This window comes from Triturus cristatus, chromosome 3_2 (genome assembly GCF_964204655.1).
Source record: "Triturus cristatus chromosome 3_2, aTriCri1.1, whole genome shotgun sequence".
Lineage (NCBI taxonomy): Eukaryota > Metazoa > Chordata > Amphibia > Caudata > Salamandridae > Triturus > Triturus cristatus.
In genome coordinates, this window is record NC_140584.1 from 1,205,240,734 (window position 1) to 1,205,312,822 (window position 72,089).

A 72,089-nucleotide genomic window follows, 5' to 3' on the forward strand; every position below is an offset into this window, starting at 1 on the left:
CATCAGCTAAGATGGCATGATTAAGGGTTAATTCCTTATTGAGCCAGATCTTTAGCCAAAATGTTAACGGCACCAGGTTTAGTCTGTCTGTGACATAATCAAGACCCACCTCCGCATGGATTGAGAAAGTCGGGGTCGATTGGGGCACGGACAACAGATTTCGCAAAAACCTGTTTTCCACCCTCTGGATGAGCTCCATATGTGCATAACCCCACAAGGCAGAACCGTACATCACAATTGCGATGCATTTTGCGTTGTAAACCTTTAAAAGGGCTTTCATTGGCCTAGCTCCCAGTCTTTTAGTAAACCCCATGAGTGCCCCCGTTGATCTGGCCGCTAATAAACTCTTTGACCGAATCTGTGGACTCCATGTGCCCCTCTCATCAAAGAGCACCCCCAGGTACGGGAAAACTTCCACTCTAGAGACAACATCACCCTTACATTTAAAAATTGTTTTCATTTTGCCCTTGTTCCTTTGGAATCCAACAACCATAGTATGAGATTTTTTAGCATTCACTTTGAGGTCTAGCCTGTCCATGAATGCCCCAAAGGCATCCAATAAATGCTGCAGGCCCCTTCCAGTACGAGCTAAGAGGACAGTGTCGTCTGCATATAGGAGGGCAGGTACCTTCGCTTCTCCTATGCGTGGAACGTCAGCATCCACCTCCTCCAGATGTTGACCCAAGCCATTTATATAGATGGTAAAGAGGAGTGGGGCTAAAATGCAACCTTGTCGCACACCCCGCATCGATTTGAAGCGGGTGGTACACCTGCCTCGTTTGTGACCCTTATTTGGGAAAACAATTCTTGGTGGAGAGATGCCATAAATTTAATCAGTGCCCCATCTATACCCAGCTCCAAAAGAATAGTCCACAATTTAGCCCTGTTCACCAAGTGGAAAGCCGAGGAGAGGTCCATAAAGGCCAAAAATAACAACCCCTCCTTGGCTACCGTATATTTGGCGATCAACATGTGTAAATTAGAGCACTGCTCCAGGGTACCTCTATTTTCCCTAAACCCATACTGGATATTGGACAGGCCCCCACATCCCTCAACACTATCCCTCAGCTTAGTCAGTAGAACCCTGCCTAGAATTTTTATAGCTGAGTCTAGGAGGGATATGGGTCTGTAACACCCTGGGTCATCGCGCCGTCCTTTTTTAAAGAGCGGCACAATTATGGATATGGCCCAAGTGGGGGGCATCAGATTACCGTTGGCTGCATTAAATATTTTAGACAATATTCTGGCCCATAACTTCGGGGAATGTTTATAAAAATCGTCTGGTACCCCATCCGGCCCAGGAGCTTTATTTCTGGTTGTCTCCACGATTGCTAGTTCTACTTCTACGTCATTAAAGATAACTGGTCCAGCCTCGGGGACTATAAACGTAGAACCAGAAGCTGTTGTGTCCGGGGCACCGTACACTGTACTGAAATGGGTCAGCCATATGTCATCCGGAATGACACAATCCATGACTTTATTATCCTGGTCTGAGAAAAATGCCTCATTTATGACGGACCAAAATTGACTACTGTTATGCAGAATATCGGCTGCAAGAAGTCTATCCCAGGCTGCCATCTTTATATCATCCTTCTGACGTTTGATCGCTAACTTGTAATCTTTCCTTAAGGATGTAATGGCTGCCTTGTATCTCGGGTTGTGTTTGAGGGCTGTCCTAAGTGATCTATGTGCTCTCGAGCACTTTGCATCGAACCAACGGCGATGATTGTTAGCACCCTGCCCTATTTTTGCCGTTAAGTCGATTGAAATAGGATTACAAATGGATTCGAATGCACCCATTATCTCATGATTGGCTGCCTTCGGATCCTCACAGATTATCATGTGGCCCTCTAATTTAGGGAGGATATTTGCATAAAATGTGTCCGGGACCACGTTAGCCCACTTTATCCTTCTTCCCTGGGCCACTGGACCAAGTGCGAGCCTACTCATGGTACAACTGGGCATTGACCCCATAAAGTCCCCCCACCTTACCTCAAAAAGGACAGGGTTGTGATCACTAAAAGGGGAGACAATATTGGCGTAAGAAAAGGACCCGTGTAAAATTGCTGGTGTCACAAAAATATAGTCTATAATTGACCCGGGATCTGAGCCCTTGTAGGTGACTGATCTCTTCTCCCCCTCTGTACTCATAGGTTCAAATAAGTTAAAATTAGCTGTTAGCTCCTCCAATGCCTCGCCTGCCTTGGTATGTTCAAAATGAGGGACCGTCGGACCCGATGAGCCCCCAAGGTTGGCCGTGCTACATAGATTATTACAGGGATGAATGTTAAAATCGCCCAATAGGACAAACTCGACATTAGTATTATAATCTTGACTGACAGAAGATAAAAAGGTTTCCAGGGAGGCTATATGATCAGTTCCGTTTTCCCTGTTGCAGGAATTATAAAAATTAATAAAAAAAGTTTTCCTGCTGGGGGAGACCACCCTTTCCACAATTAAAATGTTTGGGGAACAATTTTTAACCAGTTGCAACTCCCCCTTAAGTTTAAGTGAAAAAAGGAGGATAAGACCCCCTTTAGCTCTACCAGCATTACTGGGGATGGCCGGGTTAACAAAGCTGGAAAAACCATCCAACCAAAAACCGGGCGAGGTATCCCATGATTCCTGGAGTGCTATAATGTCATGGCTGGCGACAAAGCTAACCCAAGTGTCATCTACTCTTCTAGCTCTGATGCCAGCCACGTTCCAACTGAGGATTTTACAGACCCCGGCCTCATCAGGAACAGGGTCGAATTCAGAGGTCCCTACCATAGGGGCAAGCGCCCTATCCTCTAGTCAGTCAATCTCCTCAATCTCGTGTATGCCCACTAAGGGGGCATAACGATTGCTCAATACTAGCCCAGTACCTCCAGTACGGCTAGGCTCTGGAACAGCCGGATGCACTGGGGCCACTATATTAATTCTTGAGGGATAAGTTTGATCTTGCGTAACAATACGTGGCCCTCCCGGTGCTGATATCAGCCCCCGCCTTCTTGGTACTACACGTTCATCCCCATAAATTTTTATTGGAGGGGGGGGGGTAGAAAAAGCCCAGAGGGACTGGTCTCAAATAAACATTTCCTGTTATGCTTGAGCCATCCCAAAAGAGTCTATTACCCAGGTCAGCCCTATCAAAATTTACAATAACACAGTCCCCCTGAACAAATTTTTGACGCCTCCCTATCCAGTCCACCCTCCTGGCAAAGATAATCCTATTCGACAATTTGGCCCCACAACACAGATCATCACACCAGAAACGGGCCTTTTCCATAAGCTCAGGGACTGATTCCACCTCTTTCTCTTTAAGTAATGGGACCCCAACAAAGATGGCAACAAATGGGGCAGCCTCAGGAGGTAGATTAACTTGACTGGCCCTATCCCACTTATTATTGGGGTTGTTAGGTTGAATAGTAGTGGGGCATACGGCAGTAGTAGTAATTAGAGTAGCTGCTTCCAGACCGTTATGTGGGGCAATTGGGTCCCTCGGCCTGTCGTTCTTTTGCCCTGCCTCGCTATAGAGGGGCCTAGAATCCTGTATTCTACACCCCTTACTTCCATTAGTCACTGCAGTTACAGACCCTCCTTCATGTTCTTCTGGGGGCAAAGTGTGTAAGTGGGCAAGTTTGTCAGTTATTGAACATTTCTTTAATAGACCTTCTAAACACGTGTTTAAAGTGTCCACTATGTCCTTAGCAATGCCCAGAAAAAGGGGCTCAATTCGAGCGGTAAAAAGAGCCTCCATCTGCTCTCCCAACGAGTCTGATGCATCAGTGGGTCCAAATTGGGCATTTTTATTGGATTTTCCCCATTTCCGTTTCGTGGATGGTTTAGGTGGTTGAGCACTAGGGGGGGCGGGGAGCGTGCACGTACAGACTACTGGTGGACCGACTTCAGCATCAGGAGGCACCGTGGAAATAGGTTTAACAATGGTCACCACTGGCTCCAAGGGGATATGAGAGGCGTTGACAGAACCCTGAGTGTCCTGGATATTAAGGGTAGTGGGGCGTGCAGGGAATATGATGCCCAGTTCCTGTTCTGCATTCGCAATCTCCTTAGAAAGAGCCCCCACTGCGGATGAGAGATATGACAAGATAGAAGTAGAATGTTTTGCCACCTTTGCTTTACTTCCTCCCTCCTCCACATCGATGGTTTTCTTTTGCTTGCCCATACTACGCTGCCAGGGGGGGTGGCCCGTCCCTTGGCTTATCCCGCGCACAGTCCCGCGACTTTAAGCGCCTCCTGGCTTTCTACGTTTGGCGGCTTCCGGCTGCTATCGCTCTCGGTACTTGCAGTCACAGTCCCAGAACCGCGTTCTCCCCCCTACTGCGGCCGTGCTCGGATGGAAAGAGCCGCGGCGGTAGGGGGAGTCCAAGCGCGCCCAAGGAGCTCAGCGGGCACAGAAGTCAAAGCAGCAGGCTCCAGCAAGCTCCAGAAAATGTCCTCAAGGTACGTGTTTGCAGCTGGTGGCCCACAAGTTTCAGAAACAGCACCCCCCCTGGTACTACTCACTGTACACTTGAATCAGGAGTGTGAGAAGAAACCAGGCGGCGTACCTCCCTGATGCCGTTCTGCTCAGCCGTGGGGAATCGTCCCCTGTGTCCCCTCTTAAAAACCTCACAAACCAGGAGCATCAGACAGGCCAAGCCTTCCAACTGACCCCATCGTCATGAGAGGTACCTGGGGTCCTCGATGGCAATATCCGGATCCACTCCCGGCCCACGACGGAGCATCCAAAATGGTCGGTCTGCCAGGGGCGTCCCACACCGATATCCCCAGGTCCGCTCGCTCAGGCTGCCGTGCAGGGAAGGCGCAACACGCCGCCACCCTCGGTGTCTCCCCCTGCGACTCGTTCAAGGGAGCCCCGGCGCCATCTTAGATCGGCGTCTACTGCGTCTGCTGTTTCTGGTCAAATCACTTAATCTCCCCATGTATACAACCAAAATGAATTTGTTCTTGTGTGATGTACCAATGCTCATGTAAAGCACTCCAATACAAGTCTGCACTATATAAAACTGCAAAAACACAAAAAATAAAAAGTGTTTTGCACACTTCTGTCATTGGGCTACATGTGGGCTACATCTGGGTGATATTTGTGCTGCATTTGGGCTCTTTGGTCTCTGGTGGCCATCTTAGGAGATCTATGTGTTATGAAGTTTCCTAATTTCCTCATTTACTGCAGTTTCCTCAGTAGGAAATGCTTTCAGTTTTTTACTTTGATTCCATCAAGAAGGTATTCAGATATGTCACACATTTGCCATAAATTCAGAATGGCAGCACTCTAGTTGCTCATGAGATCACTGTAGTAAAGCTATTAAAAGTGCATGTTTCAGTCTGCATATCAGAATTTGGGTAATGAAATAGAAGAGAATTTGAGAAGTAACTCAAAATGTGCCCTAATTTTTCTTTCTGCAGCACTAATCATAATTTCTATGGAAAAAAGGAAACCTCTCATTTTGTTCCTTTGCAAATTAAATGTTTTAAGTGTTATCACTTTATTCCAATCAAGATGGCTTCAGGTGTGCCATACTTTTGTCATAAGTAAGACTGTTGGCGCTCTAGTTGTTCTTTAGAACACTCTGGGACATTCTGTCATTGGGCTATACTTGGGCTACATCTGGGTGATATTTGTGTTACATTCGGGCTCTTTTGTCTCTGGTGGCCATCTTGGGAGACTTATTAGTTATGAAGTTTCCTAATTTCCTCATTTACTACAGTCTCCTCAGTAGGAAATACTTTCAGTTTTTTACTTTGATTCCATCAAGAAGGCATTCAGGTGTGTCACACATTTGCCATAAATTCAGAATGTTAGCACTCTAGTTGCTCATTAGATCACTGTAGTAAAACTATTGCTCACCAGGGAAGTCTGCTGCTGGTATTGAAAGAGCATGTTTCAGTCTGCAGTTCAGAATTGTTTAATGAAATAGAAGAGGGTTTGAGAAGTCACTCAAAATGTGCCCTATTTTTTCTTTCTGCAGCACTAATCATACTTTCTATGGCAAAATGCACCCTCTCATTTTGTTCCTTTTTAAATTAAATGTTTTAAGAGTTACCACTTTATTCCAATCAAGATGGCTTCAGGTGTGCAATACGTTTGTCATAAGTAGGACTGTTAGCGCTCTAGTTGTTCTTTAGAACACTCTGGGAAGCTGCAGTAGAACACAAAGGAATCAATTGACAGTCTCTGCCCTTGTTGGATGTACATGTTTTACTGAGAATGTCAGACTTCATTCTCACATGACTGAGAAAGATAATGTGAATTTGCAGAAAATATGCTCTCAGTTTAGCTTATAGATCACCTTCCAAACCTCTGTGGGAAAAGCATGAGAAAATAGTTTTCTCTCAAACATGATTCATGATATCCCAGCAGAAGGCTTTTTCACATGGTAAAATACCTTAGAACACACCACAATTCCTAAAATGAGTATGGTACCATCAAGAAATGATTTATAATGTAACTAAAGTCTTAAAACCTATTAACTGCAACGCTTTTTAATGAGGTGCTATCATGTATATTGGTCCCAAAATGGCTGCCAACACTTCTTGGATGAAATGCTGACATCCAATCAGATCTCATCATGAGATGTGTGGTTAGGCTCTGCCCAGATATATATGTGATTTTACTTTTGATTTTCTCAGCAACTACTGAACGGATTGACACCATTTAAGCAAAAGGCACGAGTGTGAACCAAGGGCTAATTCTTTGCCAAATTTGGTGTAATTACATTCAGCAGTTCGGGCTGTAGCTGCGATTAAAGGTTCCTATGGAAAATTGCATGGGGAAAACACGTTTTGGGACACCCCGCTTTTCTCGGACCCCGCTTGACGAATCACCCCGTGACTTTCAGGATAGGCGCGGACCGGAGCGCCCCACCAGTTTTGAATAATTTGCGAAGATTCGTCAACCGGCGCCAAAGTTATTCCAAATAGAATGTTGTGGATTTCCTATGGATAATAGGTCCTAACTATAACTACCTACTGGCGACCGCCAGTAGGTAACATATATATATATATATATATATATATATATATATATATATATATATATATATATATATATATTCACTGAAAAAACCATAGGTTTCACACACGTTATAGTTAGGTGGATATTTCACTCGTAAAAAACCAATGAAATTCCCCCGTTATAGTTAGTTCAGATAACTATAACTTGCGCGCCCGCAATCCACTTCTCATGACGTCACATATTACATCACTCATGACATGGTCAGTGGCATCACTCATGACATCACTGATGACATCATCCTTGTGATAGAGTGGCGGTCGCGCGAGTTATAGTTATCTGAATTAACTATAACGGGGGAATTTCATTGGTTTTTTACAAGTGAAATATCCACCTAACTATAACATGTGTGAAACCTATGGTTTTTTAAGTGAATTTGCAAGGTTTTTTAAATGCTAATTCCTAACTATAACGTGTGTGAAACCTATGGTTTTTTCAATGAATTTGTACGTTTTTTTAAATGCTAATTTATTTATGTATTATTATTTTTTTTATATATTTATTTTACAATAAACTAAGTATTAAAAATATATATATTTTTTGGGGTTTTTCACCGCGCACCCCCGCGATTTAAAAAAAATAAATAAATAATTGTTTCTGCCTTCGGGGTCCTTCAGGGACCCCCTGACAAAGGCTAGGGGGTCAGGAACTCTCTACCCTGCCCCCTTTTCACGTTCGCCACCTTCCTTTTTCACTCTCGCACTGAAAACAAACAAAATGGCGGCCGACACTTCCTGATTTCGACCGATTCGAACGTTGACTAACATGTAACCACCAATCAGAATCACGTTAGGGTGCTCGCACGGTGCGCGCTTATAGATATTTATATGCTTTTAAATGCTATTTTCTCAGGAACTACTGAACAGATTGACACCAGACCTGCAAAAGGCACTTCCCTGACCTGAGGACTACCTCTCTGCCAGATTTCAAGTAATTCTGCTCAGCCGTTCGGGCTGTACCTTCGACTAAAGGTCCTATGGGAAAATGCATAGGGAAAACGCGTTTTGGGACCCCCTTTTTTCTCGGCCCCCACTTGACGAATTGCCCCGAGACTTTCAGGGTAGGAGCTGAGCGGAGCGCCCCATTAGTTTTGAAAATTTCGCGAGGATTCGTCAACCGGCGCCAAAGTTATTCAAAATAGAATTTTCAGATTTCCTATGGAAACACGGTCCTAACTATAACTATCTACTGGCGACCGCCAGTAGATAATATATATATATATATATATATATATATATATATATATATAGTTTATTCGATCAATAGCATGATCATTTACATCAATAAGATCACAAACAGTACAATAATTAATTACAGCAGAAAAAAACAACATTTACAATAAAATTGAATTTCGCAACCCCTACATCAGTTATAAAAATTTATTAAATGTAATAATTTTATGCAAAATTAAAAAAGGAGACTTCCAATTTTGCCTCAAATCTGAGGTATGACAATTCAAACTTTCTTAGCCCCAAAATTCCAGTAGCAAGCCTATGGATTAATAAGCTGCATGAGAATGGAACACTGGGTCCCGTTTGAGGAGGAGGAGTATGAATCCTATTATTAGGAGCAAGGTCCTGCCTTGGACGACAACTTAGTTGACGCCCTGGATGCTTCAGTCTAGCAGACTGTCAACAGGGCAATTGAGAAGGATGTCCCTAATACAGTACAGAAGGCTTTGGCTGATGCCGTCAAACCTATTACTGTGCAATTAGAAAGTCTTGTGAAACAACATAGGATTCAGGACCCTTCAACTACAGACCCCCAAGCAGTCTCCTCTGAATCCCTAAGTAAAGATAAAGCCAAGTCCCAGGGGTGCCCTTATGCAGGCGCTTTAGCTAACCTACCTCAGGGTCCTATGGCTGATCATGGTTACTCGGTACCATCATCATCAGGAGGTTCGAAGTCCAAGTGAAAACAGAAAGTTCACATGGATACAGATACTAATGACACAGACTCTACCCAGTCAGATCATGGTGAACCACCTAAGAAGAAAAAGGCTAAAAAATCTGACCTAATCACTCCTAGCGCTCCCACCCTAACTCCTGCCAATCCTTTTACATTCAAACCTGCAGATATTGTATACCCCCGCCCTTCCGATTGGGTCTCCGTAAAGGAAGTATCTGAATACCTTCATGAGAATCTGAGGATGGGGTTTGATAAAGAAGTGCGCAACCGTCTTTGAGGGGAATGTCCCAGACTCAATATATGTGACAAGGTGGCCGAAACCACAGATATAGACCCCAGCATGTTACCTTCCTGAAAAGAAAATTTGCGAAAGACCCTAAAAAAACATCGCCCACGCATGGCGCGGCTGCCAGGACAAGTTATTGGATTTGGCTGGTCCTCTGGCTAAGATATTACAAATGTCCTTTGTATCAAAAGAGTCTGCTACTCTGGTAGTTCCCGACATTTTGGCTGGTTGGACTAAACAAGCGATATGCTTATTGGGGAGCGCAAATCCACGAAACGGCGCAAGTCTCTCCTAATGAGAATGGACTCTAGCTCTGCATTTGGGATATTCCGCACAGCCATGACCCCTTCACTGTGCAATGCCTTCTGTGCGCTGCATCTATCTGTTTAGGGATATGGATTGGGTGACTCATATTAACCCCTTCAGCGCTGGGCGAATTCCGCCGCGGTGCTGAAGGGTTCGAGCGCGGGCGGGCTCATGACGGAACGGTTCCGTCATGAGCACAGCTCAACCGTGGCTCATGACGGAACCGTTCCGTCATGAGCATGGAAGGGGTTAAGCGCCTCCATGGATGATCTGAAGTCTTCTGGATGCACCCCTGTGGGCATCAAATCTATTTCTTGTCTGAGTGTGGCCTCTTCTACACTGCACTGTCATTGAGAGGCAGGGCATGGTGCCTCTTTAGAGGAACCTATAAATTCCCACCCGGTGGGCCAAAAAAAAAAAAAAACATGGCAGACCATGCTTGCTTTAAAAAAAATTATTTGCAGTGGATTTGCGAATCCTTCGCGATTTCCCTGGTGCAAGAGTTGGCAGCCGATCAGATATCAGCATAGGGACTGTCGGATTCTCGGTTAATTCGCGTCCCTATATATACAAATTGGGATTTCCTATAATAACTCAAAAACTACTGAAAGGATTTACACCAAATAACAAAAAGGTTGCTTGCTGGACCAAAAGCTACCTTTCTTCCGAATTTGGTGTAATTCCACTCAGCAGTTCAGGCTGTAGTTGTGTCTACAATCTTTGTGGTAATTAACATGGGAAATGTCCTTTTTTCGATCCCCCCAACCGGTTCCAAAGTGTTAGACCTGTCAGCCCTAGGGTGGTCTTCCCCTGTATTTTTGCCCTTGCCTCATTTTTTTCCACCCTCATTTTTGGTGTTGGACTTAGGTCTCCGGGCGCCTTTTCATTGCCAATCAGTGTTAAGGTGCAGGTGCTCCCTTCCCCTAAGATGGCTGCCACAGGCCCCTGCTACTGCAGAGTGGCCTTTCTAGTGCACCCTAGCTGCCAGGAGCTGGCTGGAACCCCACAACAATGTTGCGACACCAGCCCGCCTTTTTTTGTCCTATACCTAGAGTGGGGAAGCTCCTGGAATGTGCTGGAACCTTCTAGAAGAAGGGTGGGGTTTTACTTTTGCCGCCTTAGGAGGTGGTCACCTGACCTAGGGCTACTTAACAGAGGGAGGGAACTTTTTCTAGTTAGTTGGAGTAACGCAGACCTGGGGAACCCACGCAGGAGTTTTAAGCGGTAGGGCCTAGGCAGGGACTTATGCCTCTGAAGGTGACAGGGCCTAGGCGCTGCCCTTTAAGTGAGTGAGGGATCCTGTCCTACCCACTGATCTAGCCCAGCGGTAGGGAAACCCAGGGGGCATCTGCCAAGCTGGACTAGGAGGAAACTAGCCACCAACTCAACCCCCCCCCCAAGGAACAGAACTCCTAAGGGCGCGAGAACCATCTGCACCATTACGACTGCTGAAACTTAAGGCTGAAGTGGATTGCTGAAGCTCAAGGCTGAAGCTGATTGCTGAAATTGACTATTGAAGCTTACTCCTAAAAACTCTCTACCGGACTGCCGGGGGATCAACCAGGTACTAGCGCTGTGACCCCTGCGCTCCCCGACCTTGCCTGGGATCCCCCCTAGTCAGTCCTGCCACCGGCGCTGGGTGCCGAAACCACCATAACCCCCTCTGATTTCTGCCCCACCCCCCTGGCGTGGGGACCCGAGGCGCACTCACCGCTGCAGCCCGGGGCCAAGAAGCCTGCCTCCATCGACACCGGGGCCCGCGGAGGAGCCCGGGGCCCCGCCGCTGCCGTCGCAGCCGAGGTATCGCGGACCCAGGGCGGAGTAGTCCGCCGGAAAGCAGCGTAGGTCGCGTAGGCCTGAAGCCAGGCACTCAGGTCACCTGACGGGGGCGGACTGCCGAACGCCGCCCCCGCCGTAGTGCAATTGGTCGAGTGAGCCGCGCCCCTGCAGACCGCACTGCCATTGGCGGCTGCGGGCGCGGGCCTCTGCAGCCGCGAGGAGATCCCTGGGAGCACCGGTGAACACTGCGGAGCTCCCCGGCCACGTCTGGCCCGTCCGGGAGCCCCGCGCCATCCCCCTCGACCTGGACGTCGCCGGGAGGGGAGCCGGAGTGCGCACTTCCCTGGCCCCGAGCGCAAGAGCCGACAGCAGTGATCCGCGAGGGCCGAAGACTCAGGTAATCTCCGGGGAGGAGGGCGGGAGGCCCCCGAGGCCCGGAGCACACCCCTCCCCCGGGGAGATCCCACGCAAGGCCCCAAACTACCCCAGAGCGTGACGGAACTGGGCCACGGCCCCTTCGCTTGGTGCCTGACTGACTCGGCCTGGGTAGAGCGCTATGTGGAACTGCCCTATCAAGCGCTAGTGAGTTCCCCTTCGAAGCGCTATTGGGACACTGAGTGCTACGTCCTGCTTGAGGGCTGATTTGGAAGGCTATGGTTCTCCACCTTGTTGTGAGGGCCAAATTTGACGTGTTAGTAATCTGCCATGCGCGCTATGTTCATAGGGCCTGATCTTGAGCGCTATTAAATTGCTAGGTGCAGCGCTATGTTCCTAGGGCCTGGTTTTCAGTGCTATCCAATTGCTATTTGCAGTGCCAAGTTCATGCAACCTGATTTTGAGCGCTATTAAATTGCTGTGTGCAGCGCTATGTTCTTAGGCCTGATTTAAACGCTGTTTGTTTGCTATGCGCAGCGCTATGTTTAACCGCTGTGCTTGACGCTCCCCAGGATCACCAGGTGTCGCGCCTTGGTCACTGTATGCAGGTATTGCCAATTGAAATGTAATGAAATGCGTTTGAACCTGACGTTTTAAAGGTATTCAGGTATTGCCAATTGACACCTAATGAACTGCTTTTGAATCTAACCTGATTTAGATAAACCTGATTAATTTCCATTGAGCCTACGGTGTGGTGTCAGTTATTGCGTGCGCTTCCTGCTTCAGGGGATGTGTGTGCTGTATGGTCGTTTCACACTTAAGCCTTCGGGTGCCCACCCGCTCGAGTCACGTTACCCCCTTAGGGCCCAGTGACCCCTGGTCCTACACAAAGATATCGGTAAGTCTTTATTCTTTATAGCAAACTTTATTGAGTTTCCAGCCAGCAAAGCCGGCCAAGATGAGCACAGAGACGCACATAACACAGAGCAGAGCACAGTGTATATGCCACGGAGAGTGGAAACATCCTGCAAAACAGTCACAGCACTCAGGAAGAAGGACCATAAGTACAAATTCATAGACAATTAAATGAGTTGGCCAAACCACTTTCCCCACACTCACCCAAATTTCTGGGAGCAGCCGTGTGCTTCAAAGGACACGCGCTCCTGCTGCGCACACCAGTCGATGCCTCATCGCCCCTTGGACAGGGCGGGAGGCCTGGAGGATAACCATTGCATTTCCAAGAACTCCCTTTCGGCCCTCGTATCCCCAGATCCCTTAAACACCCCAAGGAAAATCAACAGGGGGAGAGAGGAACTTCCCATCCCAGCACCTCTGACAGTTCACAGGACACCTTGGCACAGTACTGAAGTAGCATCGTACATGACCATACCATATGGTAGAAGTCCGCTGGGTCAAGTCCACATCGAGGGCATGCAGAGGAGGGGCACAAGCCCGCCCGGCACAGGAGAAATGGAGAGAGATAAGTAAAGTACAAGAAATAGGATTGAACCAGTCATAAGCTAGAGGAGGCGGTGAGCTCGTGAGGGGCCATCAGGGCATCCCGCCAGTCTGTGTCCTCTACAGGTCCCACCCAGCTTTCCCAACAGGCTCTGAGGTGATTAAGTGAACCAGGGGAGTTGGTAGCAAGTGTGCGATAGATCTGAGAGATTCCCCCGCGAGCAAGGCTTCCTATAAGTAATTTGGCCTCCAACGGACTACACTCTGGGAGTGTATCAATGGGCAGGGAGTGGGCCAGGAGGGCGTGTCTGAGTTCGAGGTATTGGTAAAATTGGCTTTGTAAGGGGATAGGTCTGTCAAAGGACTTGAAAGGAGTGCACTTGCTTCTCGGACCATACACCCCCAAGTCATGAGACACCAATACGATCCCAGGAATGAAAGCCACAAAGCAAGGGTACTTCCTTCAACCAGGTGCCGTGCCAGAGTGGTGTCTGCTGTGTGAGTCTGGCTTCCCATCGTTCATGCCAAAGAGTGGGACGCCATGCAAGGAACACCACCCGGGTCACCAGAGGTAGAGAATGAGGGACCGGGGACCCATAGAGCATAGCCTGCATCTGAGAGAAACCCAGCGATGTGAGCTCCAAGTGGTATGCAGGGTCAGCTCATCCCCCATTGATCCAGTCATGTAGGATGAGGAGGTGAGAAGACAAGTAGTAGTGGTGGATATTGGTTATCCCCAGGCCACCATTATAAGGCCCCCGTTGACAGGCCGCAAAGGCTATACGTGCCTGGGAGGCCTGCCACAGGAATGTCCTGAGCGGAGAACCATGTGCAAGGCAAGTGGAGCGGTGGGTTCTGTAGGACATAGAGAAAGCGCGGGAGAATCAATATCTTGAAGAGGGCAATATGCCCAGGACGTTGAGGGGGAGGGTCTGCCACTTAACATGGTACGACTTTGCTTTTTTGACCAGGGGTTGAAGGTTGAGGGCCCAGGTGAGTTCCGGGTATAGAACGACACATACGCCCAGGTATTTAAAACTAAGCCGGCGGAGCAGAATGATCGTCTGCCAGTCAAAGCAGTCTCTGACTTAGAGGGGTTCATCTGTAGGCTCGATGCTCGTTCTAAGCCTTCCAGCAACTTGAGGCTTCTGGGCCCACTCACCACCGGATGCACACAGTTAAGCAGTACATCATCTGCGTATAGCACAATATAGTCTTTGTGTCCCTGCTGCAGGCTCACCCTATGTATTGGGAATCTGTACGTATAAGTTGGGCCAAGGCGAAGTGGAGGGGAGACATGGAGTTGTCCTGCCTAGTCTTTCGCTCTATGGTGAAGGCATCAGAGAGGACACCGTTGACCCTAACCCGGGTGGCGAGATTTGAATAAAGGGCCCGGACCATGCTCCGGAACTTTAGTGCAAGACCAGTGTGGGACAGCACCATCTGAAGGTAATCCCAGTCCACTGTATGGAAGGCCTTCTCAAAGTAGAGAAGATGCAAGGATAGATCCGATGACGGTGGGCCAGGGCCACATCAATCAGACACTGTCTTGTGCTCTGGGATAGCATAAAGCCACATTGGTCTGGTTGCACCAACTCATGCACAACATGTAAATGTAAATGTGTTTGTACTTATATAGCGCACAGCTACCCCATTTCGGGGTTTCCCGGCGCTGTACTCATACCGCTAGGGAACCCTTCCTGGCTTTTCCCTGTGAAATGCCCACTCCTGGGCATCCCCAGGGTGAAGCCAGGCATCCCAGCGCTGTTGGGGCCGTTGTGGAGATTAAGCAAGCTATTGCCCAGAGTTGCAGCGTGGGACCCATGATTAGAATAGGCACCAAGGTGAGAAATCAGGTCCGAGGAATTATGAGCCCAAGACCCGCCAAGACCCGCCGAGGCGGGAATTGAACCCTGGTCCCGGGCCAGACCTCTGCATCAGGGTCTGCCGCTCTAACCATTGAGCCACACTTCTCCACAATGCTTGAGTCTGTTTGTTAATACGGAGGTAAATATTTTAACCTGGTAGTTAAGGAGCAATATCAGCCGATAGGCTGCGCACAACGTAGACTGAGGTTGTGTCTTGGGAATTAGGACTATGGTGGCAGAGGCTAGCTCCAGTGGAAAACACCTAATGTGGCACACCTCCTTATATAACAACAGGAGGTGAGGATGAGGATCTCCCGGAGCGTGGTATAATAGTCCATAGGATATCCGTCTGGAACGGGGTTTTGCTTCTCTAACCTCCTCCCCCGTGAGGGGTTCCTCGAGTAGGTAATCAGCAGATGTGGGCAGCCTGGAAAGGGGAACGGAATCGAGGAGCGAGCCAGACGCAGCCGTGTTCCTGTCCGCTGGCCGGGCGTATAGTGCGTGGTAGTACTGGGGTAAAGCTTGGGCTATTTCAGCAAGGGTCTGTTGGGGGCAGCCGGAGCCGTTGATAATCTCAGAGACAATCCTGTTGGTGGGAGAGCAACCTCTAGAGCAATTTCCCATTCTTGTAACCCCAGCTGTAAATCCGAGCCATCGCGGTCACCAGAGGTGTTTGGCCTCACAAACATTTGGCTATGTGAGGCACCTGTGCCTCTAGGCGAGTGACCAGGATGGAGCGGTCACGCTCCTGGGCTCTGACATAGCTCCTGGTGGAGCCCCGTAGGGTCACCTTACCTGCGGCCCATAGGGTTCCTGTGTGTTTGACTGAGCCTTCATTGTTCTGGAAATAGTTCTGGAGCTCGGACTTGAGATAGTGGACAGATTTCTTTTCCTGTAGGAACCAGGCATTCAGACTCCACATGGGGTGTTGTTCCGCAGGTGAGTGTCCTAAGTGGAGAAGCAGGGGGGAGTGGTCCGAGATGCTGCGGGGCAGAATCTGGACCTGAGTCAGTGACTGACAATCCAGTGCAGGCAGGAAGATGTGGTCTCTCCGGGAATGGGTATGGTGAGCCGCCGCCATATGAGTATATTGTTGCTGTCGGGGTGTGAGGACCTGCATGTGTCACAAAGACCCAGGGCTTTGGTCCAGTCGGTGAGGGGATGGGCACTGGTCCTTCTTGCTGCCGAAGGAGTCCCGGTACTATCCAAATCAGGATCTGGCACCGTGTTGAAATTGCCTCCTATTATTGTGAGCCCATGCGGGAGGCCGAAGAGGAGTCGCGAAAGGTCCCCAAGACTAGCGGTCACGAAAGCGGGAGGCACAAAAACCCATACCAGAGAGACCAGCTGCCCCTCCAAAGCTCTTTCCAGAGCAATGAAACGCCCATGAGGATCGCACGTCACAAGTGTAACTACCAAGGGAAAAGAGCAGCGCAGCAAAATAGCAGCTCCCCTAGCCCCCCAAGAGTAACCCACATGAAAGATTCTATCATAGCCGGTACGCATTAGGAAGGGACAGCTTTCCCCAAGGAAATGGGTCTCCTGCAGCAATAGAACCTAAGGACGGTGTTGCTGAGTGAAGGTAAAAGTCGCTGCCCGCTTCACCCAGTCTAATAGGCAGTTGACATTCCTTGACAAAACCCAAAAGGTCATGTGTGTGGGGGTTGGAAATTAAAGTGAAGTATCAACGACGAGCTCACCAATGGAGTTCGCAGGGCCCAACTGGCCAAATCTCCGTGGCCACTACCACCATGGCCATGAGCAGGAGTGGAGCAAGTTTGCGTGCCGAGACCTGAGAGGGAAGAAAAAGGGTTAACAAATATATTGATCAGCATTGTAAAAAGAAAACCCTGGCCCTCAACTTTCACCCCTCCCTACACTTCTACCCTAGAAGCATCTGTCGCCCTGTATGAAAACCCTTTGGAAATACCGGGAAACGTAGACTCATGAGCATCTTAAACCAGGCAAGAGACAAAAGGGAAGGAGTGCAAACCCCATAGTTACAGGAGTCATTAACTCAGAACAGGACCCGACGTGGCTCACCATCACTTAATCAGGTATAAGACCCACAGGTACAAAGCAAGTCCAGAAAGTAGAGTATAAGGTAGAGTATAAGGTAAGTGACACAGCATGGAAAACTGAAAAAAGAACAACATCAAGAGCCAGGATCAATGCAGCCAGTAGACTTAATCTTAATTGAACAGTTGAGCAGCGTGAGTAAAAATCGCAGGCAGCAGATGGTGACATCAATCAGATGGTGAGGCTGTGGGATGCCACCGGCTTCCCCTCACACCCTCCTCCACCCCGGACGCAGGGTCTGTGGCCTGTCTGGAGGGTGACTGTGACACTAGGTTGACAGGTGCTCGTTGGCGCTGTGAGTGTGCGGAGATGGGCCCACGAAGTGGACGAGCCTCCGTAAGCATCTGCCAGGCAGAGTCTAGAGTGTCAAACAAGTGAGACTTGTTGACGTATGGGGAATAGCAGACGATGCTGGAGCCCCATTGCCTGCAGCTTTTGTTTCACCTCGGCGTAGGAGCACCTACATTGTTGAACCTCACAAGTGTAGTCCTGGAAAAGGAGAACCTTGGAGTCTCCACACTGGAGGTCAGGGTGCGTCCGAACCTCGTTGAGAAGTCCATATCTGTCCCGGTAATTAAGAATGCGCGCTATGATAGGCTGGGGTGGCCTGGGGGTCAGGGCACAGTGTGTCTCTCAATGGCGAACCATGAGGATAGATGGTCGGCTGGTATCCAGGACCTAATCCAGTGTTCCACATAGTCCACCATCCACTGCGGATGGGTGCCCTCTGTCTGCTCTGGGACTCCAATCAAGCGGACATTGATGCACCGGGAGCAGTTCTCCGTGTCTTCACCCCTCCTGCAGAGTTCTGCCTTTCGAGTGAACAGAGTGGTCTCCAGCAAGGTTCTGTGAGAAGTGCCCCCCTTGTGAGGAGTAGTAGTCCCAAGACAGCACTGACTGCAGGGTCCCAGAGCTCCGCACCCGAGGAAGTCCAATCAAGGCCAGGGATAAGCCAGTATCTTGTAAGTGGGGCCAGGTGTGGCACGAGGGGAAACAGATCAGTCCAGGGTCTCTTAATAGACCAACCAGGCAGGGGCAGCTCACAGTGCAGGCCTCGTGGCAGAGCCTCACACCACATGGAATGCATGTCTCATCCTGGCACAAGGCCACAGTTTCTACCACCAGCAAGGGGCCAGGCTGTATGCTGCAGGAAATCTTGGCCTCTGGGGAGATAAATGATGCAACCAGGGAGGCTGCCTGCTGTCACCGCAACACTGCCCAATCAAGGCCGAGCCCCTAGCCTGCAAACTGGAGAGCGGTCGCTGGCCCCCAGTAGGGGCTGTGGGGGCCAGGCAAGAATCCACACAGCTGCTCCGGGTTGCGGCTCCCCACCAGGACCCAGGTCAATATGGGGTGATGCAGGGTAGTGTCCAGGCCAATGTCCGGGCCCCCAGTAAGAGAGATCTCTGCCACACGCTCGCAGAGGGCAGCTGGTAAGCAGAGGTGTAACAGGCCCCTCACTGCACAGGCCAGCGCCAGGCCCAGAATGCAGCCAGGTCAGGGGTGGTGCAGGACCTCTCGCCGGAGGCCAGGCCCCGAATGCCTTGGGTGTCACGTCAGAATCCCTCTTGGTCTCCGCTTGAGCAGGCAAACTGGCCTGAGCAGTAGAGCGCCACCGGTGGCGCAGGGGTGGTGTGAGATCGAAAAAGTCAGTAGGCTGCAGCTCTCTGCCCCCTCACAGCAGTATAGGAGTGGGGCTCCTCACTGGCCCCAGGAACCCGACGGGCTGAACCCCAGCAACTCGGTGTGTGCATCGACACAGGGCCACAACCGGGTGACCCCCACATCCAGGGGAGACGTCAAACGCTTGGTGGTGCAGCGGGGCCCTCAATTCACAGCCCATGCTGGACTCAGGGCTTTGGGGCACCGGCGGTGACCCAGGTTATGCCATCTATCTTCGGTCCCCCTCCATCTCAGGTGTTCCCTCTAGGCCTCCCCTAGCGCAGATTGCAGAAGGTCATGCCGGCCACAGCACTGGGTGCCCCCTGGGCTGTGTAGAGAAGGGCAAGGTTAGGGGAGCCTGTGCACAGTGGCGTTTCGCACCTGGTCTTGCGGTGCCACCAGGAGCTGGTGGAGAGGCTTCAAGGAGCAAGAATGGCAGAAGCACCATGGTCCAGACCCCCCACTGTGCCTAGAGGTGGCAGATGGCGGCTGTCAATCCAGGTATGCGGCGGATGTAGGGGTTTTGGGGCTGAGCAGTGCTAGAATGCAACCGCCATGTTGCCCTGCTTGGCCACACCCCCCAAAAAATGGTCTTCTAAGGTAAATTAGGTCCTAACTATAACTACCTAATGGAGAACCCCCAGCGCCGGGGACCGCCACCTCAGCCGGGCTATTGCAAATCTGAATGTGGGGGCTGTGTGGCCCCACTACAGCCCCAGGGACCACCCTGTCCCCGAGGCAAATTACAAAATGGGAGGGCCACGTGGCCCCCCTTGCTGGTGCCCTGGAGACCACCTCCTCCCAGAGCCTGCTACTGCTAAGTCCCACGGTGCCCACCCCCGGGACATAGCTGTTTTCTATGGCTTGGCAGGAGCTTTACTGTTCCTGCCAAGCCATAGAAGACGCTGCTCCACTTTTAGGAAGCGAGAGCATTAAAAATGCTCTTGCTTGCTGAAAGCGGAGCAGAACTGCTTTTGGACAGAGGGAGCTGCATGTTCATCAGCTTCCTCTGTCCAAAAGCTATGCTGGCTCCCACAGTATGCGGGGAGCCAGCAGGGACCGCAGGGGCTTTCCGGCTCCCCCTGCGGTCCCCATCAAAGTGTCTGGGTGCCATGGGTGGGACCTGAGCACCAAGACTAGAAACCGGGCTCTGGGGGAAGGGGTTGCTGGGGCCAAAATTGGCCCATGTGGCCTCCCTCCCTTTAAAAAAAAAATCAAAAATCAAAAAGGGGCAGTCCCTGGAGGATGGGGACCCCGGGGCCAAAATCGGCCAGGGAGGGGAGCCGCACGACCCTACTCACTTTTCAAAAATAAAACTACATTTTAAAAAAAGGTGGCAGGCCCCAGGGATAGGGTCCCCAGAGTCGAAATTGGCCCAGGCAAGGGAGGCTATGCAGCCTTCCTTCCTTCAAAATAGAAAAAAAAAACCTAGCAACATGCCGGAGGCCCCGCACCCTTTCTCCACCACTCTGCAAATGCTCCTTCTTGCACGCTGCTGGTTGGGGGCTGAAGTACCCTTGGCTGCTGAGGGTCCTTGTGGGCCAATAAGACCTCCAGTAAGTTCCACACAGTGGGATTTCTGAGAGGTCTTCAGAGGCCAAGCCCCCTTTCTCCACCACTCTGCAAATGTGTCTCCTGGCTCACTACTTGTTGGGGGATGAAGTCCCCTTGCCTCCTGAGGCAGTGTAATGGTCAGGTGGACATTTTGATAGTGCCATAAGGGACAACATAGTCTTGGTCAGGGCCAACGGGTTAGATTTTTTTTGTAGTAAACTGTGGTTGTGTTTCATTTACAAGGCTGTTCCTTTCAGGCTGCTCAAGGTTAGGAATCATACCTCAAAATGTATCCCATGGTGGTTCTAGAGGAGGGTACAGAACAGGTGGTCCAGAAGCAGAAGGTTTTAAAGGCTAAACAAGATTACGTGGGGTTCCAGATTTCAGTATGGGTCAAGATTCTCAAGCATGGTTCCTCCGGGTGTTCCAAGTATGGGTAATCTATTAGAGCTATGAAGGTGAACCCCAACACTGTAGTGATACCGGATGGACGGGTGGGTATGTGGAACTCTGAAATGTAGGCTGCAGGTAGTTTCCAATGATCAAGAACTCTTAATGGATTTTGGTGAGGGTTGGTGAGATATAACAAATAATACAGAGAAACTTAGTATGCAAATGGTGGTGTGGACAAGAGTGCATGTCCGAAGGTACCCTCTGCTCTTTCAGTTACCATGTGAACTAAATTGGCGGTATAACTAGATCATATTTAGTGAGATTAAATAATTATGTGGGACATTTACGACTACCTTAAGTTCCTTTTGCTTTCTACTACTGTAAGAAATTGGAAGTTTTTTTCAAGTGGGTGACTACTCACCTTAAGAAATAACCACAACCCTTGTCAAAGTGAACCCTCAAAGTCCCCAAATTAACCAGAGCTCAACCCCAGGTAGCTATATCCCTCAAATATAGGGAACTGAAGATATGAATCTTTAAACTTTTAAGTAGTAATAGCGCCAAAAAGCAGAGAGCGCTAATAATAGTCAATTATCGTTGCAAGCCCGAGTCGAAGCGCAGTTTGAGGCTGATCGCTATGGAGTCTGAGACACATACACCAACGAGGTTGATGTTGGCCAAAGATTTTACCTTTGGGCCTGATCTAGAACTTGTCAGACGGGTCACTCCATCACAACGGAGACGGATAATCCCATTCGCAAAAATATAAATCCCATAGTATCCTATGGAGTTTATATTTGGGAAGATGGGATATCCGTCACCGTCTAAATCAGGCCCTTGGTCCTTCAAGTCCCAGTCTACCGCAGGAATACACTCTTAGAGGCCCCGTAACGTCAGAGAAGGCGCCTGGAGACTCCCAGGGTGTCAGCAGAGTGCAACTAGAAGGTCCAGGCCCAGTTGCCACTGGTCACCTGCATACTTCCAGAAGAAAGACTCCTGTAGCTTGTTACATCCCTGTAGCTTGAAAAGGGGTTCAGCCTTATGGTATGCAGCCTTTGTGCCATGTCTTCCCTCCTGACAAGCATGTTGCCACCTGCACTGTACCTCGTAAATAAACAATGCAGCAGATGCAAGTGGCAATTTACCTGTGGGCAGGAGGGCAAAGGGAGCTGGATCACGGGGGAAGAGTGGGCATTCTGTATATTAAAAAAACACTGGGCAATCACTGCGGTGCAAACATACTACAGTGTGCCAGTGTTTACACAGCAGTGAAATATCCAGCCTTAAGGCCCTTGGAGTATACTTTTTTGTCCTGGGTACAGGAGAGAGCAGATCCAGTCCTTCAGTGTAGGAAGGTGGAATCTGACTACATGGTTGCCCCCACTTTTTTCCTGGTGTTTTACTGGTTTTCAACTTAGTTTGGCTGGGATCCTGCTATTCAGGTTACCAGCCTATCTGTTTTCACCCTTAAATTGATTACAAGTACTTTAGGTACACTCCAGATTGGATTCTGGGGTACTCTTATAAGTCCCTAGTATATGGTATACTATGTACCCAGGGCAGAGGTACCCCAGAGGCCTACCAGGGGCTGCAGCATGTATTATGCCACCCCTGGGAAGCCTTCCAAAATGACACCACGGGCCTGCTACTGCAGCCTGGGTAAGGTGGCGCATGCACCCCTTACTGAGATATAGGTTCACTATATCTCTCCATATCACTGCACATATAAACCTATCAGTCACCCCTATGGCAGGCCTTATCAATCCTGAAGGCAGGGTGCTAGGTTTTAAGTGAGAGGGTGCTCATGCATGAGCAGAGCCCCTCTGCAGCATTCGGAACCTTTATTCCGGGGTTGTTTGTCATGCAGCCAAACCATATACTCTTAAGTGCATTATAACCAAACGGTAACTGTTAACTTTGGTATGGCTGCATGGAAACGTTGTGTTTGGTGTCAAACACCTTGGAATCATACCCGCACACCAGTAACAGTATACCCGGTACCAGCCAACAGAGCCCTGGCATCACAAAATGGATGCTGCCAGCCACAGACACGAGTCTGCCCTCCTGCTGCTGGCCGAAACTCCGGCAGGGGAGACCTGGACAATAGGTTTCCTGTCACAGGGAGGTGTTACCACCTCCCACACAAGCTTTAGTGTATTGGGGCTGGGTGGGTGCACTCTAAGAGTGCTTTGAAGTCTGCACTGGGGGGACATTTGGTATCCCTGTGCATAGTCCAGCACAAACCGGTTGCAGGGGCTGCCAGCCCTTGCTCTGGCGTGAAACTGGACAAAGGAAATTGGTGTAGCCACCCCTCTTTCCTGACCCTCCCATATGTGAGTCCCCAGAGTATGTCCAACCCCTTCCTTGGGTATAAAGAAGGAACCCCTGGCTACAGGACTTTGGATTATACCTGGACGAAACTCTGATACTGAATCCTGGAACTTTGACTATCTACATTGAACTAGATGACTGAAGAATCTCCCTTGGAGTGAAAGAGTTACTCCCCTGCAAGGCAGGCATCAAAGACGCATCTGTCCGGTTTGCATCTCTGAAGCTCCCGCCGGACTCCGAAGAAATTTGCAACACAGGAGGTGGGTTTCCGTGCTCTCTGAGGTCGATCTGTGCACTCAGCAATTCTGAGGCCTCTATCCCTCGTGCAAGACTGTGCAAACCGAACCCCTGGACACCGCGACCATTTGCAGAAGCATCAGCATTCCAATGACTCCTACAGCTGAGCTTTGGGTTACTTGTAGCCATGACCCTGAGCAGCATTTGCACTGAAGATTACCCGCTTACACTCCACGAGTGTTCCGTGAGCTGGCCCTTTTTGTTTTCTCTCGAGGTCTCTTTGCGATCCCTAGTCGGTCAACTGGTGGGTCCCTGTGAAGGCAACTTTAATTCTAATTGGGCTTACCTGGTTGCTCCAGATGTGCCCTGACTCTCCATTGCTTGGGGAGTCCCCAGGAACTTGCTGGTCCGCCCCAAACCATCTTTTCTCTTCCTGCGTGGGTTGCTTTTGCCAAGGTTTGTTGGGTCCAATCCAGGCACCAACACTGCAGCACTCGACATCCTTCATGGGACAGCTCGAATCCAACTCCTGGTCATCCTCGACACCTCCTGGTCCTCGTGGCTGCAGAGTCAAGCTTCACCTCTTCGCACCTGAAACACCCAAAATCGGTGGGCATTCGTCTATCGTGCCCCTGGTCACTGGAAAGTGACCCAGACTCTGTCCCCTCTGCTTTCAGGTTCTTCTGATTTGTGATCCAGGTTTGGATCACACCGGACACTTTTCTCCTTCCCGGCAGCAGCACTTTGCAGCAGATCGCATTGAAATCAACGACGATTCCCGACACCATTTGACACCTATGCACCCGGCTTCCCTGGGTGAGGTAACTCGAGTACTCCTGTGCTCCCGTGGGTGTTGGCCCTAGAGCCCCCTAAGTCTAAAGGGGTTTGCTAAAAAGTCCTCTCCTAAGTGTCCTTAACTTCTAAAATTCCAACCCTGACTTTCCCATAGAATAGTACGGGGCTCGCGCCTGTGTTCTCACACTGCACGCGTCCCCCGTGGGTCTCCTGTGTCACTACCTTGGGTGGCTCCTTGGGGTCCCAGCGATTCTACGTGCTCTAGGCACTGTGTCTAGTCAAGTTGTGGTTCTTATACCACTTTCTTAATATATGGTTTGGTCCGCCCCTAGGGCCCATTGTATATTGTGCTATATACTGTCGTTTTAGAACTGTATTATTGTGTATCTTGGACTCTAATCTCATAAAGAGATTAGTAGGGAGTGTTTAGAAATAAATACATATATTTTATATATACCTTGTGTGTTCTCCTTTTATTTAGTGATTCAAGAGGTTATAATCTGGTAAACCAAGCTGCTTTACACTCCTTCAAGACTTAGCCTGAAGGCTGCTCTCCATAGCTACCACTAGGATAGCTTTCAATAAAGGTTGTCTTTAAACCTATCATCAATAAGGGTTGTTTGGACTGGTACAAGGTGCCCACTATAACTAGTGGACAGCATTTGGCAGGCCAACTTCTCACATTCAAGGCTCCTCTTTGGTCATAGACAGCAGGTGCAGTCGTATTCTGACCATGCCCAGGTTCAGGTAGTGTCCTGGAGGGAGTGCCTGGAAGTGCCACTTTTATGCCTGGCTGATGCTGGCTAGTGGCTGGGAATGACTCCTGGGCACACACTAACCAGTGGGGCAAACGTTCCCGGGCCAACCCTACCCACTTTGGGCATTTTCAAGATGGCAAAATGCTTCAGCCACAATTAACTTAGGCTCTGATCTCTTGCTATGTATGGGGAGTGTACTATAGTAATCCTAGTGTCTTCCCACATCTAACTCTAAAATCCAGTTTAAGGTAGCCACTGTACCTACATGAAACCTAAACACAGCGCAGAATCCTGCAGCAACCAGACACTGGATAAACAAGACTTGTCCTGCCATCCTGTTCTCTCCGCCTTCAAGTGTGCCCCAAAGTTAATTTGTACACCAAGAGGCAGGAACCTGGTCTGAGAAAAAGCAGAGTTATTCAGCAACTAGAAAGTTCATCCACAAAAATTGTCTTGGGTTCCTCTTGTCTACCTTTACAGTGTTTTCCAGGTGCTATTTATGGCTTAACAGACCTGTCAAGTTGGATTTGACAATGGGGTGTCAACAGGATGGCCACAACCCCCACCCTTCTGCTGAGCTCAAAGGTGTCATCCCTGCTCATTTAGGTCAACCTGTGAGTCACAGAGACCTATTGTGCAGCTCCTGGGAAGAATTTCATATCTCATTTACACCTTATTCAGGTCAAGTACATGCTGGGAGAAGCTCAAGAATGAATGCAATTTAGCCTCCGGGAACTTTAACCAGGGAAAAGATAATTAACTAAACGTTACCTTTCCCTAATATTTATTAATAATCCAACTTCACCATTGAATTGGATTTTTGATAACTATTAAAAGTTGTTGTTTAATTTTTTTTCTAACTGGTCTCTTTCATGAGATACAGTATTTGGATCTGTACTTTGGCTTTCGACATAGGAACCTAGGCCTGCCACCCTGAAAACAGCTTTTGGAGGCTAGTCACTGTAAGGACCTGTTCACTGTACGTTTCGACACATGCTACTTTTAAATGCCATGCACCCTGCCTGCCTTGTGGGTTACATATTATTTAAATTAGGGATTACCTGTCAGAAAGGTTTATTTTGGCAGGTTGAATTGCAGTTTTTACACTGCCGCAGTCAGACTACAATGGTGAGCCTGAAGCCATGTTTGCACTGCGACTGGAGTGAACGGCACAACAGCTGCTGCAGTCCACTGGTGACCTTTAACCTACAGGCCTGGGGCACATGTTGTACCCCATACTAGACACCAGGGTGCCTCGGAATGTTGAATTTGCCGGTTAGGAGTATGCCAATTCAACCATCTCTAGACGGGGGACATTGCAATTTTCTACTAGTTAGCGGGGGCTCAGTGCACAGAATTCTAAAGCCGGTATAATTATAGGGTTCAGCAAGAGGCGAACAATCCAGGGTGACCATGCAGAAAGGAGGAATTCCTCCAGCTGGTATCTCATGTTCTTTTTTTCTGTTTCTCCTTTCTCCACTCTCTTATTTAGGGGGAAGGTGTGTTGCATCCTTTACATTGTCTTTGCTTTTTGCTTTCCAGTCTTTTCTTTTTATTTACCAGAACTCCGACACGTGTTGTTGCTCAGAGGAACCTTTGTATTTTGTTCACATTGTGCTGCTGTGGCAGTTATTCTGATCTGCAGTTTGCTGTCCTGTTGCTTCCAAAACCAGACAGCCGAGCCTGCGTACAGGCCTTTCTGGAACTAGCAGCCAGAGCAGGGCTTGCTGGCTGCTATGACGGGGTCCCTCTTCCTCAGGTCACCAGGTGACTGGCTGCATGCTGTGCCCTCTACAATCAGCGGGTTTTGGTTGTAGGTAGACCCACATGCCAGGCATTTCAGTAGATCCAGGGGGTGGGATAGGGGATGGATAAGCAGGACAGGAAGCAGCTACAAACCAGCCTGGTGACCTGGTGGTTGAGGGATATTTCGACCTTGATATCTATGCTGAAATTTTTGTCTTCGGCAGATGAACTAATGTGCTCTGGAAAGTGGCCAGGGATCCTATTCACCCTCCAAAGACTCACAGGTGCCGACAACAGGGGAACACAACATGGCGAACTGAGCATCATCCTCTGCACCCAACAACTTAATATGATAACATCTGGATTGCTGATGTGCAGCGTACTATAAACTTCTGTGAAACGTGAAAAAATTATTCGAATTACTAACTGTGTGCTTCATGTCCTGGATGGCAAAGCTTCTTGAATGGCCTGTGCTAGGCTTTTACCTTAGAGATGGGGCAAACTCATGGCCACAGAGAGAAAACAGTCTGTCCCCCAAATTGATGCTGTTTGTTCCCATTTAGTACTCTCTTTCTTTGTCTACTTCCTTTGCTCCCATCCCGTCTCCCCTGAATCTCTCCCCTTGCATGCTACACCGCCTAGCCCCCTGCCCTTTTGTGCCCTGTGACTAAGCACTCCTTCTCCCCTTGTTGGGGAAAGATCCAATATTTATACTCTGGAGTCTCAGCGAACCCGCTGAGAGAGTCCACAGCACCAAGGGAGCCACTCACAGTTGAGGTATGGTATGGCCCCCCTTGCCAAAGCACTCCCTCTCCCCTTTTTGGGGAAGGATCCAGTATGTAGGCCTTGGAGTCTCAGAGACCCCTCTGAGAGAGTCCACTGCGTATAGGGAACCTCTCGCAACAGAGATAGGGAAATGATACCACATCCCCTGGGACCACAGTTTACCGGACTTTGGACGCAGCTTTGACTCGTCTACCGGTTTGTGTCCCGTCACCCTCCCCTCCTCTTTCCATGCTGTGTCTCTCACTCTCCCCTCCTCTTTCCCTCCTCCATTCTCTGTCTACTTTCCCTGCTCCTACCCCCTCCACTGAATCTCACCCTTTGCCTGCTTTTTCCCTTACGTATATGTCCTTCTTGTTTGTCTCGACCTTACATGTAACTATGTTACCATGCTCTAATAACTGTTTAACCTTTTGTAACGATGTAACCTGCAACTATGGTCTGATACCATCGCTATATAAAACCTTTAAAATAAAAAGGGAGTGAAAGAGTTCTCTTGTTATATCTCTTTTCTGTTTCATGTTTTAGCCCTGCTTGGAGACTTTTTTTTATCTCATCTGACTTCGTACGGAACATTTTGGAGAGTGACGCAGGGGGAGGGGTCTCTGGTGATCCTTATCTATATATGGTAATTGTCAGAGCATGACCAATATGGACACAGATTGTTCTTCAAAGGCCTCAAGTAGAAGTTAAACAACACAGCTGAGAAGGATGACTTTTGAGGTCGTTCATGTTGGATTTTAAAGACCCCAGATTAACTCTCTGTCATCTGCTTGTTAGGAAGGTCTGCAACCAGGTAAACATCTGTCCATTGACCTGTGGCACTGAGACCCACCTGAAGAAAGATGCCCTGGTCTATGGAGTCAAAGGCAGCATCGTCATCCTGGATCACCAGCAGAGCTGCCTTTCCATGGTGGACCACCCTATGAGTATCCTCCATGAAGCCAAAGAGGGTGGTCTCGCTTCCAGAGAGCTCGCTGTCTTACAGGCAGCGCTGTCACATGGACATCCGGCCTCAGAGACGGTCGGTATCACAACACTGACACCAGGTCAGGGCACATTTATCAAAGACAGTCTACAGGTTAGGATCAAGGGCTAGCACAGGCATGAAGAACCTCACAGATTGTCTGCTCTCGGACAGTGACACAGGGGCCAAAGAAAGTCCATGTTGCTACACTGAGGCTCTGTCACAGAGCCCTCAATATCGACAGACATTCTGGGACTAAGGTAGAGTGTGGCGGATGGATTAATGTCCCATCCCCCAAATTTAGAGATGTCCCCAGGTCCCACGGACATCCCTCTACATTGACAGGAACCACTGTCATGGTGGCTCCTAATGTAGGCAGTTTGAACTGTGAGGGGGGTACCATCACGATTTTTGTTTTTTTAAAATCAAACTCCCAACGTGGGAGTTCGTTAGTGCAAAACAAAAAACAAATGGCCCCACACCCTGGCAGGTTTGCGCCAAGGTGCAGATGTCACAAATTCATTTTTCTTGTTCCTTTCTGCCAGGTTTTTTGCTGATTTGATTTGATTGATTTGGTAGAGCGCAACAGCTACCCCGGCAAAGGGGTGTCCCGGCGCTAAGAACAGACAAACTAATCTGAGGTGGAGGGGGAGGGGTAACTAGGCAGCAGGGAAGAGATGAGTCTTAATTGCTTTGCGAAAAGCAGGGAGGGAGTCAATAGTGCGAATGCTGAGGGGGAGATCGTTCCACAGTTTGGGGCCAAGGACCCCAAAGGAGCGGCCTCCAGTTCGGCAAAGTCGAAACCTAGGGATTGACAGGAGGAGTTGGTTGGTAGAGCGAAGAGCACGGCCAGGGGCGTAGGGTTGGACAAGGCTTCGGAGCAGAGGGGGGCTTCCCAGTTTCACGATCTTAAAGATCATGACTAAGGCCTTGAATTGGATTCTGTGGTCCACGGGTAGCCAGTGGAGCTTGCGGATGGTGGCTCTGGCTGAGCACCTCCGTGGGAGGCCAACCAGCGTTCTAGCTGCCGCATTTTGAATGCGTTGGAATCTGGCTGTTTCCGCAGTTTGAACTGTGAGGGGGGTACCATCACGATTTTTGTTTTTTTAAAATCAAACTCCCAACGTGGGAGTTCGTTAGTGCAAAACAAAAAACAAATGGCCCCACACCCTGGCAGGTTTGCGCCAAGGTGCAGATGTCACAAATTCATTTTTCTTGTTCCTTTCTGCCAGGTTTTTTGCTGACTGTCACATACAGGAAAAAAGGCATCACGCGGGGGCTTCATCCATGGAATACTCCTGGCCCACCCATCTAACTGAGGCAGGGGGACCAATGGTTTGACGTCATTTGCGACAGAGTACCATATCCACCAAACTCTAAACCAGGACCACTGTATTATAGGAGCGAAGGTGCGATCATGTCGAACACCAGGTCCAAAACATAACAAGCATTGGCATAGCCAATAGGTCTCGCCTTTGGGACCCTATAAGTGTTTAGCCATGCAACAGTTGCATAACTAAATACTTATAGGGTCCCAAAAGCGAGTCCTATTGGCTATGTCAAGCGGCCGTGCGGCCGCGAAAGTGATCGCGATCAAACATCAAAGCGGCCGCGAAAGTGAAAGTAATCGCGGTCAAGCGCGGCGCACGAGCCCGCGCACATGCACTGCAGCTCTAGGCTGGCCTGGTAGCACTTTTTGGAGCCCTCTCAATAAGTCTCGCCAGACCAGCGCATGCGCTGGCTCAGGCGAGACCTAAAAACTATCTGTCAGGGAGACCGTGTCAGTGCAGCAGGCCCACACACTGTCTGCTTTCTAACAGCACAGGTCTGCATTAATATACAGTTTCCAACAGCAAACGCGACACATGAAAAGACCAGTAAAATGAGCGATAACAACCCACAAACTTACAGTACCATCTGAAATCGGCGCCCTGGGAACCGCCAGGACACAAACCCTTTTAAACATGATGCGTCCCATAAGGGCTGCCTAGGGTCCAGACGAGAGGCAGACCCCGTTGGACAGCACCTCACAAAGAGAGAGAGATAGAGTCCTACCAGTGAGGGCTCGCAGAGCTCCAACCCTCGTAGACAACACACATTCTAGCAGCCAGGCCATGTCACAACACCGAGCACAGACAGGAAGTCTGCATTGTATCAGCAGGCCCTTGACACAGTACAAAGCAGTAACAGGGAGCCTACAAGGTAGCCGACTGGCCGTGTTCGGGCACCAAACACTGACAGGTTGTTCGCAGTGTAGCACCCAGGCCATGTCACAGCAACATGCATTGCCAGGTAGACTGCAGTGTAGCTGCCAGACAGTGTCAGAGAACCAAGCACGGACAGATATTCTGCAGTGTAGCACCTAGGCCATGTCAGAGCAACAAACATTATGCGAAAAGAACAATTGATGGACAGAATGCAGAACAATGTCATACATTCACCCCTGTACAGAGATCTGGGCCTAAATCCATCGTCTTTTTGTTCACCATGCCATTCCAGTTTGTACCCAGCCATGTGCAAATGTGTCTTGACCCTGTGCCCAATGGGAACAGTCCAGCCCGAACTGCCAGGTCAGGTCCTCCCTACACTGGCAACAAGCATCCTAGGACAGGTTTCGGCCTTTCAGCCCTCATCAGCAAAGATAGCTTGACTTCAGTGGCATGGAGAGCACGGGACCCATGTCTGGGCATACCCGTGTGGACATACCCGTCCCACTCAGGGTGACAAATGCAAAAACAACAATTGATGGACAGAATGCAGAACAATGTTATACATTCACCCCAGTACAGAGATCTGGGCCTAAATCCATCTTTTTTTTGCTCACCATGCCATTCCAGTTTGGACTCAGCCAAATGCAAATCAGTCTTGACCCTGCACCCAATGTGAACAGTCCAGCTCGAACTGCCAGGTCATGTCCTCCTTGGACTGGAAACAAGCATCCTAGGACCGGTTTCGGGCTTTCAGCCCTCATCAACCAGGATAGCTTGATTCCAGTGGCATGGAGAGCACGGGACCCAGGTCTGGACATACCCGTCCCACTCGGGGTGACAAATGCAAAAAGAACATTGTCAGATAGCCCAAGGTGTAGCCCACAGGCCATGTCAGAGTAACAAACATTGACAGGTAGCCCAAGGTGTAGCACCCAGGCCATGTCAGAACAACTAACATTGCCAGGTAAACTGCAGTGTAGCACTCAGGCCATGTCAAAGCAACAAACATTGCTAGGTAGCCTAAGGTGTAGCACCCAGGCCATGTCAGAACAACAAACATTGCCAGGTAGACTGCAGTGTAGCACACAGACCATGACAGAGCAACAAACATTGCCAGGTAGAACGCAGTGTAGCATCCAGACCATGTCAAAGCAACAAACATTGCCAGGTAGACTGTAGTGTAGCACTCAGGCCATGTCAGAGCAACAAACATTGCTAGGTAGACCGCAGTGTAGCATCCAGGCCATGTCAAAGCAACAAACATTGCCAGGTAGACCGCAGTGCAGCACCCGGGCCATGCCAGAGCAACAAGCATTGCCAGGTAGACCGCAGTGTAGCTTCCAGGCCATGTCAGAGCAACACACATTGCCTGGTAGACCGCAGTGTAGCACCCAGACCATGTCAGAGCAACAAACATTGCCAGGTAGTCGGCAGTGTAGCACCCAGGCCATGTCAGAGCAACAAACATTGCCTGGTAGACCGCAGTGTAGCACACAGACCATGACAGAGCAACAAACATTGCCAGGTAGTCGGCAGTGTAGCACCCAGGCCATGTCACAGCAACAAACATTGCCTGGTAGACCGCAGTGTAGCACCCAGGCCATGTCAAAGCAACAAACATTGCCAGGTAGACCACAGAGTAGCACCCAGGCCATGCCAGAGCAACAAGCATTGCCAGGTAGACCACAATGTAGCACCCGGGCCATGCCAGAGTGTTAGACGGCGACCTCAGAGGAGCCCGGAAGGGGGTCCTGACTACCCTGAGACCCACCCTCGTAGTATCGTAGCCGGGCACTGGCGGGAGATTCCCCAGGGGGAGGAATCTCGCAACTAGGATCGTACTTCTGGTACCACACGACACAGAGGGACCACACTGGATATTCTCAGAAAACAAGCTTTATCAAATAGGTATCACTGCAAATATGTACAAGGTGAGCACGGGCTCAAGAGTCTCGGAAAGGTAGGGGGTAGCGGGACAGTCTCTGGTAACGGTTCAAAGTAGGGACGTATCCGGCGCACAGCTCACAATCCTCGAGCTGGGGGATACGTGGTCGGAGTCGGGGTCCGGCGGGACCGTGAGAGTCTGGGGGGGAGCCGCGAGTCACTCAGCGGGCTCAGGTGCAGGTTCGGAGGTCTTACGATCTTCAAGGAGCCGCGAGTCACTCAGCAGGCCCAGGCACAAGTTCGGAGGTCTTACGATCTTCAAGGAGCCGCGAGTCACTCAGCAGGCTTCGGCACAAGTTCGGAGGCGTTATGATCTTCAAGGGGCCGCGAGTCACTCAGCAGGCCCAAGCACAAGGTCGGAGGTCTTACGATCTTCAGGAAGCCGCGAGTCACTCAGCAGGCTTAGGTGGGTTCAGTTCCAGGAGCCACGCACACGTCGCAGGCTCTCGTTGTTCCAACGTCGAATCTGCCGGACAGTCTCAGAGCACCCCTTGTTATAGGTCGACCCCTCTTTGATGTCCGGAGTCTGTGCAGGCAGGGGTCTTGTCACCTGGGGGCCGCGGGTCGGGGAGGAGTCCCAGACACCCAGCAGGCACGGAGCCAGCCCGCAGGGAGGCCGGAGGGCCGATCGAAACCCATCGTCCCAGGGGAGTTCAGAGGTGCGATAGAAACTGCTCCTCCCTCTCTCATCCCCTGGAAGCGGGAGGTTCTCCAGCCGGAGTGGCGCCTCGAGGCCCGGGTCGCGCTGGGGCCGGGCGGCCATCTTGTCGCATGGAGTGGGCACGCGGGCCCGGGGTGGCCGAAAGGAGAGAGGCCATGGACGGGAATGTCCGGGGTTGGTGCGGGTGTCCTGGTGGGAAGGGTCGGCTGGGCCGTGGCTGGGGCTGCAGGTACCAGGTTTCGGTGGTGCAGGGGCACGGAGGGCCACTCTACGAGGCCGGGTCCAACACGCGTCCCCCCCAGCTGAGAGCCGGAGAGAACTGCCCATCACCTTGGGGGGTTCTCTTCGCTGAAGCGGAAGAACCGGGAGAGGCCGTCAGCGTTGGCGTGGTCCGTACCAGGGCGGTGTTCCACGGTGAAGTCCATTCCCTGGAGGGAGATTGACCACCGCAGTAGCTTGGGGTTCTCTCCTCGCATCTGCATGAGCCATCGCAAGGGCCGATGGTCAGTTTGGACTCTGGAATGAGTGCCGAACAGGTAGGGTCGTAGTTTTTTGAGCGCCCAGACCACGGCAAAGGCTTCGCGCTCTATGGTGCTCCACCTCTGTTCTCGGGGTAGCAGCCGCCGACTGAGGAAGGCGACGGGCTGGTCTCGGCGTTGATCATTCACTTGGGACAGGACGGCCCCAATGCCATGCTCGGAGGCATCGGTCTGGACTATGAACTCCTTGGCGTAGTCGGGAGCCTGGAGGACGGGGGCAGTGCACATGGCCTTTTTTAGAGCATCGAACGCTTCCTGGCAGGCAGCCGTCCACTGCACCTTCTTTGGCTGTTTTTTAGACGTGAGTTCAGTGAGAGGGCCGACCAGGCTGCCATACCCTCGAATGAATCGGCGGTAGTAGCCCGTGAGTCCCAGAAAGGCTCCGACCTCCGTTTGGGTGATGGGTGGTTCCCATGCCAGGATGGCGTCGATCTTTGGCTGTAGAGGGGCGACCTGGCCACTCCCGACTTGGTGCCCCAGGTAAACTACGGATCCTTGCCCGATCTGGCACTTGCTGGCTTTTACTGTGAGGCCTGCCTGGCGCAGGGCGGTTAGCACTCTCCGGAGGTGCTGGAGATGCTCGCTCCACTCTGAACTGAAGACAGCGATGTCGTCCAGATAGGCCGCGCTGAACTGTTCTAGCCCGGCCAGGACCCTATTCACCAGTCTCTGGAAAGTGGCCGGGGCATTTTTCATCCCGAAGGGCATCACGCGGAAGCGGTAATGCCCATCGGGGGTGGAGAAAGCAGACCGCTCCTTGGCCCCTTCGGTGAGCGCAATCTGCCAGTATCCGCAGGTGAGGTCGAAAGTACGGAGGAACCGGGCGGCCCCTAGTCGGTCAATGAGTTCGTCGGCTCGTGGAATGGGGTGGGCATCGGCTCGGGTAATGTCATTGAGCCCCCGGTAATCCACGCAGAACCGGAGCTCGGGGCGACACCGGGGGCCGCTGCCTTCGGAACCAGGACCACGGGGCTGGCCCAGGGACTGTCAGAGGGCTCGATCACCCCCAGGGTCAACATCTTCGCGACTTCAGCTTGAATGCAGGACCGGACCCGGTCCGGAACCCGGTAGGCTCGGTGTCTCACCGGCGGGCTGTCCCCGGTGTCCACATCGTGAACACACCAGTTGGTGACCCGGGGGGTCAGGGAGAAGAGGTCGGAAAATTGTCTTAGGAGCTGGCGGCAGTCCGCTTGTTGCTGGGCAGTGAGGGCTGGGGAGAGGTTCACTCCCTCCACGGAGCCATCCTGTTCCTTGACACACAGGAGGTCCGGGAGGGGATCCGACTCATCTTCGGCCCCGTCATCGGTGGCCAGCAGGAGGCTCAGTTCTGTCCGCACGAAGTGAGGCTTGAGGCGGTTCACGTGCAGGACCCGGAGGGGATCCCGAGGCGACTGGACGTCCACCAAGTAGGTGACTTGACTCTTCCTCTCAACCACCTTGTAGGGCCCAGTCCATCGGTCTTGGAGGGCGCCAGGCTTCACGGGGGCCATGACCCACACCTGCTGGCCCGGCTGGAACTCGACCAGAGTAGCATTCTGGTCGTACCAGCGCTTCATTTCTTCTTGACTCGCCTCCAGGTTGGCCTCGGCCAGTTCTCGGAACCTCCTGGTCTGGTTCCGGAGGGCCAGGACATATTGGAACACATCTCGGGGAGTGGTCTGGGGTGCTGCCTCCCACCCTTCCTTAACCAGACTGAGGGGACCTCGGACGGGGTGTCCATAGAGTAATTCAAACAGGCTGAACCCTAAGGACTTCTGGGGGACCTCCCGGTAAGCGAACAGGAGGCAGGGGAGCAGGACGTCCCACTTACGCCGGAGGGGCTCTTCTAGGCCAGCGATCATCCCTTTCAAAGTCCTATTAAACCTCTCTACTAGGCCGTTCCCTTGGGGATGGTACGGGGTGGTGAACTTATAGGACACCCCACATTGTTGCCACAGGGACGCCATATACCTTGATATGAAATTAGTGCCGCGGTCGCTCACGACTTCGCGGGGGAACCCCACCCTGGAAAAGATCCCCATCAGGGCCCGGCCCACCACGGGGGCCGTAATGGTGCGTAGGGGAATGGCCTCCGGATAGCGGGTGGCGTGGTCTACTAGGACCAAGATGAAACGGTGACCTTGGGAGGTGGGGGGGTCCAGTGGCCCCACGATGTCGATTCCGACTCGTTCGAAGGGGGTACTGACGACCGGGAAGGGTTGGAGGGGAGCCTTGCGCTTCCCTCCACTCTTCCCACTGGCCTGGCACGTGGGGCAGGACTTGCAGTGTGCCTCTACCGCTGCTTTCATCTTAGGCCAATAAAAATGGGTCACGAGACGGCTGTAGGTCTTGTCCTGACCCAGGTGGCCGGCGAGGGGGACGTCGTGGGCTAAGCCCAGGAGGAAATCTCGGAAGCGGAGGGGTACCACCAGTACCCGTCCGGATCCCAGCTCCACCGACTTCTGCTCACTATACAGGATGTTATTCTCCCAATAGATTCGGTGCGTGCCGGTCTGGTCACCTGCGGCTTGGCCCTCGGCCTGGCGCCGCAGCCCGACCAGGGAAGGACAAGTGGCTTGCTCCCGGCAAAATTCTTCCCGGGTGGGCCCGCCCTCGTGGCGCCACTGGGCCAACTCGGGTAGATCCCCCAACTCGGGGACCGGGGCGGGGTCGGATGGGGCGGGTTCGTCGCTGGCGACGGACCCTTCTGGTGGGGGAACGGGAGGACCCTCGGCGGGGACGGTACTGGTTTCTTCGACCGGGGTGCTCTCGATTTCTCTCCAGGGAGTGAGTCGGGCTGTCATAGATCGGGTGGTGGCACACACCCACTCGGGGAGTCCCATCATTCCTAGGTGGGCCTTGCGCTCTACGTGCTTCCAGGGAGAACTCTCCAGGTCGTTCCCTAGGAGGCAGTCGACCGGCTGGGAGGTTCTTACGGCCACCTTGAGTTTACCTATCACCCCTCCCCACTCAAATGGCACCAGGGCTACCTGACACATACTTTCCCTATTGTCTGCGGATATTACGGGGCAAAAGACATTGGGGAGGATCTGCTCCTCGGGGACTAGGTGCCTGAGGACACCGGTGATACTAGCCCCGGTGTCCCGCAGGGCCTCTACCTGGTGGCCATTGATCTTGACGAGCTGCCCATATTTCTGTGTGTTGGAGGGTAGGAGGCTACCAGGGATCATTTCCTTATCTCCCAGGGATACTAGGGCCATCGCTGCGGGTTCCCACTCCTCGGCTTCCTCAACCTCCTCCCCCAGGGCTACGTTGGCTATCTGTCTCGCAGGGGGGACTTGGGTGGCCATGGGACACTCTGGGTCATTGGCGTAGTGCCCGGGTTTCTGGCAACGGAAGCATGTGACGGTCACCCGGTGTCCCCGTCTCCCAGGGGGCCCGGTCACTGGTGGGGGGGTGCCGGGAAAGGTGGAGGTGGTGTCTTCGGGGGGCTAGGCTGGGACTCTCTCGGCCCTCCCTGGTTCCCTCCCCCTCTCTGGCGGGGTGGTCCCTGACTGGTTCGGGGGTACTCTCCTACCATGCCCCGGGAGACCCGGGTGTTGGTCCAGCGGTCGGCCTCCACAGCCAGCTTCCGGGGATCTGTGAGCTTGCTATCCAGCAGATGTTGACGTAGCTCTATGAAGCAGTTCGCAGCCAGGTGTTCCCATAACATGAGATCAGTGAGTTCGGCAAGGGTGGTGACTTTGCTGCCCTTGACCCACCCATCGAAGGCTCGACTAAAAAAGTTTACATACTCCACCCAGGTGGTGCCCGGGATCTTCCTGCAGTCCCGGAACCGTTGGCGGTACATTTCTGGGGTGAGGCCGTATCTTGTGAGGAGAGCCTCTTTCATGTGGCTGTAGGAGGTCTGCAGGGAGAGGGGTAGGTCGAGCAGGGTGTCCCTTCCTTCGCTCAGAAACCGTCCCCACAACCCTGCCCCCCAGTCCTTCTGTGGGATCCGATGGGAGGTCATGGCGACTTCGTAGGCCCGAAACCATTGCTGAATGTCATCGTTTTTATAATATTCCTTGACCACATCCTTGGGGATGTGGACCTTCTGTTCCGCTGGGGGGGCCGTGTCTCGGTTTCCCGAGGGCCTCCCGTCCTCGTTTCGGGCCTTGAGCTCGAGTTCCTTTAAGCTGCGTTCGTGCTCCAGTTGGAGCTTCCTTCCTTCGTGCTCCCGTTGGAGCTTCTTTTCTTCCAGTTCGCCTTGTACGCGCATTTGCTCTACCGCTAGCTTTTTCTCCGCTAACTTCAATTCGCCCTCGATTTTGAGTTTGGCTAACTCGAGTTCATGACTGCGGCTTCTCTCTCTGTCCGCGAGTTCTTCCGGGGATAGATCCCCGTCTGGTACGATGCCTTGCACCTGATTGCCGCTGCTTCCACTTGGGGGGGGTTCGGCTTCGTCGGGGCGCTCCCCCGTGCCTTCCGGGCGGGAGGCCCCGGTCTCCACCCAAGCTTTCAGTGCTTTCTGCAAGTCTTCCTTAGTGTTGAGGCCAGTGGTAGCGATTTTAAGTTCCTTGCAAAATTGCTTTAGCTCTTTGTGTGTGTATTCTTCTAGATGCTCCACCTGGAACACTCTGTTGGCGTTGGTTTCTGCGGAGCTTATGGCGCTTCCTTCTGCCATCCTTGTTGGTCGTGCGTCCGTTGTTCACTGTACGATCTCTAGGTGATGGGCCCGAATCCCGTCGCTTGCCACCAATGTTAGACGGCGACCTCAGAGGAGCCCGGAAGGGGGTCCTGACTACCCTGAGACCCACCCTCGTAGTATCGTAGCCGGGCACTGGCGGGAGATTCCCCAGGGGGAGGAATCTCGCAACTAGGATCGTACTTCTGGTACCACACGACACAGAGGGACCACACTGGATATTCTCAGAAAACAAGCTTTATCAAATAGGTATCACTGCAAATATGTACAAGGTGAGCACGGGCTCAAGAGTCTCGGAAAGGTAGGGGGTAGCGGGACAGTCTCTGGTAACGGTTCAAAGTAGGGACGTATCCGGCGCACAGCTCACAATCCTCGAGCTGGGGGATACGTGGTCGGAGTCGGGGTCCGGCGGGACCGTGAGAGTCTGGGGGGGAGCCGCGAGTCACTCAGCGGGCTCAGGTGCAGGTTCGGAGGTCTTACGATCTTCAAGGAGCCGCGAGTCACTCAGCAGGCCCAGGCACAAGTTCGGAGGTCTTACGATCTTCAAGGAGCCGCGAGTCACTCAGCAGGCTTCGGCACAAGTTCGGAGGCGTTATGATCTTCAAGGGGCCGCGAGTCACTCAGCAGGCCCAAGCACAAGGTCGGAGGTCTTACGATCTTCAGGAAGCCGCGAGTCACTCAGCAGGCTTAGGTGGGTTCAGTTCCAGGAGCCACGCACACGTCGCAGGCTCTCGTTGTTCCAACGTCGAATCTGCCGGACAGTCTCAGAGCACCCCTTGTTATAGGTCGACCCCTCTTTGATGTCCGGAGTCTGTGCAGGCAGGGGTCTTGTCACCTGGGGGCCGCGGGTCGGGGAGGAGTCCCAGACACCCAGCAGGCACGGAGCCAGCCCGCAGGGAGGCCGGAGGGCCGATCGAAACCCATCGTCCCAGGGGAGTTCAGAGGTGCGATAGAAACTGCTCCTCCCTCTCTCATCCCCTGGAAGCGGGAGGTTCTCCAGCCGGAGTGGCGCCTCGAGGCCCGGGTCGCGCTGGGGCCGGGCGGCCATCTTGTCGCATGGAGTGGGCACGCGGGCCCGGGGTGGCCGAAAGGAGAGAGGCCATGGACGGGAATGTCCGGGGTTGGTGCGGGTGTCCTGGTGGGAAGGGTCGGCTGGGCCGTGGCTGGGGCTGCAGGTACCAGGTTTCGGTGGTGCAGGGGCACGGAGGGCCACTCTACGAGGCCGGGTCCAACACAGAGAAACAAACATTGCCAGGTAGACCACAGAGTAGCACCCAGACCATGTCAGAGCAACAAACATTGCCAGGTAGTCGGCAGCGTAGCACCCAAGCCATGTCAAAGCAACAAACATTGCCAGGTAGACCACAGAGTGGCACCCAGGCCATGACAGAGCAACAAACATTGCCTGGTAGATCGCAGTGTAGCACCCAGGCCATGTCAGAGCAACAAACATTGCTAGGTAGCCCAAGGTGTAGCACCCGGGCCATGTCAAAGCAACAAACATTGCCAGGTAGACCACAGAGTAGCACCCAGGCCATGCCAGAGCAACAAGCATTGCCAGGTAGACCACAGAGTAGCACCCAGGCCATGCCAGAGCAACAAGCATTGCCAGGTAGACTGCAGCGTAGCACACAGACCATGACAGAGCAACAAGCATTGCCAGGTAGACCGCAGTGTAGCACCCGGGCCATGCCAGAGCAACAAGCATTGCCAGGTAGACCACAATGTAGCACCCGGGCCATGCCAGAGAAACAAACATTGCCAGGTAGACCACAGAGTAGCACCCAGACCATGTCAGAGCAACAAACGTTGCTAGGTAGTCGGCAGCGTAGCACCCAGGCCATGTCAAAGCAACAAACATTCCCAGGTAGACTGCAGTGCAGCACCCAGGCCATGCCAGAGCAACAAACATTGCCAGGTAGACCGCAGTGTAGCACCCGGGCCATGTCAGAGAAACAAACATTGCCAGGTAGACTGCAGTGTAGCACCCGGGCCATGTCAGAACAACTAACATTGCCAGGTAGACCGCAGTGTAGCACCCAGGCCATGTAAAAGCAACAAACATTCCCAGGTAGACTGCAGTGCAGCACCCAGGCCATGCCAGAGCAACAAACATTGCCAGGTAGACCGCAGTGTAGCACCCAGACCATGCCAGAGAAACAAACATTGCCAGGTAGACCACAGAGTAGCACCCAGACCATGACAGAGCAACAAACATTGCCAGGTAGACTGCAGTGTAGCACCCAGACCATGCCAGAGAAACAAACATTGCCAGGTAGACCACAGAGTAGCACCCAGACCATGACAGAGCAACAAACATTGGATGGTAGACCGCAGTGTAGCATCCAGACCATGTCAGAGCAACAAACATTGCCAGGTAGACCACAGAGTAGCACCCAGACCATGTCAGAGCAACAAACATTGCCTGGTAGTCGGCAGTGTAGCACCCAGGCCATGTCAGAGCAACAAACATTGGCAGGTAGCCGGCAGTGTAGCACCCAGGACATGTCAGAGCAACAAACATTGCCAGGTAGCCCAAGGTGTAGCACCCAGGCCATGTCACAGCAACAAACATTGCCAGGTAGACCACAGAGTAGCACCCAGACCATGACAGAGCAACAAACATTGCCAGGTAGACCGCAGTGTGGCACCCGGGCCATGTCACAGCAACAAACATTGCCAGGTAGACCGCAGTGTGGCACCCGGGCCATGCCAGAGCAACAAACATTGCTAGGTAGACCGCAGTGTGGCACCCGGGCCATGCCAGAGCAACAAACATTGCCAGGTAGCCCAAAGTGTAGCACCCGGGCCATGCCAGAGAAACACACATTGCCAGGTAGACCGCAGTGTGGCACCCAGGTCATGTCAGAACAACTAACATTGCCAGGTAGACTGTAGTGTAGCCCCCGGGCCATGCCAGAGCAACAAACATTGCCAGGTAGCCCAAGGTGTAGCACCCAGGCCATGCCAGAGAAACAAACATTGCCAGGTAGACCGCAGTGTGGCACCCGGGCCATGCCAGAGCAACAAACATTGCCAGGTAGCCCAAAGTGTAGCACCCGGGCCATGCCAGAGAAACACACATTGCCAGGTAGACCGCAGTGTGGCACCCGGGCCATGCCAGAGCAACAAACATTGCCAGGTAGCCCAAAGTGTAGCACCCGGGCCATGCCAGAGAAACAAACATTGCCAGGTAGACCGCAGTGTAGCACCCAGGCCATGTCAGGGCAACAAACATTGCCAGGTAGACCGCAGTGTGGCACCCGGGCCATACCAGAGCAACAAACATTGCCAGGTAACCCAAAGTGTAGCACCCGGGCCATGCCAGAGAAACACACATTGCCAGGTAGACCGCAGTGTGGCACCCGGGCCATGCCAGAGCAACAAACATTGCCAGGTAGCCCAAAGTGTAGCACCCGGGCCATGCCAGAGAAACACACATTGCCAGGTAGACCGCAGTGTGGCACCCGGGCCATGCCAGAGCAACAAACATTGCCAGGTAGCCCAAAGTGTAGCACCCGGGCCATGCCAGAGCAACACACATTGCCAGGTAGACCGCAGTGTGGCACCCGGGCCATGCCAGAGCAACAAACATTGCCAGGTAGCCCAAAGTGTAGCACCCGGGCCATGCCAGAGAAACACACATTGCCAGGTAGACCGCAGTGTGGCACCCGGGCCATGCCAGAGCAACAAACATTGCCAGGTAGCCCAAAGTGTAGCACCCGGGCCATGCCAGAGCAACAAACATTGCCAGGTAGACCGCAGTGTAGCACCCAGGCCATGTCACAGCAACAAACATTGCCATATAGACCGCAGTGTGGCACCCGGGCCATGCCAGAGCAACAAACATTGCCAGGAAGACCGCAGTGTGGCACCCGGGCCATGCCAGAGAAACAAACATTGCCAGGTAGCCCAAAGTGTAGCACCCGGGCCATGCCAGAGAAACACACATTGCCAGGTAGACCGCAGTGTAGCACCCGGGCCATGCCAGAGAAACACACATTGCCAGGTAGACCGCAGTGTAGCACCCGGGCCATGCCAGAGAAACACACATTGCCAGGTAGACTGCAGTGTGGCACCCGGGCCATGCCAGAGAAACACACATTGCCAGGTAGACCGCAGTGTAGCACCCGGGCCATGCCAGAGAAACACACATTGCCAGGTAGACTGCAGTGTGGCACCCGGGCCATGCCAGAGAAACACACATTGCCAGGTAGACCGCAGTGTAGCACCCGGGCCATGCCAGAGAAACACACATTGCCAGGTAGACTGCAGTGTGGCACCCGGGCCATGCCAGAGAAACACACATTGCCAGGTAGACCGCAGTGTAGCACCCGGGCCATGCCAGAGAAACACACATTGCCAGGTAGACCGCAGTGTGGCACCCGGGCCATGCCAGAGCAACAAACATTGCCAGGTAGACCGCAGCGTAGCACCCGGGCCATGTCAGAGAAACAAGCATTGCCTGGTAGACCGCAGTGTGGCACCCGGGCCATGCCAGAGCAACAAACATTGCCTGGTAGCCCAAAGTGTAGCACCCGGGCCATGCCAGAGCAACAAACATTGCCTGGTAGACCGCAATGTAACTGCCAGACAATGTCAGAGAACCAAGCACTGACAGATTTTCCGCAGTGTAGAAGCCAGGCCATGCCAGAGCACCCCACTTTGTCACTGAAACTGCAGTTAGGAGTGTGCAAAATGTGTGTAACTTGCTTTTACACAATTATGTCAAAGTGCAATTTTGTCATTTTACGTAATATGTTAGCACCAAATGTGTCTTTGTATCAATTTTTGATGCAGGGAGGCATTCTAAACTAAACAATAATACAAAAGAACCATACAAAAGAACCACACACATTCTGTCGTTCTCGTACATTTGTAGTATATTTTTACTGCAAATGGTGCATCATCACATGAAGTGTTGTCATGGCATAATATCAGGGATTTTAAGTACCAGGCTTAATCTAAAATTCCGAAAAGTACGCAAATTAAAGTGGTATACTTTAAATTTTGCCCATGCCTTCCCATACTCTATCTGACACGCAATAGACCGTAGACTGGCAGGGAGTCAATTGGCCACTCTCAGTCAGTTTAGGGATGGACTGCTTGGTCAGCCTCGGCTGTTGTTTCAAGCAAAGAGCCGGCTAACAGATCTGTGGACCTCCCCCCCTCCCTCAGCGCCTTGAGACCCTCACGGGTGAGTAGCGCACTTCAATCCCCTGATTGATTGATTGAGTCTGCAGTGCAGCAGGCTGGCCATGTCAGAGCACCAAACACTGACAAGTGACCCCCAGTGTAGCAGCAAGGGCACGTCACTGCACCAAATTCTGACAGGTAGGCCTTGTCACAGCAATAAGCACTGATAGGGAATCTGGATAGTAGAAGCCGGCCATGTCAGAGCAGCAAACACTGACAGGAAGATTTCAGCAGGCAAGCAATGTCTGAGGACCACAAACTGCTGGGTAATCTATAGTGTAGCGGTCAGGTCTTGTCAGAGCACCAAGCACTGGCAGATAGACCGCAGTGTAGCAGCCAGGCCACGTCACAGCATGAAGCACTGCCAGGTAGACCGCAGTGAAGCAGCCAGGCCACGTCATAGCACCAAGCACTGACAGGTAGACCGCAGTGTAGCAGCAAGGCCATGACAGAGGAGCATACACTGACAGGGAGTCTGCAGTGAACCAGCCAGGCCATGTCAGAGCACCTAGCACTGACAGGTCGTTGGTGTAGTGGCACCCAGCATTAAGCACCAAGAGGTAGGCCATGTCTAAGCACCAAACAGTCTCAGGTAGTTTGCAATGTAACAACCAGGCCATGTCAGAGCACCAAACAATGTTAGGTAGTCTGCAGTATATCAGTGGGGCCATGCAAGAGAACTGCAGACTGACAGAGAGTCTGCAGAGAAGCAGCCCTGACAGGAATATGCAGTGAAGCAGCCCTGACATATAGTCTGCAGTGAAGCAGCCCTGACAGGGAGTCTGCAGTGAAGCAGTCCTCACAGGGAGTCTGCAGTGAAGCAGCCCTGACAGGAATATGCAGTGAAGCAGCCCTGACATATAGTCTGCAGTGAAGCAGCCCTGACAGGGAGTCTGCAGTGAAGCAGTCCTCACAGGGAGTCTGCAGTGAAGCAGCCCTGACAGAGAGTCTGCATCTGCAGTGAAGCAGCCTGGCCGTGTCACATCTCCCAACACTGACAAGGAGTCTGCAGTGAAGGAGCCCTGACAGAGAGTCTGCAGTGAAGCAGCCCTGACAGGAATATGCAGTGAAGCAGCCCTGACATATAGTCTGCAGTGAAGCAGCCCTGACAGGGAGTCTGCAGTGAAGGAGCCCTGACAGGGAGTCTGCAGTGAAGGAGCCCTGACAGGGAGTCTGCAGTGAAGGAGCCCTGACAGAGAGTCTGCATCTGCAGTGAAGCAGCCTGGCCGTGTCACAACTCCTAACACTGACAAGGAGTCTGCAGTGAAGGAGCCCTGACAGAGAGTCTGCAGTGAAGCAGCCCTGACGGGGAGTCTGCAGTGAAGCAGCCCTGACAGGGAGTCTGCAGTGAAGCGGCCCTGACATATAGTCTGCAGTGAAGCAGCCCTGACATATAGTCTGCAGTGAAGCAGCCCTGACAGAGAGTCTGCATCTGCAGTGAAGCAGCCCTAACAGGGAGTCTGCAGTGAAGCAGCCCTGACAGGGAGTCTGCAGTGAAGCAGCCTTGACAGAGAGTCTGTAGTGAAGCAGCCCTGACAGGGAGTCTGCAGTGAAGCAGCCCTGACAGGGAGTCTGCAGTGAAGCAGCCTTGACAGAGAGTCTGTAGTGAAGCAGCCCTGACAGGGAGTCAGCAGTGAAGCAGCCCTGACGGAGAGTCTGCAGTGAAGCAGCCCTGACGGAGAGTCTGCAGTGAAGCAGCCCTGACAGAGAGTCTGCAGTGAAGCAGCCCTGACAGAGAGTCTGCAGTGAAGCAGTCTTGACAGAGAGTCTGCAGTGAAGCAGCCCTGACAGAGAGTCTGCAGTGAAGCAGCCATGACAGAGAGTCTGCTGTGAAGCAGCCCTGACAGAGAGTCTGCAGTGAAGCAGTCTTGACAGAGAGTCTGCAGTGAAGCAGCCCTGACAGAGAGTCTGCAGTGAAGCAGCCCTGACAGGGAGTCTGCAGTGAAGCAGCCCTGACATATAGTCTGCAGTGAAGCAGCCCTGACAGGGAGTCTGCAGTGAAGCAGCCCTGACAGAGAGTCTGCATCTGCAGTGAAGCAGCCCTGACAGAGAGTCTGCAGTGAAGCAGCCTTGACAGAGAGTCTGCAGTGAAGCAGCCCTGACAGGGAGTCTGCAGTGAAGCAGCCCTGACAGGGAGTCTGCAGTGAAGCAGCCCTGACATATAGTCTGCAGTGAAGCAGCCCTGACAGGGAGTCTGCAGTGAAGCAGCCCTGACAGGGAGTCTGCATCTGCAGTGAAGCAGCCCTGACAGAGAGTCTGCATCTGCAGTGAAGCAGCCCTGACAGGGAGTCTGCAGTGAAGCAGCCCTGACAGAGAGTCTGCAGTGAAGCAGCCCTGACAGAGAGTCTGCAGTGAAGCAGCCCTGACAGAGATTCTGCAGTGAAGCAGCCCTGACAGGGAGTCTGCAGTGAAGCAGCCCTGACAGAGATTCTGCAGTGAAGCAGCCCTGACAGAGAGTCTGCAGTGAAGCAGCCCTGACAGAGAGTCTGCAGTGAAGCAGCCCTGACAGAGAGTCTGCAGTGAAGCAGCCCTGACAGAGAGTCTGCAGTGAAGCAGCCCTGACAGAGAGTCTGCAGTGAAGCAGCCCTGACAGAGAGTCTGCTGTGAAGCAGCCCTGACAGAGAGTCTGCAGAGAAGCAGCCCTGACGGAGAGTCTGCAATGAAGCAGCCCTGACAGAGAGTCTGCAGTGAAGCAGCCCTGACAGGGAGCCTGCAGTGAAGCAGCCCTGACAGAGAGTCTGCAGTGAAGCAGCCCTGACAGAGAGTCTGCAGAGAAGCAGCCCTGACAGAGAGTCTGCAGTGAAGCAGCCCTGACAGAGAGTCTGCTGTGAAGCAGCCCTGACAGGGAGTCTGCAGTGAAGCAGCCCTGACAGGGAGTCTGCAGTGAAGCAGCCCTGACAGGGAGTCTGCAGTGAAGCAGCCCTGACATATAGTCTGCAGTGAAGCAGCCCTGACAGGGAGTCTGCAGAGAAGCAGCCCTGACAGGGAGTCTGCAGTGAAGCAGCCCTGACAGGAATATGCTGTGAAGCAGCCCTGACAGGGAGTCTGCTGTGAAGCAGCCCTGACAGAGAGTCTGCAGTGAAGCAGCCCTGACAGAGAGTCTGCAGTGAAGCAGCCCTGACAGAGAGTCTGCAGTGAAGCAGCCCTGACAGAGAGTCTGCAGTGAAGGAGCCCTGACAGAGAGTCTGCTGTGAAGCAGCCCTGACAGAGAGTCTGCAGAGAAGCAGCCCTGACGGAGAGTCTGCAGTGAAGCAGCCCTGACAGAGAGTCTGCAGTGAAGCAGCCCTGACAGGGAGCCTGCAGTGAAGCAGCCCTGACAGAGAGTCTGCAGTGAAGCAGCCCTGACAGGGAGCCTGCAGTGAAGCAGCCCTGACAGAGAGTCTGCAGTGAAGCAGCCCTGACAGAGAGTCTGCAGTGAAGCAGCCCTGACAGAGAGTCTGCAGTGAAGCAGCCCTGACAGAGAGTCTGCAGTGAAGCAGCCCTGACAGAGAGTCTGCATCTGCAGTGAAGCAGCCCTGACAGGGAGTCTGCAGTGAAGCAGCCCTGACAGAGAGTCTGCAGTGAAGCAGCCCTGACAGGGAGTCTGCAGTGAAGCAGCCCTGACAGAGAGTCTGCAGTGAAGCAGCCCTGACAGAGAGTCTGCAGTGAAGCAGCCCTGACAGAGATTCTGCAGTGAAGCAGCCCTGACAGAGAGTCTGCAGTGAAGCAGCCCTGACGGAGAGTCTGCATCTGCAGTGAAGCAGCCCTGACAGAGAGTCTGCAGTGAAGCAGCCCTGACAGAGAGTCTGCATCTGCAGTGAAGCAGCCTGGCCGTGTCACAACTCCTAACACTGACAAGGAGTCTGCAGTATGCCGTTAAAGATCAGTTACCCTTCTGATGCATACATTTCATAATTGTAATTTAAATTTGAGATGCAATTCATAAAATGTTTCACAAATTGCAATTGCACCTCAAATTTAAATTTCGACTATATTGCAACTGTGGTGACTTGTCACCATGTCATGAAACAGAGGGAGTCTGTACTTCGAGAGTATGTCATGGTATAAACATTCGCGAGAGCAAAAATTCAATTACAGGGAGTCTATGTTACAACGGCAGGCCACAGAGCAGGGAGTCAAGAACCAAACAATGAGAGAGCTTGTTCTCTAACAGTGAGGCTTTGTCACGATACCAGCCACGGAGAGAGAATATACGTGGAAACTCTGTCACTGTGCCAGCCGGAAACAGAGCCTGTATTCTAACAGTGAGACTCTGTCACGATACCAACCACGGAGAGAAGATTCACGGGGAGACCCTGTCACTGTACAAGCCAGGGAGAGAGCCTGTATTCTCACAGTCAGGCTTTGTCACGATACCAGCCAAGGAGAGAGCCTGTATTCTCACAGTCAGGCTTTGTCACGATACCAGCCAAGGAGAGAGCCTGTATTCTCACATGGAGGCTCTGTCACAGTCCTGGGCCATAGGGGGTGCATGTATACACACAGTGATCGCTGTCAGGATTCTAGGCCATAGGGGGACCATGTTTTCTCACAGGGAGGCTCTGTCACGATACCAGCCAAGGAGAGCGAATAGACAGGGAGAAACTGTCACTTTACCAGCTAAGGAGAGAGCCTGTATTCTCACAGGGAGGCTCTATCAGGATACCAGCCAAATAGAGCGAATAGACAGGGAAACCCTGTCACTGCACTAGCCAAGGAGAGATCCTGTATTCTGACAGTCAGGCTCTGTCACGATACCAGCCACGGACAGAGAATACAGAGGGAGACCCTGTCAGTGTACGAGACAAGGTGGGAGCCTGTATTCCCACAGTGAGGCTCTGTCACGATACCAGCCAAGGAGAGAGTATAGACAGGGAAAAACTGTCACTTTACCAGCTAAGGAGAGAGCCTGTATTCTCACAGGGAGGCTCTGTCACGATACCAGCCAAGGAGAGAGAATAGACAGGGAGAAACTTTCACTTTACCAGCTAAGGAGAGAGCCTGTATTCTCACACGGAGGCTCTGTCACAATACTGGGCCATAGGGGGTGCGTGTATACACACAGTGATCGCTGACAGGATTCTAGGCCTTAGGAGGACCATGTATTCTCACAGTGAGGGTCTCTCACGACACCAGCCGCACTCTAACAGCGAGACTCTTCTCTCACAACACCACACCTGGCCCCCCATCTGATCACTTCACCACACCCCCCGCCTCCCGTGTCTGTCAGCTCGCCCGCCCAGGAGTCTCTCTCTCTTTCAATCCTATTCACCTTCCGAGTTGCCAAACCCGCCTCAGACTACAATGGGGCCACTCTCTGCAAACATGCCCCGCCCTCCAAAAACAGCTTACCTGCGCTGACGTCAATAGGGTTACCCTCGTAAAGGTCAGACTCCCCCCCCCCCCCCTCTCTGGGGAGTCACGACCAACATGTGTGCTGAGGTCACCTAGATCTGCCCCGTGCGCAGTGCTGATGTCAGAGGTCAGCCCTACAGACATTGCTCACGAGCCAGGGGAGGGCAGACATCTACCCTTCCCCCCCCCCCACCCCCGCCCCTCACACACACAAGGAGAAGAAGGCCCCGCTGGTTAATGATCAGAGGAGGTATCCTTGTAGCCCGAGCTGGCATCTTACCCCAGACAGGGCAGGGCCAGTGTGCTCAGGGGCACAAGGCCTCCGTCTCTGGACAATGCTCACCTGCCAGGGGTGGGAAAACATATAACGCTTCCCCTGAGAGCAAGCCCCCCTCCCCCACCCCCTCTGATTAATGTATAGAGAAGATGTGTGTACACTGCCTGAGAAGGCATCCTGCCACAGACAGGGCAGGGCCCTTCGTACTTGTGGGGACAAAGGCTTGTTTGTTCACCCCACCTCCCTCCGTCAATCCTTCAGTAACCAGAGCTGGTGAACCCCCCGAGGAGCGGGCCCGGTCCTTGCAGTCTGGGCCACGTCTTCTATTCCACTGTCCTTGTTGTCCGGCGGTCGGTGGATCGGACGGGGCTCCACATTTAACACCGCATAAGCCCTCTCTCAAAGCTTGTAACGTCGAAGGACTTGGGGGTGGGGGTAGGGTGACCAGATTCTCAAAACAAACAAGCATTTACAATGCAATGGTCTCGGCATTGTTAAAGTTAGAGCTATTGGCATTGCTCATGACATTATTTTTGTTTATGTTTTTGTTTTTAAAACATTTAAAGAAACGGCATTGTTATTTACAATGCCAATAGCTTAATCACTCTCAAATGCGAGACCTTTTGCATTTGCACCCACACACAGAGCCACACACACAAAGCCACCCACACACACAGAGCCACCCACATAGAGCAACCCACACACAAATAGAGCCACCCACAGAGCCACCTACACAGACACACAAGCGCAGTAGCCCACTGACCTATTTACATTATGTGCCCTTTGTGATCTGCATGGTACATGTTCTTTGCTGCAGGCACATTAACCCTATGTGCTACCTTACAGTTTAACAGAGATATAATCTGAAGTGAAACGCATCCACTGGTTAAAGAAGCAAATTTTTTAACATTGAAGACACCATATCATATTCCAACATGATCTACATGTCAAATATTCTAAGGCTCGGCTCCTGCACTAGCTTAAAGCAGAGCCAGGCCCCTAGCTCTGCCCCCCATGTTAATTTGTTGGCTCGCCGCCTTTAATTCCCAGGAGTGACCAGAGGTGTACTCTTAAAAGTGCTCCAGGATTTTTCACCATTTTGCGATCTATATAGAGACAACATTCCTTGTAGTGGGTGGGGGGGGGGTCATTCACATGAGTAAGAGGAGAATCACATCTCAGCGGACATGAACAGCAGAACATCCTACACATTTCCCAGAAGTAAGTGGCAAACATTCTCAGCAGTCCTACACCCTTCCAGGAAGTGTGTAAAGGAGCAGTATTAAGACTGAGGAAAGAATTCTATGCTTTGCGCCTCGCAAATTGTATAAAAGCGCTAGAAGTGAACAAGGACACATTCACCACCAATACCAAAACTGAGCAGAGGAGCATTCCTCTCCGCATAATTCTTACATGTGGTAAAGAGCGGAGAAGCATTCTACAGAGAGGCAGAGGTGCCCGGCGTGACCACTTGGCAGCTGACGCAGATGGCTTTGAAGATGGTGTGGGCTTGCAAGGAGAGCCAGTGGAGTTCTGTATGTATGCAATTACCATACTCATGCATGCAAGCAACTAGAACGAACTGTAACACTACTCTCGCCTTTTCTCACATTACAGTGCCAAGTGAGATGACACACCAAGAGTTAAATACCAGGAAAGGGTAAAGAACCATACTGCCTGGTGAGCTAAAAAAACGTGCGCACCTATTGACAGCACAATGAGGCACACGCTTACATGGCTTTTATAGGCGTCATAAAGTTTAATCTATGCAAGATTCACTTAGATAAAATCTCTGAATTATAGAAGGTCAACGACCTGAGGTGAATATGGTTCCTTCAAAAAACAATTCAGTGTACCGAGCAGAGGTAACACAGTGACACCTTTGCATGGTGAAGGGGAAATTACCAAGTAAAAATCACCCTTTGGTCCTCCACCTGAAAATATAGGGCAGCAAAGAAAGTATCACAAATGATGGCTTTCAAACATACACTGTACGTCACACATTGATGAAGGCACACGTTCCACTGAAATCAAGAGCGCCTTCAATCTTCAAATCTGCCGCTGAGAAATAAGACTCTTAAAATCACAGCCCGAACTCAGGAATAACAATGCACCCGTCACCGACAGAACCGTCGGGATAGTACACAAGACGCATTCATCATCATATTCTTGGACCAAAACACAGCATTCCTCTCCGCATAATTCTTACACGTGGGAAAGAGCGGAGAAGCATTCTACAGTCCTCCATCCCAAGTGCTGCGCTCGATTACACCCTGAACCAACGCCAAGAGACGAAGCAATTTTGAAACTAGGCGCTATACAATTTCAATTTCAATTTCAATTTCAAAAAGCTTTATCCGGTTGGAAAAGTACAACCATATAAGCAAACAAACACATAAAACAAATATTAAAAATTTACATGTTATATAAGAAGACCTGCTACATAAAATACACTATATTTTATACATAAGTATGAACAAATTTTCATAAAAAACAGGGGGACCTTCAAAAATAAAGTGCAAATTTACATAGAGTGGTAAAGTGCTAAAAGCCGTGCATAAATAGTGCAAAAACGGTAAAGACCTAAAGTGCAAATGCAGCTCAAGCGGAGCTCAAACTTTTGTAATGCATAAAGATTTACTAACAGTACTAGACAGATGTGCAAGATACGCAGAACAACAGGAGCTATACCGGAACGATTATAGACTTCATTATAGAAACACATTTTAGCACATAAGTTGCGGTAAAAAAGCAAATATCAGAGCTATCCAGAGTTGTTAATAACTTCAATGCAGATTTAGTGGACCGAACATTATATTTTAAAAAGATGGGTTTTAGATAAAACCTCCTAAAATGGCTATAAAATTTACAAAACAATAAAAAGTGACAGCAGCTTTGTTTTGAGAGATTGTCGCAAGGACACCTATTATCAGATCTAATTTTCATATGGGGGAAAGAAACTAAGTGATGAACAATCCCCAATCTTAAGCGCGTTAAAACAAAACGGTGGGAGGTACGTGTGACATAGGAGAGGTAGACCTGAAAGCCTTTACTCAGATTCAGATCATTATACTGTACAATAGTTGTTAGATTTCTGGACTGCTTCTCTCTAGCCGCATTCTTGTGTGAGAGAAACTTCAGTTTTAGGTCTTTATTAGATATCAATCCTGATGCCTCAGGGTTCAGGCGGACATTACAATTGAATAAAAGGTCAAACCAGTAACAAATGTAATTCAGCCAGGGTATACGTAATGAGTTATCAAGCCTCAAGCAATCTTTGATAATTGATTGTGTAAAGATCGTTTCTGTTTTAGACCAAATAGATCGCCAGAGTGATAATGGGCGTAAAGAGGCTAAATCCGCAACATAATCTATACCTACTTCCTTGTGAATTAACAGAGTGGAAGCTGATGGGGGAACACATAATAGTTTTTAAAAAAACTTGTTTTCATCATTCTGTAGTGCATTTACACTATGGTGTCCCCACACGCCCGCCCCGTATAATGCAGCAGAAATACATCTGGCGTTATAAATTGTCATCATTTCTTTTATTCTCCTTTGACCCAATTTAGCAGCAAATCTAAAAATGCTATTAGTATTTCTGATCATCTTTGATCTGACATTTTCATTTTCTTGAATCCATTTCCCATCTCCTGAGAATGTTATTCCTAGGTAGCAAAACCATTTGACAGTTTCAATCTTGGCATTATCAATATAAAAGGTGGTGGTAGTTGATTTAGCTTTCCTCCCACAAGCCATTGCAAATGTCTTGGTCTTGTTGACTACCAATTTTCTATCTTTGATGAATGTCACAAACCTGTCTATAAGGCGTTGTAACCCAACCTGTGTTCTTGACAGGAGTACGGCATCATCAGCGTACAATAAAATTGGGGTTGCGTTCCCATTTATAATAGGAGCATCCGAGGGAAGTTTACATAAAATTGAGTCAATCTGATTAATAAAGAGTGAGAATAAAAACGGTGCTAAAACACAACCCTGACGGATGCCTCTTGCGACTTTAAAAAAAGGTGTGCATTCACCCTGGGGGCCATAACGAACCTTACAGGATAACTGTGAATAAAGCCGCGCCAGGAAATAGACGCACTCCTTTGGAGCGTTAAGTTCTAGTAAAACGTCCCATAAAATTTCATGATCCACAAGATCAAAAGCGCTGCTCAAGTCAGCAAAGCAAAGAAATAGGTTATCTTCCTTGGCAACAGTGTATTTATTGATCAAAAGATCAAGATTAACACACTGCTCCAAGGTACCCAGGCCTTTCCTGAAACCATATTGTGCCTTTGATAAAATTAAATTATCTGTGGCCCAATTTTCGAGTCTGTTTAACATTATTCTACTCAAAAATTTTAATAGAAGAGTCTAATAAAGAAATAGGGCGGTAATTACACGCCTCCGACTTAGAGCCTTTTTTAAAAAGAGGAATTATTAAGGACTGGCCCCATGATGTGGGTAGTTGACCCTCTGCAATTGCATTAAAAAATCTGGTTAAAAGAGGGGCCCACAAATGCTTTTCGGCTTTATAGAGGTCCAGCGGGACCCCATCTGGGCCAGGGGCTTTTCCGCCCTTACTATTATTTAATCCTTCATAAACCTCATCAAGGGTTATGTTCAATGGTAACCTAGGCCAGGAAAGGTCCTTATCCAATATAGAATCTAAAACAGTCCCATCTGGATTAAAAAAATTTAAAAAGTGTTCCATCCATGAATTACAATTAACATATGAGGATAACTCTGGGACTCTGTCATTCTTTAAAAAGGTGCTATTGATGGTCTCCCAATATAATTTGCTATTTTTTGTGTCTGCGGCTAGGCTACGATTATCCCAGGCCTCCTCTTGAAGTTCTTTTTTCCTTTTGGCGAGGGATTGTTTATAGTTAACTCTGCAGTTTTTGACAATAGTGGGGTTTCGTGGTTGGGTGCTCAGAGCTACTTTTAGCTCATGTAAAGCATGAGTACAATTGTTGTCGAACCAGCCAGAATTCATTTCCTTTCCCCTCTTGAATTTCCTGGTCAATAAACTGTCTATTGTTTCGTTAATCATAAGAACGTTATTTAATAAAATGGGTGGTAAAACATCCTCGCCAAGGCACTACTCTATTTCCTTGCTGCATTTGGCCAACAATTCCTTCATTAATTCATGTGGGATAATCCTTGACCATCTAATCCTCATTCCATTTGGTCTTACAGCTTCAACAGAGTTAATGCAGTTACTAACATTTCTCAAATTATCACCCCAACAATGCAATGAAATGGAAATGCTATTATGATCACTCAAAACTTGTTCGTTTACCCATAGATTAGAATAAACAATATTGTTTGAAAGTAAGATATGGTCAATAAAAGTATTAGCATCTCTACCTGTAAAAGTAGGGCAGCTAGCATTTTCTCTGTTTTTGGTACAACTTAACAGATCCAAATCGTGTTTTGCTAACATCTTGTTTAAGGCCGTACCATACGTACAGTGTGAGAAATGTAAATAGTCAGCATCCTGTGTGTTTCCGCTCTCCCTACGTAACCCACATAGATCATTCATAGCAAACATACACGGGCTAATGTTAAAATCACCCGCCCATAGAATGACCCGGAAGCTCCAATACCCTCTCTAATTCCGTGTCCAGTGGGGTCAGAATCTTATCTCTCTCTTTGGAAAATATATTGTTATAGTAGTTAATCAAAACTAAGTTTTTTCCTTCATCAAACTCAATACATAATACCTGAGAGTGGACACCCACTGACACACAGCTTCTAATTTTACAAGAATTAAGTTTGGTGGATATCAACACAAGAAGGCCTCCCTTTGCTCTGCCAGTGGTGGAACTTACTGCATTCAAACAATATGCACAATAACCTTCAATGAAAATAGGCTCCTCTCTCCAAGTCTCTTGAAGGCATATTATGTCATATCCTGTGTTAATAAAGTCTTTCCAAAAAGGGGTATCCAGTTTCTTATTTAAGCCAGCTATATTCCAGGTGATTACTCTAAGGCATCCATCCAAATCGGATTTGGCGGTTGTAATGCCATCTACTGTTTCGTCATTGATTGCCGGTTTAAAGGAGATAACATCCGTATTTCCATTCCCGTTAGTCCAGATAGTTGCTCTAGCATCTTCTACCGATGTTAATTTGGAGGTGGTGGGTAGCTGTACGGCTTCTGTTGTTATAGGTGTATAGGAAATAACCTGGTTAATGGAAACCTTCTCTCCAATTACAACTTTAAAAACTTCATTCATTATATAAGGGGAGGAATTGCTGTCATAAACAGGGCCTTTAACATGATCATGTCAATCAATGTCCTCCATGGATTCGAATACTTTAAATCTGTTGTATGTGGGGACAGAGGTATAGTGGCATGATCTCAACATATTTGTGTAACGGGAGTTCATTGGATGATGAGAATTCATTGGGAAACTGGATTCCAATAAATGCCTATAGAAATAGCCTAATGGTAGTAAGGTGGTGTTATATTCCCATGCAGAGGGAGCGGGGGCATTTTTAAGAGTATTTTTGGCCCAGGAACAGGTCCTAAAATTTATTACAACGCAGTCTCCTTCAAAATCTTTTCTAAGGGGACCTATCCAGCTTACTCTTTGTGCTAGTATAATCTGGTTAGCCCCTACCATAGGAAAATTGCAATTGTTGGCCAACTAGTGGAGTGTTTTATTCTTGAGTGTTTCATTGCTCTCCTCTTGGCCGTTTCTTAGCTTGGGAATATTCACAAGTACAGCAACATATGGACTGCATTCTGGGGGCAAGTTAATGCAAGGTGATATTTTTCCATCATTATTAGAAGCCATATAGACTTCTTTCTCCAGTCTTGCTTGTTCCATAGGTGCAATTTTACTATTTGGTTGTCCTCTCTTGGTAACTATTTCTATTGGTTTCTCACCCACGGCTGTAGTGGGAGAATTGTTTAATTCTCCGCGTGGCTGGCTTGTGGGGGTCTTTTCTTTAATACAATTTAGAGCCTCTATATTCCTTTCAGCCATCCCCGTAGTTATAGTTGAAGCTTCTATACCTATTTTTTTTGGGTCCCGCATCCTGACTTTATCAATAGTTCCTCTTAGATTATCCACCTCCCTGGCTAAATTATCCACTTTTTCATATAGCGGTCTAATGAGTTCAGCAAGTTTGTCACAAATCGCCTCCGGGTTAAAAGTTTCCGAGATGCATAGATTAGCCCTTGAGCGTGTGACAGCCCTGTTGTCGGCAGGTTTTTTCCCTCTTTTCTTGGGCCCAATAAGTTGCCCCCAAGGTTTTCTACGAGCCCCTTTATTGTTTCCCAATGGGGATGTAGATAAAACAGGACTGGCATCAGTGACAAACAGTCTAGGGGAATTAGAAATATTAGAAGGAGTACTAATATTAGTGGCATCTCCTTCGGTGGGAATTAACGCTATAGATACCTCACTATTATTTCGGGAATTTTGATTTCCTTGGTTAATTGGAAGTAGTGCGTTTGAACCCATAGATAATCTTTTTTCTGTGCGATCTATTTCCTGGGTGAGTGCACTAACTGCTTTTACCAAGTAGGTATCGATAGTGTTACAAGCGGAGTCTGCTGAGGCTTTGGCTCCTCGTTTAACCATGACTGATGGTATAATGTGCCTGCTTCCTATACACTATATCACACAAATAATACGGCACAGTTGTTAATTTCACAATATACACTGGGGGGCTGTAATACTAATAGTTCTCACTGTGTATTAACTTGCCACGACATAGGGGGTGGCCCGGCCCGTCCTTTTTCGTCCTCCGACGGCCTCAGACGGCCCGCCCTCTGCCCGGGCTCAGCCCGGCGACGCCCGCGCGCGTCCCGCGACGCGGGGGGAGCCTCGGTTGAAGTAGCGCCTCCGGGCGCCCTCTTATCCGGATGTGGGCGGGTCTCCGAGTGGATGCTGGGGGCTGTAGTCCTCCTCAACAGCGGCCTCGGTTGATCAAGAGGCGGCGAGGGAGACTACCAGCGAGAGTGCAGGAGGTAGCAGGGATTCTTCCCCTGAGCCCAGGAGCCAGGCTTTGTGGCCTTTGGAGCTGTAAATCCAGGCGCTATACAAAAACGGCGTAAAGCAGCTCAACACGGACCGTGAGGCTGAGCGGATTCTACCCTGTTACCAGGAAATGCAACAGGAAATGCAACAGGTCTCGCCTATGGTTAAGTTAAAGCCATTTGCTTTGCTATTTGGTATTGTATTGTATAGCAAAGCAAACGGCTTTAACGTAATAAAAGGGGAGACCTGCTGCACTTTTAATGCTTGTTTAAATATAGTGCCGCATGTCTTCAGTTGCACATCGCACTGCCTTCTGCGTGAGTATAGGACTGCCGTCTAAACTTGCCCATCGAATATCTTTTCAAAACATTGAGCGGGGAATGTGTAAGAGATAAATAACTCTCCTGCAGGAGTGACACACGGGTGGTGAAGCTGGATTGGACTGGAATCCAGGGGAAAAAAAAACCCATTTAATAGCCCTGTCACATGGTACTGCAACTCAAAGTCTATTTGGAAAATCAAAAATACAGCAACTCTGCGGCGTTAGGCGGCTACAGATTCAACGCGGACTCTCAATCTTTGTGTGGAAATGAATGCCCAGCGCACAGTCCATGAAACCTGCAGCTGCCGGTGTGCTCTCTAAATATCACAAACAGGGGTTTAAGAGGAATGAACAAATGGGGGGGGGGTGAGTCTCTCAAAGTGGCGTGGCCGATGTAATTATGGGAGTGGCTCAAAACGCCTAAGCCTAATCTGTGCATAGCATAGTGAGCGGCCGACTGTTATTTTGCTGTTTCTGCCATTGCACACAGATATATAATACAACAAATAACATTACACCTACAACAAGTCAGGACTATTGGCTTTGTCTGTGGTTGTTAGTGGCGTAAGATAAATAAGCAACAACTATGGCTTAGATGGGAGCTGAGGGCACAAACTGGCAGTTGAAACCTCCCTCACCCCTCTCCCTGTGACAGACAAGCAGAGGCAGGCGGGGGGGGGGGGGGGGGGGGAGGGGAGAGAGAGAGTGAGACTTTGCAATCCGTGGGACTTGGGCGCTGCTGTAGTGTTGTGGTCACGTGATCCCAGTCTAGAGCGGGGTGCAAGGGGAATTGCATTTCTGGCCCTCTGATGATCAATGTAGTTCGGATCGGTGTTAAGTTACAACGCAAATAGAACGGTACTCCTATGTTAAGGAGCCACCCTTTGTGATATTTTCTGGAAATGTGACATCAAATTCCCCGACCATTCTCCTCACCTGATTCGTTTGGGCTCCGGGTTCATAAGATGCAATAATGCTTTATTGGCGAATTTTAGTAGTTTCAGCTTTTAATCCCCCAATTCACTTTGTTGTTTTTTCTCACCACTTAAAAATAATTTTTCCTGAGACAAACTATTCGATCATAAAGGAGTTGGCTACCATCCTGTAGGACCTGGGGTCACCAGGCCCTATGGGGCGGTAACGTGACACGAGCGGCTGGGCACCCAAAGGTCTGTGTGTAAAGCAACCATACAACACGCACCTCACATGGACCGAGGAACACACACAATAAGTGACGCCACACGGTATAAATTATGCAAATACTCAAGTTCATCCAAGTAAATCACGTTAGATGCAATTCATGAGGCATCCGTGCATTTCATAAGCTTATAATACCATTCATGGAGTTGTACATGTCAGTCATGCGCTATAAAGGCAGTTCATCCTATCAATGCAATTCAGGAAATATATCAGCACTGCATGAGGTATAATTGCCATTCAAGGAGATGTACATGCACGTTTCACTTTCCCCCAGCGCGTGGTGCACTAGCGGCTCGCGGAAGGTCCTAGCCCACCCTCGGGCTTCTAGCTCCCCTCGGTAGAGTTTGGGGACCGTAATGCCACTCCTGGGGCATGCAGGGACTCAGGGCAGACCTCGCGGGCTTTAGGGGCTATGACAGCGCTAGGCGCGCGGAGCGGGGACTACCTCGGAACGGGGGCATCTAGCACAGAGCGCTACTCGTAGTCAATGACATTCAATACTGTAAAACGGAACATGAAGGATAGAGCGCTACTCGTAATCAATAACATTCAATACTGTAAAACGGAACATGAAGGATAGAGCGCTACTCGTAATCAATGACATTCGATACTGTAGAACGGGGCATGAAGAGCAGAGCGCTACTCGTAATCCTTAGCATTTAATGCTTCAGAACGGGGCATGAAGAGCAGAGCGCTACTCGTAATCAATAGCATTCAGTACTTCAAAACGGAGCAGTTCGCAGGGAGCGCCACGGGACTTGTGGAGCGAGTCTCTCGGGCTCCGGTGCAGTTCGTAGGGCACCACGCTCAGTACAGTTCAAGGGGGCACAAGGAAAGGATCCCTCGGCGGGGTCTCTCCGTCGTGGTGACTAGGGGGACTCCCACGGAGAGGGAACCCGGGCCCAGGGTGCGGTGTGGCTCCCAACCAGTAGGGGGCACACCGGGGCCAAACCCAGCCTCCGGGCTTACCTTGCTCTCGACGTCGGAAGGCGTCCGCTTCAGCGGCGATGGGGGAACTTGGCCACAGCCTCGCGCACCTTCTCTCTCAGCTGCGACGGCAGCGACGGGGCCCCGGGCTTCTCCACGGGCCGCGTGACACTGAAGGGCACTTCTCCCGGCCTCTTGGCCGCCGCGGTGAGCGCGCTGGCTGCCACGTCACAGGGGGGGCTCAAATTAAGGAGGGGAGCTCCGCGCTCAACGGAGCACGTTGCTGGGGGTCCCAGGCCAGGTCAGGGAGTGCAGGGGTCACAGCGCTAATACCTGGTCGATCCCCGGGGGTTCTTCAATCTGCTTAGCATATGGTTTCCGAGTTCAGTCTGGACACGCAGTCTCAGAGCTTGGCATATGATTTCAGGTTCAGTCTGGACACGCAGTCTCAGCGCTTGGCATATGATTTCAGGTGTGATATGAAGGCTGGTTGGCGCAGATGTATCTGGCGCCCTTAAGGGGGTTCTGTTACAGGGGGGTAGGGGTTGAGTTGACGACTAGGTCCTTCCTAGTCAGGCTGGGCAGAGGTTTCTCTGGGTCCTCCTACTGCTGGGCAAGATCAGTGGGTTTCACAGGGTCCCTCACTCACTTAAGAGGCAGCACCTAAATCCTGTCACTCTCAGAGTCATAAGTCCCTGGCTAGGCCCTACCGCCTACACTCCTGCGTGGATTCTCCGGCTCTGCTTTACCCCACTGGCCAACTGACTACAAAACGTTCCCTCCCTCACTTAAGTAGCCCTAGGTCAGGTGGCCTCTAGCCAAGGCGGCAAAAGAAAACCACACCTCCCTTCTAGAAGGTTCCAGCACATTCCAGGAGCTTCCCCATTCTACCTATGGGACAAAAAGGCGGGCTGGTGTCGCAACATTGTTGTGGGGTTCCAGCCAGCTCCTGGCAGCTAGGGTGCTACTATGAAAGACCACTCTGCAGTAGCAGGGGTCTGTGGCAGCCATCTTGGGAGAAGGGAGCACCTGCACCTTAAAACTGATTGGCAATGAAAAGGCGCCCGGAGACCTAAGTCCAACATCAAAATGAGGGTGGAAAAAATGAGGCACGATCAAAAATAAATGGGGAGACCACCCTAGGGCTGACAGGTCCAACACGCGTCCCCCCCAGCCGAAAGAGGGGAGAGCTACCCAACCTCTAGGGAGTTCTCCTCGCTAAGGCGGAAAAACCTGGAGAGACCGTCAGCATTGGCGTGGTCAACTCCGGGCCGATGTTCCACCCGAAAATCCATCCCCTGTAGGGAAATGGACCACCTCAACAACTTGGGGTTTTCGCCTCTCATCTGCATGAGCCAGCGAAGGGGGCGGTGGTCGGTCTGAATAAGGAAGTGAGTTCCAAAGAGATATGGCCTCAACTTCTTCAGAGTCCAGACCACCGCGAAGGCTTCTCTCTCAATGGTTCTCCATCGCTGCTCCCGAGGGAGGAGTGTTCTGGATATGAAGGCCACTGGTTGATCTTGGCCCTCGGTGTTGAGTTGTGAGAGCACCGCACCTATGCCGTGCTCTGAGGCATCGGTCTGCACAATAAATTCCTTGCTGAAATCGGGTGTTGCTAGTACTGGAGCGGTACACATCGCATGTTTCAGCGTGTCAAAGGCTTCTTGGCATGCAGCTGTCCATATGAATTTGCAAGGCTGCTTCTTCGAAGTCAATTCCGTCAAGGGGGTTACGATGGTACCATATCCCTTGACGAACCGGCGGTAATACCCAGTGAGGCCGAGGAAAGCTCGGACCTCTGTTTAGGTCTTGGGGGGCTCCCAAGCCAAGATGGTCTCTATTTTGGCCTGGAGGGGTTGCACCTTACCTCCGCCCACCAGGTGTCCCAGGTACACGACAGATCCCTGTCCAATCTGGCACTTGCTGGCTTTAATGGTTAAGCCAGCGCATTGTAGCGCCTGTAATACCTCCTGGAGGTGTTGCAGATGGTCCTCCCAGGTGCTACTGAACACAGCTATGTCATCCAGGTAGGCCGCTGAGAAGGACTCCAGGCCAGATAGTACCTGATTTACTAACCGCTGGAATGTGGTCGGAGCATTTTTGAGCCCAAAGGGCATCACTCGGAACTGGTAGTGGCCCTCGGGGGTGGAGAAGGCTGTCTTCTCCCTTGCTCCATCGGCCATGGCAATCTGCCAATATCCGGATGTCAGGTCAATGGTGCTGAGGTACCGGGCTGCTCCCAGCCGGTCCACCAGCTCATCTGCATGGGGGATGGGATGAGCATCTGTCTTCGTGACAGAGTTCAACCCCCGGTAGTCCACACAGAACCGAGGCTCTGGCGTCGTACCCGGTGGGGCCGCTTTCGGCACCAACACCACTGGACTAGCCCACGGGCTGCTGGAAGGTTCTATCACCCCCAGCTCCAGCATTTTTGCCACCTCACGCTGGATGCTATCCTTCACTCGGTCAGAGAGCCGGTAAGACTTGTTCTGCACCAGGGGGCTGTCCCCTGTGTCCACATCATGGGTACACCAATGAGTGATTCCAGGCGTGAGGGAGAACAACGAGGCGAACTATCCCAGGACATGACGACAGTCCCTCTGTTGCTCTGGGGTCAAGGATGGGGAGAGGACTACACCTTCCACCGAACCATCCTTCTCTTGTACCGCTAGAAGGTCAGGAAGAGCCTCACTCTCTTCCTCTTCGCTCCCATCCGTCACCATAAGGAGAGCAAGCTCTGATCGCTCATGATGCAGCTTCAGGCGGTTGACGTGGAACACCCTGAGGGGCTGACGGGGGGTTTTCAAATCTACAATGTACGTGGTCTGGCCTCGCCGCTCCACAATGTCGTACGGGCCAGTACACCGGTCCTGGAGGGCACACAGCTCCCCAGGTTCCATAACCCACACCTTCTGTCCAACGTCCAACTCGGCCGTCCGAGCGTTGTGGTCATACCACTCCTTCATCACGGTCTGGCTAGCCTCCAGGTTCTCTGTGGCTGCCTTCCACAGCTTGGCCATCTGGCTGCGGAACGCCAGCATGTAGCTGACAATGTCACGGGGAAGCTTCTGCGAAGTCTTCTCCCACCCCTCTTTCACCAAACTGAGGGGACCCCTAACAGGATGGCCATAGAGCAACTCAAATGGGCTGAACCCGACTCCCTTCTGCGGTACCTCCCGGTAGGAGAATAACAAGCAGGGGAGGAGGACGTCCCATTTACGCCTCAAGCCCTCTGGAAGGCTTCAGATCATCCCCTTCAATGTTTTATTGAAGCGCTCTACAAGTCCGTTAGTCTGGGGGTGGTAAGGAGTGGAGAACCGGTAGGTCACCCCACACTCCTTCCACATGGCCTGCATGTAGGCCGACATGAAATTCGTGCCCCTGTCCGACACCACGACCTTGGGGAATCCCACACGGGTAAAAATTCCCAACAGTGCCCGTGCCACCACCGGTGCAGTGATGGTCCTCAGAGGAATAGCCTCTGGGTACCTTGTGGCGTGGTCCACCAAAACCAATATGAACCGGTGTCCCGCTGCGGTCGGAGGGTCCAATGGCCCAACAATATCAATCCCGACCCTCTCAAAAGGGGTCCCGACCACGGGGAGCGGTTCCAGCGGGACCTTCAACTTAGTCCCAGTCTTGCCACTGGCCTGACAAGACTTGCAGGTCTTACAAAAGGTGTCTGAGGCAATCCTCATCCTGGGCCAATAAAAATGGGGGACCAACCGTGCAAAGGTTTTGTCCTGACCCAGATGTCCGGCTAAGGGTATCTTGTGCGCTAACTCCAGCAGGAAGGCCCGGTAACATTGGGGGACCACTATGGCCCTCGAAGATCCATGTACCGGCTCACTGTATAGGAGATCATCCTCCCAATACACATGATATCCTCCCAGCTCCTGACTGGCCACTTGGGCGTCGGCCTGTCGCCGCATGCCTTCAAGCGTGGGGCACGCCCTTTGTGCCTGACAAAATTCCTCCCGGGTAGGCCCTCCTTCCACGTGCCAGTCAGCAAGGGTCGGCAAGTCCTCCACAGGAACGACATCTACCTCCGTGGACTCTGGGGGCACCTCTGCGGCCTCCCCATCCATCTCACGGGGCATGTCCTCTACCACCTTCTTCTTTCCATGTCTGGCTTTGGGTTGGGCCCTGATTCCCGGCTCCAACACAGGGTGAGTTCCCTGCCGGGCAGCCGTGGACCGCGTGACTGCGCAAGTCCACCCTGGTAATCCCAGCATCTCTGTGTGCGCGTGAAACTCAACATCTTTCCACTTGGTGTGCTCCAGGTCGTTCCCTAGCAAGCACCCCACAAACAAGGCAGGGCTCACAGCAACTCTCAGTAGGCCTCTGACTCCTCCCCACTCAAATGGAACCCGAGCCACTGGATAGTGACTCAAACTGCCGTCAGCCAATACGGCCGGATGGAACTCCTCGGGGACTACTTGGTCTGGGGACACCAGCCGCCGCACGACAGTGGTCATGCTGGCCCCTGTGTCCCTCAGAGCCTCCACCTCCTCCCCATTAATTCTCACCCTCTGCTGATATTTAGCAGTGTTCCGGGGCAGGGGCACTACGGGGACCACCTCTCTATCCGTCAGGCCTGTCCACTCCCCTTCCCTATCTAAGGGCAGCTCCACCCCAAGCGCTATACTACTCACCCCGGGACTTTTCCCGCCCGTTGGGGCTGGGGGTCGCTAGCGACACTTGGGATCTCCCCTGTAGTGTCCAATCTCCCCACATTCGTAGCACCGCACGATCCTTGGCTGCTGACTCCTGTCAGGGTAAGTGGGTCTTGTGGAATTGGACGGGGGTGGGGTTCCTACTCCCTTCCCAAACTTATTTTGGGGACCTTTCGAGAACTCCACCTTTTTATCTCCCCCCTCGTTCTTCTGGGGGAAACCCTGTCCGCCTTTCGAGCCATCTCCCCCGGGGCCCTTGTGAGACACCCGGGTGCTCACCCAAATATCTGCCTCCTCCGCAAGCTCACGGGGATCCGTCAACTTGCGGTCCACCAGATGTTGGCGTAGCTCCGGAAAGCTCTTATCCAAGAGGTGCTCCCTAAAAAAAGATCGTACAACCCTTGGTAGTCCTGCACCTCGCTGCCACGCACCCAACCATCTAGTGCCTTTCTCGCATAATCAAAAAAATCTACCCATGTCTGTGTGGACAGCTTATGGCTGCCACGAAACTTCTGCCTGTACCTCTCGGGGTTAAGACCAAACTTTTTTAACAAGGCCTCTTTCATGGGGGCATACCTGACCTGATCCGCCTTGGCCAAATATAGCAGGGTGTCCCTGACATTGGGAGGTATATACCGGTATAAACCACCTCCCCAATTACTCTCGGGTACCCCATGGGCCGTCAAGGCTACCTCGTATGCCTCCAACCATTTCATGATGTCGTCCCCCACTGTGTAATTGGCAATTACTTCCTTAGGTAGGTAGAATTTTGACTCGTGAGGTTCCTTAGGTATGCTGCCACCATTGTCCTTATTGGACACGTTCAATTGGAGGGCGCGTAACTTCAGCTCTTTCAGCTGAAGTTCGTGCGCCAGCTTCTTTTCCTCCATTGCCCATCTCTTGTTTTCCCTTTCTTGTTCCAATTTGGCCAATTCCCTTTCTTTCTCTTGTTCTAACTTGGCCAGCTCCCACCTTAACTGCCTCTCCTCCCTCCTGTCCTCGTACTCCTCGGGAGACGCACTCCTCCTCGACCCTGTCCTACTACTGGCCCCAGAACGTCTCCCTGGGGGCACATTTTCAGACACATCTTCATTTAATATGTTGATCACTTCCTGGGTGCTCTCCTCCTGAGGTGCATCTGGCGCCTCCTGTCCCTCATCCCCTCTCCCTTCTGGGTGGGCCTCTACCCATGCCCTAATGGCGGTGCGGAGTTCCGGTCCTTTGGCCTTCCGCATCCCAGGCACCCCCATCCCCTGCCCGAACTCCCTCAGTTGCTTTACAGTGTACCCCTCGAGGTCAGCTAACCGGAATTCCATTCTGGCAGGTGGGGACCTAGATACTAAGGAGAAAATTTCCTAGGGTATAGGTGACAGTACCAGCTAACCAGGACTCCTGCACTCTCAGCCTGGACAGTGGAAATAACAATGCAGCAGTCAATGGTTTCAGAGCCTTGGAACAAATAGGCGTTTAATTGTGGCGCCCTCCGCCTCACGGAAGGGTGCTCTATGGTCACAGGTCCCAGGATCCGACCGCTCGCCAACAATGTAGGACCTGGGGTCACCAGGCCCTATGGGGCGGTAACGTGACACGAGCGGCTGGGCACCCAAAGGTCTGTGTGTAAAGCAACCATACAGCACGCACCTCACATGGACCGAGGAACACACACAATAAGTGACGCCACACTGTAGAAATTATGCAAATATTCAAGTTTATCCAAGTAAATCACGTTAGATGCAATTCATGAGGCATCCGTGCATTTCATAAGCTTATAATACCATTCATGGAGTTGTACATGTCAGTCATGCGCTATAAAGGCAGTTCATCCTATCAATACAATTCAGGGAATATATCAGCACTGCATGAGGTATAATTGCCATTCAAGGAGATGTACATGCACGTTTCACTTTCCCCCAGCTCGTGGTGCACTAGCGGCTCGTGGAAGGTCCTAGCCCACCCTCGGGCTTCTAGCTCCCCTCGGTAGAGTTTGGGGACCGTAATGCCACTCCTGGGGCATGCAGGGACTCAGGGCAGACCTCGCGGGCTTTAGGGGCTATGACAGCGCTAGGCGCGCGGAGCGGGGACTACCTCGGAACGGGGGCATCTAGCACAGAGCGCTACTCGTAGTCAATGACATTCAATACTGTAAAACGGAAAATGAAGGATAGAGCGCTACTCGTAATCAATGACATTCAATACTGTAAAACGGAACATGAAGGATAGAGCGCTACTCGTAATCAATGACATTCAATACTGTAGAACGGAACATGAAGGATAGAGCGCTACTCGTAATCAATGACATTCAATACTGTAGAACGGAACATGAAGGATAGAGCGCTACTCGTAATCAATGACATTCAATACTGTAGAACGGAACATGAAGGATAGAGCGCTACTCGTAATCAATGACATTCAATACTGTAAAACGGAACATGAAGGATAGAGCGCTACTCGTAATCAATGACATTCGATACTGTAGAACGGGGCATGAAGAGCAGAGCGCTACTCGTAATCCTTAGCATTCAATACTTCAGAACGGTGCATGAAGAGCAGAGCGCTACTCGTAATTAATAGCATTCAGTACTTCAAAACGGAGCAGTTCGCAGGGAGCGCCACGGGACTTGTGGAGCGAGTCTCTCGGGCTCCGGTGCAGTTTGTAGGGCACCACGCTCAGTACAGTTCAAGGGGGCACAAGGAAAGGATCCCTCGGCGGGGTCTCTCCGTCGTGGTGACTAGGGGGACTCCCACGGAGAGGGAACCCAGGCCCAGGGTGCGGTGTGGCTCCCAACCAGTAGGGGGCACACCGGGGTCAATCCCAGCCTCCGGGCTTACCTTGCTCTCGACGTCGGAAGGCGTCCGCTCCAGCGGCGATGGGGGAACTCGGCCACAGCCTCGCGCACCTTCTCTCTCAGCTGCGACGGCAGCGACGGGGCCCCGGGCTTCTCCACGGGCTGCGTGACACTGAAGGGCACTTCTCCCGGCCTCTGGGCCGCCGCGGTGAGCGTGCTGGCTTCCACGTCACAGGGGGGGCTCAAACTAAGGAGGGGAGCTCCGCGCTCAACGGAGCACATTGCCGGGGGTCCCAGGCCAGGTCAGGGAGCGCAGGGGTCACAGCGCTAATACCTGGTCGATCCCCGGGGGTTCTTCAATCTACTTAGAATATGGTTTCCGAGTTCAGTCCGGACACGCAGTCTCAGCGCTTGGCATATGATTTCAGGTGTGATATGAAGGCTGGTTGGCGCAGATGTATCTGGCGCCCTTAAGGGGGTTCTGTTACAGGGGGGTAGGGGTTGAGTTGACGACTAGGTCCTTCCTAGTCAGGCTGGGCAGAGGTCCTCCTACTGCTGGGCAAGATCAGTGGGTTTCACAGGGTCCCTCACTCACTTAAGAGGCAGCACCTAAATCCTGTCACTCTCAGAGGCATAAGTCCCTGGCTAGGCCCTACTGCCTACACTCCTGCGTGGATTCTCCGGCTCTGCTTTACCCCACTGGCCAACTGACTACAAAAAGTTCCCTCCCTCACTTAAGTAGCCCTAGGTCAGGTGACCTCTAGCCAAGGCGGCAAAAGAAAACCACACCTCCCTTCTAGAAGGTTCCAGCACATTCCAGGAGCTTCCCCATTCTACCTAAGGGACAAAAAAGGCGGGCTGGTGTCGCAACATTGTTGTGGGGTTCCAGCCAGCTCCTGGCAGCTAGGGTGCTACTATGAAAGACCACTCTGCAGTAGCAGGGGTCTGTGGCAGCCATCTTGGGAGAAGGGAGCACCTGCACCTTAACACTGATTGGCAATGAAAAGGCGCCCGGAGACCTAGTCCAACATCAAAATGAGGGTGGAAAAAAAGAGGCACGATCAAAAATAAATGGGGAGACCACCCTAGGGCTCACAGGTCCAACACATCCCCAACAAGGAAATGATACATTTTTAACATACAAATATTGGTATTGGCCACACCACAAATGGATTCCTTTCGAGCGTCGTCTTTCCACTCTTCCCAGCTTTGAGACTAGAATAACACAATTAGATTAAAAGACTTTCTGAAGAGACCAATTAAAGTTTAAAAAGTACCCTTTTTAGTGGCGGTCACGGACTGGGCAGCCTAAGTGTTAATACACAACAGTGAACACTAACTCAAAATGTTTAAATTTGAACACAATGCTATGTAGAGAAAGCGAGGAAAAGGCAACAACACTACCTGCTGGTCTGGGCCTCTTCAGTTTGGAAACAAACCCCTTTGCCCACCAAAGGTGGAGATGAACTGGCAATAAAATCGTCAACTTCAGTTGTCCACTAAGTTTCTGAAATAAAAATAGTTTTCACGTTTTTTGCTTAACGAGTCCCTCGATGGGCTCTTGTTACGTCTCTTCACGCAGCAGTGCACTTTCTGCAGAGTTTCACTGCAGGAACAACAGGTGATTTGTATAAAATCGTCCTTCAAAAGAAAAGCACCAAAGAAGGAATCCAATAAGACCGCTTCTGCTCGCTAAATAAATTCATATCGTAAAATCGTGCACTGCGCCATGTGTGCAAGACATCAACCACGTGCCCGCCCTGGGGCGTCCTCGGGCAGAACAGCGGGATCCAGTGTGTTTACCCCACGAACTCAAACGACGCAGCATTCCCAAAATGCACCAAAACCTACGACTAAGAGTAGAGGTCGACTGTTGATAACGACCCCCTAAACCAGGCTGAACATTGATTTAAATGAGGCACATTAGTGGAACTGCGTGATGGTTTAAAAGGAGAAACGCAATTCAGAGTTTAAAAACAAGCACACCACTGCCTTTCTCCGAGGCGAAGCAGAAATGCCTCGGAGAAAGGCAGCGCGGGTTTCGAATTCGGGGGCGTGTTTTGCTTTTCTCTCCTCTTGCCATTGGCTGGAGGAGATAATTAGAAAAGTTGCAAAAAACACGCCCCCGAATCCGAAAAGGACGGGACCTGTTCGGAGTGATGAACCTCTTCTCCAATGGCTGGCCAGCATTCAAGAGGCCAGCCAATGGAGAAGAGGGGAGAAGAGGGGCGGGTTCAAGCCCCTCTTCTCCAAGTCATTATCTCTCGCGAGCGAGACTGCGCAAGCGCAGCCTTCGCTAGCCGAGACCTAAAAACGGGGACAGGTCATAGACATAGAAGTGGGACTAAGGTTTGCAGTAACCATTGACATAAAAGTAGGACTATTTGACAGCTGTCATAGACATAGAAAAAGGACTACAAGGACAGCTCCCTCCATAAGACCGAGATGAAGCATTACAGACGACAAATCAGAGGTCTTTTACCGGCAGTAACCATTAATTCCATTGAAACAGACTTTGCCTCAACATTTGCTATAGTTGGTGACCACCCTGTATTACAATATATCTTTCACCCAGGTCTCCTCTAGCAGAGCTAGTCAGACTTTATTACGATCACTTTCTCAAAGGTGCGTGCAGGATGTTTTCGGGTCCACAATAAACATGTAAAGTTCTACAGCAGTAATACTTGTCTAGAGACAGTCTAACCGAAGAGCAATGCACCCCTGGCCAGTCGTCCCTCTGGCACCAGCCTAACTCTTGTCCAACACCATTATATAAATATGAGGCATGCAATAAGTGTGTGAGAGGGGATAGAATGCCTTTAATGACTTATAAACTCTAATTGACAAATAATACTTTACACTCATAAAACAGTTTCAGACGTCTAAAATGGTAGAATGAATAATATTAAACTGTAATAATAAAGCACATGTGTATGAAAAGTTGCAAGGATTCTTTAGGTTAAGAGATGGTGAAGAGACAATTGTTAAGGTACATCAGACACTTGCCATTCAAAAATGATGTGGAAAAGATTATCTCGGGGAGCTTTACACCTTTAGCAAGAGGAATTCTCTTTACGAGTCTATTTTAGTAACTTTAGCAGAGTTCAATATTATTTCAAAACAATTCTTTGTTGAATTTAAATTGTTTCAAGATTCATATTAGTTTTTGTCATACCTCATGTGGGCTACATAATGACAGAGATTGTCATCAGACTTGCAATTATACATCTTGGAAGATCATGAGGGGCCTAATTCAGAGTCCTGCGGTTAGGGTACTTCATCAGAAACTTGACTGACTACCTTGTCTGCAAAACCCTCTGCTTGCCCACTCTATTTTGATTAGGGCAGGCTGCCTGCGCTCCAACGGCATTGCCCCTTCAGGCTCTGCTCACGGAAATTTCACTTCGACCGCCCAGCAGAGTATGGGCAGCTAGAGTAAAGGCATCAGACGGTCTCAATTATTTCGAGTGAACAATATGATGTGCCCTTCTTTCCGTCCATCACTGCCCAATAGAATCTGGTGGTCACAAACAGAAAAACAAATAATCATACCCAACACCAAGATAAAAAACACTCAGGGTGTGGGGGCATTTTTGTATTGTTTTGAATAATCTTCCACTTTAGAAGTTTGTTCGAATAAACAAATATGTTTGGAGCGCGGTCATCAGAAACATGGCGGGCATGCACCAAACTTTGAGCAACAAAGATCACTGCAGGGCTGAAGGTGTTCTCTTGATAAGGTGTCAGGCCAGACTGATGGAGGCAATGACCGATGGCTGCCACGTCATGATGACGTAGGTTGCGCTGCGTGAACAAAGAGAAGGGAAATCCCGAGAGAAAATGTCTCTCTTCAAAGGATTTCCCTTCCTGCTACAGCGCTCACCAGGCGCGCAACACCCATTGAACTCAAAGGGCTTCAGCCCCCCCCCCGTCGTGTGTGGCAGCCCGGGATGAGACCGTTTCCCGGGCAGACACAAAGCCGTGCCAGAGCACTTCACAGGTCTTTAAAAAGACCATTTGCATGTTAATGAGGCCTCGCTGTTGTTTCACCCCTTCCAAGAGCCCCTGCAGCTCCACTCTGCCTAGATTCAGCCCCCCCACCCCCGAAATCAGCGCCACTCTGCCTACTGTTTGAAGATTCAGCCCCCCCCCCCGAAATTTTTGCTTAGTCCCCCCCACCCCCCGAAATTTGGCTCTAGTTGCGCCTCTGGCGCTCACCACAGTCAAGTCACACGCAGTGAAAACAGAGCATGCGCGCAACCGGAACAGTAAAAAACCGGGACATTTCTGTGTTTAACCCGGACACTGTTCTAAAACGGGGACATTTGACTCACTTTGAGAGAAGTGTCAGGACACGGGGATACTTCTCCAAAAACGGGGACCGTCCGGGGAAAACCAGGACGTCTGGTCACCCTAGGCGGGGGGGATCTTTTGTAGAGAAGATGAAACCAGTGCTTTACGCGAACAGCTACTGCCGGCCGGGCACTGAGCAGCTGCTCTTCTTTAATTCGGAAAGGAGAGTACCTGCACTTCTTAGCAGAGTTATAGTACTCATTGGAGAGTACCGGCACTTCTCATCAGACGAGTAGTACTCATTGGAGAGTACCTGCACTTCTCATCAGAGGTGTAGTACTCAAGGGAGTGTACTGGCACTTCTCATCAGAGGTGTAGTACTCATTGGAGAGTACCTGCACTTCTCAGCAGAGGTGTAGTACTCAAGGGAGAGTGTTATGTTGGGTGGACCACACCATTGTGGAGTCACACAGGAGGGGGGATGTACACAGACCCCTGTGTGGGCCTGACCTGTGGTAACACCCGACTCGGAAGTAAAAGAATCAATGAAAGGGTCCTGATCCGGAAACCCGGGTCTTTTGGCTGAGAAACCATCCATAGCGTGTGTGCGAGTTATTAATGCAATCCTATGCTGCCCTCACACGATCATAGCCCCAACGTGCCCCCTGCTCACCGAAGAACGCAACAGAGAGTACCTGCACTTCTCAGCAGAGATGTAGTACTCAAAGGTGAGTACCTTCACTTCTTACCAGAGTTGTAGTACTCAAAGGAGAGTACTGGCACTTCTCATC